Source organism: Pagrus pagrus (assembly GCF_965226575.1).
Source record: "Pagrus pagrus genome assembly, chromosome: 14".
NCBI lineage: Eukaryota > Metazoa > Chordata > Actinopteri > Spariformes > Sparidae > Pagrus > Pagrus pagrus.
This window is the reverse complement of record NC_140198.1, coordinates 21,225,657-21,286,604: the sequence shown is the minus strand read 5'-3', so window position 1 is coordinate 21,286,604 and position 60,948 is coordinate 21,225,657. Positions and strand designations below refer to the sequence as shown.

The 60,948-nt window shown below is 41.5% G+C and overlaps 6 protein-coding genes across 9 annotated transcripts in view; 4 read left to right on the top strand and 2 right to left on the bottom strand.

The window, feature by feature from the left end:
• Positions 1-2,012: 2,012 nt before the first annotated feature.
• On the bottom strand, positions 2,013-4,620 carry haus1 (HAUS augmin-like complex, subunit 1). The gene is made up of 9 exons (XM_084373572.1): positions 4,462-4,620; positions 4,211-4,385; positions 3,819-3,954; positions 3,599-3,733; positions 3,380-3,503; positions 2,657-2,722; positions 2,493-2,564; positions 2,238-2,285; positions 2,013-2,138 (listed from the first exon to the last, which is right to left on the bottom strand). The coding sequence occupies exons 1-9, from the start codon at positions 4,480-4,482 to the stop codon at positions 2,094-2,096; spliced, it is 822 nt and encodes a 273-aa protein (XP_084229698.1). The 5' UTR covers positions 4,483-4,620; the 3' UTR covers positions 2,013-2,093.
• An 857-nt stretch (positions 4,621-5,477) lies between these two features.
• On the top strand, positions 5,478-17,926 carry mis18a (MIS18 kinetochore protein A). Of its 4 annotated transcripts, XR_014624023.1 has the most exons (6): positions 5,481-5,781; positions 6,029-6,095; positions 7,568-7,690; positions 8,441-8,543; positions 12,899-13,031; positions 17,772-17,926. XR_014624023.1 is itself a non-coding variant. In XM_084372750.1 (5 exons), exons 1-5 carry the CDS (start codon positions 5,541-5,543, stop codon positions 17,850-17,852), a joined length of 615 nt encoding a protein of 204 aa, XP_084228876.1. In that variant the 5' UTR covers positions 5,478-5,540; the 3' UTR covers positions 17,853-17,926. The 4 variants fall into 4 exon arrangements, 3 of the variants coding, with proteins under 3 accessions (XP_084228876.1, XP_084228877.1, XP_084228878.1); XM_084372750.1 differs by lacking the exon at positions 12,899-13,031 and having other exon boundaries at positions 5,478-5,781; XM_084372751.1 differs by lacking the exons at positions 12,899-13,031; positions 17,772-17,926 and adding an exon at positions 8,792-10,023 and having other exon boundaries at positions 5,478-5,781.
• A 963-nt stretch (positions 17,927-18,889) lies between these two features.
• On the bottom strand, positions 18,890-29,647 carry hunk (hormonally up-regulated Neu-associated kinase). The gene is made up of 9 exons (XM_084372749.1): positions 28,568-29,647; positions 25,617-25,909; positions 24,812-24,867; positions 24,279-24,414; positions 24,040-24,167; positions 22,831-22,957; positions 22,491-22,659; positions 22,091-22,250; positions 18,890-21,242 (listed from the first exon to the last, which is right to left on the bottom strand). Exons 1-9 carry the CDS (start codon positions 28,805-28,807, stop codon positions 20,494-20,496), a joined length of 2,058 nt encoding a protein of 685 aa, XP_084228875.1. The 5' UTR covers positions 28,808-29,647; the 3' UTR covers positions 18,890-20,493.
• Positions 29,648-32,283: 2,636 nt separating this feature from the next.
• scaf4a (SR-related CTD-associated factor 4a) lies at positions 32,284-43,899 on the top strand. Its single transcript, XM_084373507.1, has 19 exons — positions 32,284-32,491; positions 34,072-34,155; positions 34,285-34,329; positions 34,439-34,600; positions 34,749-34,881; positions 35,391-35,530; positions 35,656-35,823; positions 35,993-36,078; positions 36,206-36,290; positions 36,580-36,756; positions 36,941-37,014; positions 37,163-37,353; positions 37,583-37,683; positions 37,927-38,040; positions 38,140-38,296; positions 38,396-38,523; positions 38,735-38,888; positions 39,543-39,698; positions 40,038-43,899. Exons 1-19 carry the CDS (start codon positions 32,462-32,464, stop codon positions 41,264-41,266), a joined length of 3,414 nt encoding a protein of 1,137 aa, XP_084229633.1. The 5' UTR covers positions 32,284-32,461; the 3' UTR covers positions 41,267-43,899.
• A 746-nt stretch (positions 43,900-44,645) lies between these two features.
• On the top strand, positions 44,646-49,014 carry sod1 (superoxide dismutase 1, soluble). The gene is made up of 5 exons (XM_084373182.1): positions 44,646-44,793; positions 46,807-46,903; positions 47,051-47,120; positions 48,286-48,403; positions 48,623-49,014. The coding sequence occupies exons 1-5, from the start codon at positions 44,722-44,724 to the stop codon at positions 48,728-48,730; spliced, it is 465 nt and encodes a 154-aa protein (XP_084229308.1). The 5' UTR covers positions 44,646-44,721; the 3' UTR covers positions 48,731-49,014.
• Positions 49,015-52,796: 3,782 nt separating this feature from the next.
• Positions 52,797-60,948, top strand: part of LOC311269852 (rho guanine nucleotide exchange factor TIAM1-like) — an 86,486-nt gene continuing 78,334 nt past the window's right edge. Inside the window, exons 1-2 of the mRNA XM_084374330.1 lie at positions 52,797-52,907; positions 53,421-53,512. The gene's annotated coding sequence lies outside the window, so the exon portion shown is untranslated. The remainder of the gene's footprint in view (positions 52,908-53,420; positions 53,513-60,948) is intronic.

Genomic DNA, 60,948 nt, shown 5'->3' with positions numbered 1-60,948 from the left:
TCAAGTTTCAAGGGAGCGATATTATGATTCTGTTTCTTTTCATAAACTGTCGATGCCCTAACCGTGGGGCCTTTGAATGAAGCAGGGGGCCTACTGGGTAAATTGCTCCGTGGCCCACATCCATGACCCACTCCATGGTAACCGGTCAATCTACGTGTCAGACTGCAGAGCAGACCTACAACAGTCAAACTGACAGAGACGTTGGAGTCTCCACGCTCGACTCCATGGGGGGAGGAACTGCGAGGTGATATTTTGCATACAAACTGGACAACAGGCCTCCCAGTCGGTTCTATTCTCTGTACTTTAGCTTTAGGCACCCAGGGAGTGGCTCCAAAACCCCCTTTCATGTGCTGTTATCCCTCCAAAGCCTATGGAATTTTGTTGTCAAACTCAAGATGCTTCCTGCACTTTGTTTTTAAGACAAGATTCAGACATGTGGGTCGAAAAATGAAGTAAAAAAGGCACCCGAGTCAATGTACACATGTATACTTATGAGGTATGGTGAAAAGAAATTTCTGAAATATGCAGATGTGTAGGCAGAGGATATTGTCTTATTTTATAAATGCATAGATATAACAGTGTAAAGTTAAGACAGAACCAGTTAACCTCTTGAATTTTGATTTTACCGTTACAGCTAGAAAAAATGATGTTAAGATTACATGTTTATTTTGTTTGTGCCTTTTCCAACTATTCATTGTAGATACACTATGCTATCTTACATTTCATGATTTCATTAAAATTTAAGTTGTCTTTTGCATCATTTCACACAAGTTCAACCTGCCATGTTTTAAATGAAAATGTTGAGAAGTCGTTTAGAATTTCAAATGATTTTCTGTGGGTCTGCACGTTTGTTCACACAACCTGTAGCTCTAATGATGGCCCAATCACAGGATTCAGCAGGGTTTCTAATGTCTTTACACTTAAGAAGGTATAATATAATATGTATAATACAACCAATAAAATAAGGTGGAACTATGTAAATGTAAAGGTTTTCTTGTGATTGGTCTTTCAAAGCTGCCATACAGATAGATGAAAACATATTGCAGTTAATTCTAACACAGAGGCCTTTCATATTTAACCACCTCTTTCTGCTTGTTTCATCAGACAGAGGGATAATCAATATGCATCTGGCAGACAAACGTGTTCAAAGAAATAATTCTCACGACATGTTATTAAAACGAAAGCCCTCCATTAGATAACAGAGACTGGATAAAAAGACAACACATTTAATTAGTGTTAATGATGTTTTGTATCAAACAGGAAGAGGCGGAGACGAACCAGCCAAACATCATGATTTACACTGCCTCCTCCAATCTGACATGAGTTGATCATAAATCAACAATCAGGTGTTTCTTTATTTTTTATATTGTGAGCACAGCTTTTTAAAGAAATCAGCTGTTCAGTCTAGCAAGGTTTTTTTTATTGACTCAGTGCATTCAAAATAATTTTTGTGGTGGTTACAATGAAAGAAACTGCATCACAATACAAAAGGACAGATCTAATCAGAGTGAACCATTATAAAACATTTCAACTTCATCTGGGAGTAAAATATAATAGCAGAGATTTGCTTGAACACTTTAGAGCTTTAAAGCAACACTGAGTAGAAATTGGCATTTTGTGTGATTTGGCGCCCCCCAGTTTCTGAGTGCAACACCACTCTTGTAAAAACAAATCTCAGGTCTGTAACAAGATGTGCAAGATGTCAGACGTAATGTAGGTGCTGACTACAAACAAAACTCATGATATCATAACAATGTAATGTGTTGTTGTATGTTGAAGTAAACATGTATGTAACACTGTGATCCTACCCTCTCCCTGAAGTTACATAGTGCAGAAACAAGTGATAGAGACACCATTCACCCTATCAAGAGACACTGTACCAACAACATATTTTAGAAGCTGTAAAGTTAAAAAAAAAAAAGAGTTACATAACGTTGCTTTAAGGGAACATAGATTTTCAGATAACGAACTTCTGTTTCGTCGATAACAGGAGGCAAAAAAAGGTCCCCAGACACGGAAACTTACTTTATTATCTTTCAGAATCACAACATTTACAGCTCAAAACAGGAAACATTTTAACATTACAAACATCTTCACTTGAAATCCATATTCATCTCCAGTTGGGAATCGATTGCAGCCTGTAATTGAAGAAAGAAAAAAATATGGCATTAAAATAAAAAATAAAAAGTATGCAACCACCAATAATCCATCACTGAATAAACTATTGCGATACTCACCAGTTCTCTTTTTGCTTCTTCTATTTTCACTTGAGCAAGAGAGGGACTCTGTTGTGGTTTTAAAAATAAAAAACGTTTCATGAAGTCAAATACAGAAACTTTTATCTAAATGTGATTCACTTATTTCTCTCAGGCTAGTCAAATTTACACACATGAACATAAATTGAAATTTTCATTTATGATTAAATATTTAGGATAATGTGAAAGCACTTTTGGTTGTTGGACTGTTATGTCACAATCTGAACATAAACGTACCGGGCTCAGGTCCATGTAAGGCTCCAGTTTCTTTTTCAAAGGGATTATTTCTTGTTTCAGCACAGTGACTTCCTGCAGAGAGAAAAATAAGATCACACATTTCAAACCCTGAAAGCAGACTTGTTACATTTTCATTACCAGTGGTACTTGACTGCTGAAATTACCTCAGAGCGCTGCACAATAGCCTCGTGGGTGATGGACTTGTCCATGTTCCTGGATATAAGTTGAGCCTGCAGGATTGATAGAAAAGGATAAAACAGCCAACCAAGCTCCAGGACAGACAGTGATACGAAGGGCGTTAACTGTCGGACCTGCCTCAACCAGAGGCAGGAACCTGATGCCCACATTATGCCCGGGTCAAACTACATCCTGGATTTCTTCTTCTTAATAAATAACACCTATAACTCTGTTGCAGGAGGTTATTTTGTCAGAGAGCAATTTCTGCACCTTTTGCAACATTTTTTGAAGCATTTTGTTCTGTGGAAACATTATTGAGCTATGAATTCATAAACCTGCACAGCATAATAGCTATCACACACTTCATGTTTGGATGCCTTTCTAGAAGACTCTTCTCATCCTCTTCATATTGTGCCTTCAAACTGAGTATTTTATGGCCCCAGTTGTTTGATTTTTGTCTGCACTTCCCAGTGGCTGAGGACAACAATAATGTATGCCTCTTCAGGCTCATAGCAAGCTGTCATTAGTGCAATTTGGATTAATTTTCTAAAGCAGAACAAACCTCTTACTAAGATATGAATATTAAAAAACCGGGATGAAATGGAAAGTAGCACACTTGAATATCATCTGGGCATTGTTACGCTTATGACCACCTTAATGTGCAACTAAACGTGCACTGTGCAGCTATTACAGATGCAGATACAACACACCTCTGCCCTCTCCCGTCTGTTGCCCAGCTCTTTGGCCTTTGCCGTCACAAAATCCATGTTGAGCAGTCTCTCCTCCGCTTTAGCGCTCTCCACTGCCTGAGATTTGACCGTTTTGTTGACATCCCTGAAGACAATTAACAGCATTATTTAGAGGTGAAGCACAGTGTGTATGTGATAGCCGAACATATGAACATGCCACAGTCATCCTCTGAATCTTACTCTTGTAAGCTGCTCCGCAGCACCAGAGATGCTCCAAGCCTCTTTCTGAGGGCCCGCAGTTCCCTCTCAAGCCTCCTGTTTGACTTCTCTGCCTCCAGAAGTTCGCTCGTGAAGTTGTTCACTGCAGGCATAAAGCTAGACGAGACATGCTCATCAGGAAAACTACTGACAAGAAAAACAGCGACAGAAAATAGATTTCAGCAGTGGGATGGCAGTTTACCTGCCCAGTGATGTATCTCTGACTCCGAGCACAATGGCGGTGTCTACTAAAGCAGACAAGTAATCAGAGGCGGGCTTTGGCAAGCTCGCATAGGAGAGGCCAACACCTTGTAGAAGAACTTCCTGGAGATGAGCGCCTAGAAATGAGTGAAAATGCTGTGAGTGCTAAATGAAAAAAATAGACAGCAATGTCGTCTGACACAAGAATAAACTGTACTGTTTACATGACATGGCTGATCAATCATGCATCTTTCCCCATCAGTTTTATTGCAGCAACGTCACTCTGTTTCTAGATCTCAGTGAGGACACCTGAATGAACCTCACTCACTTCGCATCAAAAGCACTGTCAGTCCATACTTCTTTGCATTTAGCTGTTATTTGTTGGTCGCTCACCCTCTGCCTGGTACTCTGATGCTTTCTGTTTGAGGTCCTCTATGAGCAGAGATGTGTCACTGCACCGGGCTTCACTGGACTGGGCCAGCTGGTACAGGATGTCCACGGTCCTTGTGTTGACCTCAAAGTGTGGCACCGGCTGGTCTCCAAACACGGTGCTGAGCCAGCTGTTCACCTGAGGAGCGACATGAGACTGGATGATGAACAAAAGCCAACGGCAGCCTGTGCATTAACTCATGAAGTCATTTTACCTTTTCGATTTTTTCACCCATGGCGAAAGAAACGGCAGTCGAAACCACATCAACTAGCTTCTTAAAACGTTTCTGTAGTCGAGCAGCCTTGAAGAAAAACTACAACGGTTCCTGATTTCGCGCTCCCAAAATCATCCCAATGACTTCCTGGTTTCCAGCCAATGAGAGGACGGAGCAATGTCCACGCGACCAAGCCTTTCCTTTTTTCTTTTTTTTTTTTCTTAAATAAAAAAAAGAAGAAAACTGGCGACGAACTATCTAAATACAAACAAAACATGCGTCACATTACATAAATACAAGATAAAGCTTTTGGTATTATTAATAAAATATATCCGGTTCACGTTTGCACCAGGCTCCCAAAGATGAAGATTAGGCCAAGATGGTTCATGTCGAAAAAAATCGAAAAGCTTGGAATGGGGATTCTGACATACACAATTATGATAAACTTATAGAATAATGAATGACTTATCAGTGGAGATATTTTTTGTTTGCAATATGTCATTTTATTTGACATGGCAGAGAAAAAGAGGAAAACATCTGCTCATCTAGGCTATAAGATCAATAGGCTATTCATGTGCAGTGCTCATAAAACACCTATCATTGATAAATATAAATAAATATCCTCAGAAGTAATAGCTCACTGGGAAATTTAGAGATTAAAAGAAATGAGGACAAAGCGGGAGACGGAAACACCATGGCTATTAACTACAATACCAAGCTAAGCCTACTGTATGTGTTTTTGAACAAAAGTATCAAAGTACATAGGCCTAATTGACTTGGAATTGGCCTTGCTTGCCACTCAGTATGTAGCTATTATTCAGCATCCAACAATAAACATAACAGGCTATAGACTGATTTGAAAAGGCGGGTTTAAATACCCCTCATATCTACTACCAAAAAATTGGTCATCTATAAAAGCCACTAGAAAAATCCAAAAAGCATATTGGGCTCCTCTGACATACGAAGCCGGAAGTACACACGAATGAGCATCTCGCGTCGTCTCGGTTTAAGAGCTCTCTACCTCGCTGTCAGCCCAACCGCGCAAGTTCGAAGGAGTTTGTTGTGTAGACGCTGGTAGAATGGCGGCGAGAGCAAAGCTTCCAAAACACCGACAGAAAAGTGACAATAGCACGTTTGAAACGTCCAGTCTGAACTCCACCGTCGTCGAAGGAAAGTTGTTTGGCAAAGAGGTGGAGGACGAGGAGGAGGACGTTGACGACGGCCCTGTTGTCTTCATCTGTGGGAAGTGCAAGCTGCCTGTCGGGGATTCAGTGTCCTGGGATGGAGGCGAAGACGGCCAAAACCAAATAAGACTGAAGCGTAAGTTCTGAATACTGGGGGTGAAGAAAGCAACTTCAATAAAAAACGTTTAAACATGTATGTGATTTTACGTAAAACGTCACAGTCAACTTATGCATCTCGGCTCAGTGCAGATTGACTGGAAAGTCTGATAGAATGGTGCATTCAAATGCATTTGTAGGGACTGGAAATGTACACATTTTGAAGTTACCTCATGAATACAATGCTCAATTATATTGCTGACATGTGTGTGATGTTTTGGTCTCAGGGGTCACCCACAACGTCTTGATTGGAAAGGAAAATCGCCTGTATGAAGTGAACAAGCGATCCGTCTGGTAAGACAGTCCTGCCCATCAGTGAAAGACCAACACAATCATGTTAAAGTACTCCATTACATTAAAAAAAAGTATGCAGAAATCTACTCTCATGTACTGGAAATCTCAAAATGACAACAGTGCCCATTACATTGGAGTAATAATGATATGATGTTTTTTTTTTTGGATTGTTATAACTGATGGTTGATCAGTTGATCAGTGATTTGAGCAACCTTTTATAGTATAGAAGAGGCAGATCTAATATGTTTGTACTGTATATTAAATGGCTGTAGCAGTTTTGTAAGACCACTGAACATTTGTGGCGCTTCACAGCAAAACAGCATCCCAGCATTCTCCTAAACAGCTGAAGTATATGCGGACTTGAAATGCTGAAAAGAGAATAGCTTTTCTGCTGTAATCCAAGTCTGTGGAAATGCTGAGATCCCAAGGTGATTTGAAAAGACGTTAATTACACCTTTTTTTCAAGCCGAAGTCTTCACTGTAGCTGGTAAGCTACAAGCGTTAGCTTGCAGCACATCTGAAGTGGTGAGCTAACACGATAAAGGTTGTCTATAATGTCTTTTCAAGTCAGTTGGAGAGCTCAGGGGTTCTGGAGACGGGGGGGGCAACCGCCATTCCGACATGAGGCCCTAATTGTCGGAATGACAACACTTATACCTTTAATTAAACGTCCCACCATTCCGACAAATTTTTCCTCCTATGGTCGGAATGGCGGTATTTTTTCGTTTTTTAAACGTGTTGGCATTCTGACACATCTTTTAAAAGGGTTAGGGTTATGGGTTGGGTTAGTATTAGTCTTGTCGGAATGCTGGGATGAAACTTTGTCGGAATGGCGGAACATTCGCATGTCGGAATAGCGGTATGTCGGAATGGTGACATGTCGGAATTATGGGATGTCGGAATGCCAGCATGTAACCCTGGAGACGACCTGTATGTAGCAATTTTGTTTTTTTCCCCCGTTGTTTTACATTTTAAAGCAACTCCCCATCTACTTTATTAGTTAAGGAGGATGCTGCAACACTTTTTTACTGTGAAGTTACAGAATTTTTCGTGTACTACAAAACTTCCCCTGACTTTCCATCAGCGTGGGTATGAGTAGATAATGGCTGCATTTTTCTATTTTTGGGTGAATTTATCCCTTAAGCTGCAAAGTAACTAGTAACAGAGATCCAGTATATCTACTGCATATTGTTTTTAGTTCAGCACTTGAATAAATGTACTTGGGCTCCCTCATCCACTGGTCATGCCCTATACACCTGTGCTTCAGGTAACCAAAAGATAACATTTAAATTTGTCAACCTTGATTTTCCTTCTCCCTCTTTAAATTAAGTGAGACTTCTCAAAAAACAAAACAAAATAAACAATAGCAGTGCTCATTTGTTTAAGTAACTTAGCTTGTTGGATCAAATCTGACTCACTGTCAGCTTTGGGCTTAACTGTTGTCTTTTGTTCTCTTAATTTTCCCTTTGCAGTCTGGTTGTGGATCTGATCTGTCGAGGCTGCCACACTGTGCTTGGTATGGTTTTTACATCCACACCTAAAAACCTGGACCACAAGAGATTTACATTCTGTCTTAATGTCGGGGACATCGACAGGTATGTTCACAGCTTGGGTTAGTAGTGGGAACGTTTAAATACACGAGTCAACATTTGTTTAAAGGTAATAATATGTAACATTTCTGAATCAATATGTGTACAATCAACTAAATCTTTCTTCCCGAGTTATATTATTGGACCCACATGTTTCCAACAATGTTCAAACCCGACTTCTCTCTGGGAGAGAAGTCGGCGAACGTGACTAAGTCTAATGTGAATGAAACTTTAGAACTTGTTTAGATTTGATCGAGAAACACTCAGCGGCAGCAATTACATACTATGTGTTTAATGTGATTTTGATCAATTACTGAAGAAAGTGTGATGATGAAAACAGGACTGTATGCTGTTCTTACATGACATTTAAAACATGCAGGTGTACTTTGACTAGAGTCTGTACAGTATCAGAAAAGATAATCACTGAAATTGTCTCCTTATTTAGAGAAATGTGAGTTTGCATGTCACATTTTTTGTAGCTATACGGGAGGTACATTTGCTGCTGGTTGTGTTTGTTGGAATACACACCATCAACTTAATGCACAAGAACTCAAAAGCCAATCTGAAATCAAAAAAACAGTTATTTTTAAAACCAGCAGTTAAGTGCACCACACATCTTAATGTGATTGACTTCAAACGGATACTATTTATGCTTTGAATTGCATTGAATTTCATCACTGGTGCAGGTGTTGATAGAACGTATGCTGCCTGTTCCTGCATTTTGCACCCTGATATTCTACTGTGGATCTTTTCCAGCTATGTGCTTGGCTCTGCAAGCCAGATGTTGGCAGCAGAGGGCCCCAAAGAGCAGCCAGTCACACTGGAGTACAGGGGCATTGTTGAACAAGAGCTGACAGAGGTAATTTATTGCTGCTGCTGTTCTTTGTCTGTTTTCTCTGATATTGTATTGCTGTGAGATAAAATGTTTCAGCCTCTGAGAAGAAAATCTGCTCTAAAACACATTTCAATGTGTAACTATGATGTTTTTCTCCAAACATTGGTTAAGTTTAGTCCTTTTTAAATTAGTATTTTTGATGTGGAAAATTATTTTTAAAAACGACAGATTTGACCTTCACATTCCTAGTTATAGCATTGTCTTGCTGGCAGTGCTCTCATTTTGCTCTCCAGCAGCCCTCTCTCTCATTGATTACCAATGCAAAGGTTCTACTAAAGATGACATCAGCTTAGTTCTGGGAAGTCCTCTCTCCTCTGGCCGGTCAGACGTTTGTATCAGACATTACCTCATCTCTCCATGTCATGTCATCCACTGGAAATAGATTTATTTTTCATGCCACTTGAGATTACATTCAAATAAAGAAGTTTAAGTTCCAGTCTTAATATCTAAATCTATTCATGATAATGATTTTCTGTATAATTCAACCCTATGTTCCTTTTCTGTCACATTAATGTTATTTAGAAAATTAAGAGGGAACATACATTTTTCAGCGGTATACAGTGATTAAAGTTATTCTTTAATCATCCTTTGTTTGGAAAATATCCATTAAAAACCACAGATTGGCCACTAGGTGGTGATAGTGCTCATGAGTATCTGCCAGCCCTCCCACACTCTTGCACCAAGGACAATAGATGTGCTGGAGAGCATGTTGAGGAATCTTTGTTAGTGGAAAAACATGTTTTGATCAAGTGTCTTTGTCACTATAGCTTCATGTACGTATGGTATTTTGTTTTTCTTGGCTGGGACAGGTGAATTTCCTGCAGGTGACAGTTGATCCATTGTGTTATGAGATGTTGTTTATGCAGATGTATATTTAAAGTGGTTATACTGCTTATAAGACAAGAAAGGAAGAAAACAGTTAACGTGAGCAATCAACTTCTCATTCGCTATGTGTCATTATCTGTATGTCAGCGCACCAATTAACGTGTCAGTACTCTTTCTGTAGCTTGAATAGTTTCCAAGATAATTATTTCTTACTCTTCTGCTGAGTGTTTGAGACTTAGCCTGAACAAAAACATTTCATACTGTATGAAATCTTGTGCATTTCACGTGATGAAGCCCATGTCATCACTGTAATTATGTTGCCACGCCATACGACCCTCAAACAAAGTGCTGATAAGGTCATCGTGTAATGAAATGAACAGGCTTACCTCATGTTACCTTAAGTAAATATGTAGGTTACCACTAAAATTCCCCTCGTCATTGACTGTGTTTAGTCCCTGTGTGAGAACGCTGAAGATAAATCTGACTACAGATCCATACTGATTGTATTAGTTTTAGGTGCTCATCTATTGGCGCGCTGTAACAAGATTATACCATATGTAAAGAATTAAAATCAGTGATTTTGCTCATCACATCTGTCAGAATAAATCGCAAAGGGTTTTTAATCCACAAGTTCTTGTTCAGCATTGTGTTAGTCGTTTTCATTTTACACAATCAACTTTTTAGACAAAATTTAAAGTTTCATCATTGCTGTGAAGCGGTATACAACCACTTTTCCGTCCATTACTCATGTTGATATCGAAATTCAATACTTTATGGTGTAGCAACAATCATCAATGATCAAGTATCTTTGTCACTGTAGCTTTATGCACATGTGGTATTTTGTTTTTCTTGGCTGGGACAGGTTAATTTCCTGCAGGTGACAGTTGATCCATTGTCTTATGAGATGTCTTATATGCAAATGTATATCTAAAGTGGTTATACTGCTTATAAGACAAGAAAGGACGAAAACAGTTCACGTGAGCAACCACCTTTAAAAACGTGCTCTTAAATCCTTGGTGTCATTATCTGTATGTCAGCGCACCAATTAACGTGTCAGTACTCTTTCTGTAGCTCGGATAGTATCCAAGATAATTATTTCTTACTCTTCTGCTGAGTGTTTGAGACTTAGCCTGAACAAAAACATTTCATACTGTATTAAATCTTGTGCATCTCACGTGATGAAACCCATGTTGCCACACTATACGTCCCTCAAACAAAGTGCTGATAAGGTCATCGTGTATGAATGAACAGGCTTACCTCATGTTACCTTAAGTAAATATGTAGGTTACCACTAAAATCCCCCTCGTCATTGACTGTGTTTAGTCCCTGTGTGAGAACGCTGAAGATAAATCTGAGTACAGCTCCATACTGATTGTATTAGTTTTAGGTGCTCATCTGTTGGCGAGCTGCAACAAGATTATACCATATGTAAAGAATTAAAATCAGTGATTTTGTTTCTCACATCTGTCAGAATAAATCGAAAGGGTTTTTATTCAAACAAGTTCTTGTACAGCAAATTGTCATTTTCATTTCATACAATCAACTTATTAGACAAAATTTAAAGTGTCATCATTGCTGTGAAGCAGTATAAAACCGCTTTTCCGTCCATTACTCATGTCGGTATCGAAATTCAATATTTTAAGGTGTAGCAACAAGCACGGAAAGCAGTTGATCAGTCAGTTTCTGATTAAAATCAAGATGAAGTGAAAAATGCCTTTTAAACCCTTTTTGTTCACACCTCTTATCACAACAATATGGCAAAAAAATATATATATATGGATTTATGTATTCTATAGAAATCCAGAATTTCTCCCTGTTAAAAAAAATATGATGTGTGCTTCATCCAGTAAGATCATGACAGCCTCTCATCAATCTTTAACTTTTGCCGACACAGAGCTAATATTGATTAGTTAGCTACCTAGCATAAGCCTGCTTTGGTAATTGGGGTGATAAAGGTGTTGATCAAGGCTACCATCCAACTCTGAATCAGTGTAATTCTCCAACTTTTCATCGTTCAAATCAATTCCTACCAGAGTGATGTCCAGCCTGCCTATCCTTTACGTCATTATACAGAAGCTAGATATTAATATACCAATTCATCTCGACTTTAAAAAGTGCAAAATGTCAAATTTAGTAAAAAGCATGAACAACTGCCTTAAGTTATCAACAGTTGTGAAGAAATAAAAGTTTTAACCTAATGATGTCTGTGTGTTGTAGTGCAGAGACATCTACTTAAGTTAGCATGCTAATCAGATAGCCCCGTCCAGTCCCGGTCCAAAGCTCCTGTGCTGTCAGTGTAAACACCAACACTCCCCTGGTCCCCGAGCTCCTTGTCTGGACCGGAAGCTGAATAGCTAATTGAGCTAACTGGCTAACAGCAGCTACAGTTAGCACCTGCAGTGAGTAGCTACAGTTAGCAGCTGTTAGCGGTTTCTCTGGTGAAGTGCTGCCCCCTATTTGTTTTGAATATGAATTAGACAGGTGGCTGATTCTTACATATTGCACCCCAAAAATATGTGCCAATTTTGAAGGTTTTAGACTGTATTCCATTTAGACAAAGGTTTTGTGGCACTGCTTGTGTTTTAGACTATTTAACACAGAGTACATATGTTCAACGCTACAATAATTTTTGTAATTGTTGAAGTCATTTAATAAACAAATGTGCCAAATAGTCAATGACTCCAGCCTTTCAACTATAAACTATAACTATAAATATATATAAAGATTTTCTGTTTTACCCCACTTTAATCATTGTGAATTGAATATATTTTGGATTGCTGTTTAAATAAAGCAAGCAATGACAAGGCAGTAGGCACTTATGACTGTTTTCTGACATGTAATAGACTGAACAATTAAGCAGAAAAGAACTGGCGGATTGTGAAATGTTAAGGAATAATCATAGTTGTAGCATCACATCTTTTATCAAATGAAAATAATTTCTGTTTTTCAGATTAAGGTACTGAAAAAAGTTGTTTTGATGTTGGTACAACATGTCCCAGACTCAGCCAGACACTCAAGGGTTCTTTGCCCTCGGGTATACTGAATCTGATGAAGGTGCCCGTCGCCAATGCCGCCATTCTTAATGTATTCTGTCTGTCTGTCTGACTGGTAGACACTTGTTTGGGTGCTTCATCTTATACACTCACTGACCTGTCTCTCCCCCCCACCCCACTCCCCCGTCCCCCCACCCCCTCACACCCATCCATCCCTGACCGCTTCCCCTCTGGGTTTCGTCATTCTCCCTCGCTCTCCCCCTTTTCCAATTATCTTTCCTCCGCCCTCTTTCTTCCTCACTGCTTCCTGCTGCTCCCTTCATTTCCCACCTGTCCATTTTCCCCCCTTTGTTTCTTCACTCTTCTCACTCCTTCATACACACTTTCCATCCTCACTCTTTGCTCATTTTTCTTCTCCTGCTGTTCATCTTCATTTCCCCAATCCTTCACCTTTCAAATCCTTCCCCATCTCTCCTTGTCTGACCCTCCTATCCCTCCCAGATGAAAATGCTGGTCATGTCCATGGCACACAAGCTGGAAGAGATCGAAACTGGCCTTCAGTAGGGAAGTGATGCGGCATGACACTGATGGACGTCAACTTGTCTTCGGTGGGGGCTCCATCCAGGTGTTGAACGTGAGGATTTATTGTCCTCTCTCCTTGCATCTACCTTTTTATATTAACGCCTTCTCCTCTAAGTTTCATCTGAACCACATTCCTTCAGTAACACGTTTTGTCCTAGCCTCACCTCGTGCTCAGACACCTCCACACACATGCGGTTTCCAGTCCGCTTTGTCCTGATTACCGACGGTGAAACAAAGACTGCCTGCACTTGTAATCAATCATGTTGTCAGCGCGGCTCCCGTGGCTCATGGCACCATCTTCTCTGTACGTCTCGGTGCAGAGCGAGCAAGCGTACGCCGTGGGCAGAATGTTTATTTGTGCAGGATTTCATCAGGCAGGCTGCACACTCAGCACAATGCCATATTGATCGGGCCACTCGAGGCCACACACACACACTTTCTTTGTTCTCTTCCTCCAGCATGGAACCTTGGAAGGACTGCTGGATATGCTTTTCAATACCTTGTTGTGGCCGCAAGTGAACAACAGCTGAGGAATTTGTGCTCAGACAAGTTTTTAACCATTGTTCAGTTATCTAAAGACTGTTCTGTCTTTTTCTCAGATATTACCAGATTTCTGCAACGATTTGCATCCGTGAATTGTTGTTTATTCCATTAACTCATTATTTGTTAATTTTTGCCTTGTCTGTTCCTATTTGTACCAACTTGTTTTGTCTGCCTTTTTGTGTAATAAAGTATTCAGCTATGTACTAAAAATGCAGAAATGATTGAACAATAGAAATGCGTTTCATGGTTGTCAATTAAACATAAAGGATTAAACCAAACAAGACAACTTTCAGGATAATCTTTTTAAATGTTTCTTTTTCTTTCACCCTGTTCGGCGAGATTGCTGGGGATCAGTGGCTCATCCTGCTTTGTCTCTAATTAGAAGTGTCGCTTGGATTTAAGAGTTAAACAGCAAGTTTAAGGTCTTTGGGGTTGAGGAGGGTGGGGTTGATTATATATTAGTGTTTGTTTACCAACTGACCCCTAATGTGCCTGGCAACACTTTCTACCAAGGCGGGAAAGCGGCTGCATGCTGCACCGCTTGCCCTCCCTCATCCACGAGGTTTCATCAGCCTCACCACAGAACAACAACAGTTAGAAACGGCCAACCAGCACGCTGTATCCAAGGGCAGGTTGCGATGGCAACTGAGAGCACGTGCTATGCTGAGTGCCTGTTGCCATCTCGTCATCGTGCTCGGCGCCGGAGGAACAGCCAGCCAGCTCGTTGGCCAGCTTGCCTGTCAACAGACGTTATCCCCCCACCCCCCCGGCTCATGCTCAGACGCATACACGGGGGAGGAGTCCTGAATGAACCCCCCCCCACACGCACACACACCCTAATCCATGTGTGATGTTTTTCTCTCCGCTAACCCCACCCTTGCCCCTCTTTCTCCCTCCCCTTCCTTCTAATTCTCCCCTCCCTCAAATGCTGGGAAAAAAAGTCAAAACAACAACAAACAAGCCGCGTGGTGTTTGTTGTTTCTGGTGGGTGTTGTTGATGTTGTTGTCTTCGTCCAGTCCTCGCTTTAGGATGAGAATGCCCACATGCATCCAGAGAGTGGATGATGCAAGCCGGCCGGTCGGTCCGCTGTCCAGATGTGTGCTGTTGCTCCCTGTAACACTGTTTTTTTAAAATTCGCCTCTGCTCCATTCAGAGTAGTAAATCTTAAAGGCTATTTTGAAGTGAGCATCACTGTGAATGTTTCACTAAATGGCCTCTGAACTCATTTAGCTGTTTTATATATAGACACAGTGTTGCGGGATGCATTGCACTGCTGAGTGCAATTATTGCACCGGTTTCACCCTGTTCACCCCTTAAGTCTCAACCAATGGCTTCTACCCAAACCAACTTGGATACACACACAAACACACACGCATCAGTCAGTACATCTACACACTCTACAAGCACTCGGGGACAAGGGATGAATAATGCAGAGGTAGCGTCTGAGTGAAAGTCGCCTCCCCTCTTTCCCTCCTTTTCACCTTCCCTAAGCAATAAGGAAGCAATGTTGCCATGGAGGCAATGAAGCCTCGGCACGCTCTCAGCCAATTACAGCCTTCCCTGCGTGAAAGATCGCACCAATGGCTGCTCGAGCTGATGCTGCTGTTGCCACAGACACTGAAATCCGATTGGCTGAGCTCTGCTCTTTGATTGAATTTCTGATCTTGTTTTTGAGAGGAAAAATATCTCAAGGAGTGCCACCTGTGTGCCAACTTACAAAATATGTTTGTTTTTCTCCATGAAATGAAAAGCATTAGTTTGTTAGAGGGGGAATGTTTCTGTTTTAGGGGTTTTAGAGACCAAAATCCAGTGGCAGTTTTTGTTCTGCATTAAAGTGAGCAAGGAGGGGAGTGATTCTCTCTCTGGCAGCTGATGCATTTTGAGGTGTGTGTGTCAGGGGTTCTGCCAATTAAAACATAATTTCAATAATTACAATTTTATTCTCACTAGATTGTTTCCTCTTTTTTTTTGCAGTTTTCTGCCTTCCCGTCATAATATTCGGTTTTCCCCTGACAAAAGAACCACACCCCACCAGTTGCTCGTGGTTGTTTATGACCAGTTCCCGGTTTAACTCTTGATTTTCCACAGAGCTGTTTAAACCCGAGGTCCATTGTGTTCCACAAGTGACACATTTTGTTATATTTAATCTGTGCAGTGCTTGCCAAATTTCAGCTCCAGTTGACTTAAATGTGTTTTTTTAATTGATATGTTATAAATATTTAATGTTACCTCAAATACAAATGTTAACCCTCCTTATTTATAATTGAAAATGAAAACGAATAATGTAAACGAAACATTTACTTAAAAAAAAAAAAAAAAAGATGATGTCATAGTGAACCCAACTGAACTTTTGACTTCGTTGATCACCACTACTTCTCCTCACATGATTGATGGCTTTCACAAAAGTCATTAAGACTGTCTGTTCTCATCTTTGCCTTTGTGTCTGCAGGTTAATTAATGAACGGCTTCATCTGGGAGCTTAAAATCACCAAATTAATCACACTAATCAGTGGGTGCAAGATGAATTTGGTGTTAAGAAGAGCGTTTTGGAAACCCAGCCCTTGTTGTTTTGTTAGGGACAGCACCTCTACGGCGAAAGCGCAAACTCCAATAAGCCACAGCCTTCTCGTTTCATTAATCACCTTCATCTGTGTCTGTGATCAAACTAGATAGCCGGCAAGTCAGTGGCTCGTCTGTCGGAATAACCCAAATCCCCTCTGAGTGCTCAAAGCCTCCTACTTCATTAGAAACATCTGCTTGTTTGTTTCCCCCCGTATCTTTGTGTACCGCCGGTGTCTGGCAGGTTGTCTGGTCGTCTCTCACACTCTCTCCTCTTCGTCCTCTGCATGTATGAGAGCTGCTGAGGGAGGCAATACCGGTCTGTGCGCTGAATGCTCTGGTTGGTTGTGTATTTGTGTGTGTGTGTGTGTGTGTGTGTGTGTGTGTGGTGGGCAGGCAGGCAGGCAAGTCCCTGGTGTTCGTCACTGTGTAGCAGGTTAATCGCCTGTTTTTCTCAGACACAAAGGCTCGTCCCGTTCCCAGTGACACCCTGGTGTGAGTGTGTGTGTGCGTATATGTGACGAGAAGGGGGCTGAAAACAGGATTAGTGTCATCAGGATCTAAGCCTGAACAGATTGACAGAATAAAGTCCCGCTGGACAGTAAGTGGTCAGTTTGGCATCACATTAAAAGTGATTTAAATACTAAGATGTGATTTTTTTTTTTTCAATGGTCAAAAACAGTCAATGAACAAGTCTCCATTGAAAACTTATGAATGCCATCACTCAGGTTATCAGTGTTTTGTGAGAATTTGGGAGGAAAGCCTACATGTCTCCAAGGTGTGGCATACGTCGGCTCTCTAGACAAATTCTCTCCCTTGTTGTTTCAGCCTGAACTTGAGGCGAGTGCATGCCAAGATGTATGGTTTCTCCATAAGACCTCAAAATGTGTCATTCCTGGAGAACCCTGTCGCACCAACTGATTTGTTATGTTTTAGACAACACCACAGATTATCTTGAATCTCCATATTAATATTCCCCTAAATATGATTATGATTAAAAATATCTACTTATTGCCCACCCCTGCTGCCACAGTCGGGTGGATGTTTGTTTATCACAGACTCGTCATTGTAGTTTTGACCTGTTTACACACAGATTAACGTTGAAATAATCTGTGTGTCAAGGAAAATTAATTTTTTTTGCCTTTATCCCATCAGTGTGGATTTCTTCCTTAATGCTTCCTGATATTATTTTTAGATTAACTACTTGGTTCCACATTCAGAATCCTCCAAAAAACATTTTCATTATTTATTAATCTGTCTGTTGCTATTTTCATTAATTATTTAATCTATAAAATGTGAACATGTAGCAAAAATGTCACAGATTTTGCAGTCTATAATATGACCCCTCAATAGTAATTATTTAAAGGTGAAATGCGTAATAATTTTATTTTAAAGAGCGATAATGAGTCACTGTGGCGTCCAGCCCTCAACAACACCAAGGTGGTTGTCTTGTCAGATTTGGCTCCTGGCACTCGGGGGTTGACCCCGCCCTAACCTCCGCTGACTGACGACCGACCTCCCTCTCACTTCTGTCCCGCTCCACGTCTCTCCTGTTCCCATCTGAACCCGCCGTATCTTTATCATACCAGAAGTCAGAGTCTTCTTTGGAGCTGCTGTTAATCACCTTTGCACTGTATTCCCTGTCGTCAAACTGGCCTTCTGATTCAGTTACCCGTTTGCCCACCTCAGGTTCTGGTGCCCATACCGGCCAGCATTCCCCGCTTGGTCTCCTCTGCCCCATACCTGAAAACCTGCTCATCCTGCAGTTAGCAGCAGTTACTGTAGTTGTCCTTTTGTAACCTAGGTTTTGAAAGGTGCTTTACGAATAAAGTTTTGCTCACTTACTCACCTGATTGTTATCCTTTATTGACTGCTCACAAGTTGTTTGCTTTCAGTGAGCTGCACTCTGTCAGCAATTATTTTGTGAGTACACACACCTACTACATGTGTCACCGGAGCAGCACTCAACAATTAGGCACAGGTATTACCTGTATTTGCCCTGCGGTGTACAGTACCCTTTCCCTCAGCACTGTAGTTAAGCCACAGTATTTATGGCCTCAGTGTGTTTGTCTCAACAGACCGCCCGGGGATTTTTGACTAACCGTCCGCCTGTCTTTGATAAACAAAAGGCTCCGGCTCTAATGCATTTTTGAGCCACTCTTGCCCCTCGGCTTTTATCAGCTTAGCCACGCCGATTTAATCGGACGGCCCTGTTTGTGTTGTCCTGTGTGTGTTTGTCTCAGAGCTCTGGTGATCCCCCTTCTTTGTCTCGTCAGGGCAGTGTCACCCAAAGAGGTTTATGATGGGGGGGCGCGGGAGCCACAGCTGAGTAGATTAGTGTCTACAGTGTGTGTGTGTGTGTGTGAGATTGAGGAGGGAGGGGTCGTAATATATGTGTCAGTCCTAAGGATCCTTCAGCTGTTGCAAGGGTGTGTTTTTCTTTTTTTACCCACCACAGGTGTCCCGTGGGAAATGTATATGAGACAAGTGGCACATTGAGGTTATAAAGCAACAGAGGCCCTTCCATGGCAGAGAAGCAGATCTTCATTAGTTCCTCCGGAGCTGAGAGCTCCAGGAATAAATTATACGCCTCTGGCTCTGTGTAAATTCTCCATAAATTAAATAGGAATTTCTGGATTCTGTGGATTATTGTTGAATTACTTACTTAATTATAATATTTTAAGTTAATTAATTCTATATTTTTTCAGCTTAAAAGTAAGTTGTGTATTGGCATGCGTAAAGATGTGCGTAAATCAAACCAGACAGTGAGCAGGTGCGCTTGAAAGACCAGACAGACACATAATGGATTCAGTATAAATATTTAAAATACTTTATACAGCATAGAAATCTCTTGACACTCGAACAAAACCATCCATTACAAAATCTTACAAAAGACCCCCCGAGTCTGTATCAATCTCAGTATCAACCAGAAAAAAGGTACAAAGACGTAATTTTCAAATGCTGACAGTACAGTTCGACTCGTGAGACATTGCATGCAACTTTTTCATCTGGACAGGAAGAGATTCTACCGTATCTTAACAGTGAGAAGCCCCGTGTGCCTGTGGAAGCCTTTTCATCGAGTCGAATAGTTTCATGAAGCCACTAACATGTGAAAATGCCGGTTCGACAAACATTTTAGAATCCCTTCGTACAGAAGTGACAGGAACACAGTAGTCTTACTGTTATTTACAAGCACAATTTTTCACATCACGCTCTGAGAGCTCTTGGCAAATACTCGTCATTGCAGTTAACACTTAAGACTATTGCACAAACTACAGCATTAAGACAAAAGGAAGTGAGTTATTTTCATGGATGTTACGTGATCCTAGTAGCAGTTCTCCTTTCCCACTTTCTTACCCTCAGCCTTTGGCGAGGTCTATTAGTTTCATAAGGCTTTTAATGCTTTATTTTTTTCTTTTCTTTTTTTTTTTTTTTTCAAAACTCACTAAACAGGCAAATCCTCCTGTGAGAGAGTCATATCTAAGACAGCGTTATAGTTTCCCTGTGGGTAGTAGAGGTTAGGTAACACTTTTGTATAAAAAAAGTTAGAGCTGTGAGTTATTATCAGTGATGAGTGATTTGTGTCTATTGGCAATGAAGTGAGAGTATGACTCTACCCCTTGGCACCTACTTCTAATTCAGTGTGTTTACTGTATCGGGACTAATGCTCAGACACTGCAACACCGTGGCAAAATCCACACAAGCACGCCACAATCGACTGCTGCTATACGTAAATGTATGAATAATGCAGTGAGGTAAGAGATGCTAAACAGTGTTGTTACTACAGGTTTTGGTTTTTAAGAATAGTGCAGTGAGCTTCTTTATCCAGTCAGCGTTGAGGATACAGCGCTAGCTGGCTGGAAGTCAGTGGGTATCTTAAGAGAGTTTTCACACGGACAAAACATTAATACATGTAATCAGGGTTAGGGTCGGGGTCTGTTAGCTGGTGTGAATCAGTCTGCGGCTCAATTAGTAACCAGTTACAGCAATATTACATAAGAGAGTACCTCTTAACTCAGTGTATAATACAGTGTTACGTGCGTGCGTGTGTGTGCGTGTGTGTGTACACCTTGTTAGCAAGGCTCATATTACATGACGTCCCATGTCCACTCTGTATCTAGGACACAGTGAGGTTTAGTCATCCCTCAGGGATCCGTTTTTAAATCTCATCTTCTCTGTGTCACCACCTCTTATTACATAATGAGAGCGGCGACAAGAGACACAACATTATCAAACCCCTTCTTTTTTCTTCTATAATTGATCAAGTCCGTGATTAAAAGTGGCTCAGTTGCAATAAAGGGACAGTTCACAGTTCAAAAGGCCGCTCTGGAAGACCTCTCCAACATAAAAATGTTGAGAGGGGCCTTGAGTTCAGTCTGTCTTTCGTTCGTTTTCTTTCTGCTAGTGTCCCTCAGCAGAGGGTTTTGAGTGCACCTGAAGCACAGAGGAGAGTCTGCATGGGGTAGGGAGGGGGGGACACCACTTCCTCAACGACCTGCTCCGGCCGAAAGGAGAATGGCTGCAGTTGGACCTTCTTCTTCAGGATCTGTCCGATTCCCATATAAGGGAACTTGCTGCGATGCGTAGGGCTTTCGGGATCACTGCTGCTGCTGTTGGAAGGAGGACTGAATGCTGAGGTGGGATTGAGTGGACTAAAGGCTGACTTTGGAGGGCTGAAGGCTGAGCTGCCTGGGGGGCTTCCTACGGTGCTTGGGGGGCTGCCGCTGGTGTCGGAAGAACCGCCCCAATCAGACGAGATGCTCTTCTTGGGCTGCGGGTTGACAATGAGGACGGGAGGACTGGGGATCGTCGCCTTCTTCAGGTAAGAGGAGTCGGGTTGGAAGGCAGAGACGTGGCGAGGTGGGGACAGCGTCCCGTTGGTCAGCTTGTACCAGGGTGAAGCCGGGGTGTCCTCAATTTGCTCAGCTTTGGAGAGGGAGCCGAAAGAATGCATGCCTATCGGTGACGGTGCTGGTGGAGCGGGTATATTGTGTTCTGGGCTCGTGTTGACTTGTGGGAGGGTGGCCAAGCGCCTCCGTTGCTGAGGGGTGTTGTTGAAGAGAGGCTGGATCTCTAGATACTCCATGGAGGAAGAAGCAACGGTGCCGGGGGGCGCCAGAGGTGAATTACGATGGCCACCAGTTATGGCACGCAAAAGACCTGAGGAGGAAATAAAAATAATTGTAAGACTTCAGAAATGTTTTATTGAGATGTATGTTAAAGAAACATCTGTCATGTGAGTTATTGCTGTGAGTTATTGCTTAACTTGCTGCAGACGCAACTGAATGAAAGGCTGAAAACTGGAGCTTCTCTGTTAAGTGCACAATGTGCCTGGAGTCTATTGTATATGTCATGTCAATGAGAACATGCTGTACCTCATCAGCATGTAACAAGTAGGTGTAATTGAACAAGAGCATTTGCTCTAGTTTGCTTTGTTAAGAACAGCCCGTCCTGACATGCTGGGTCTGAAACAGCCAATGGGCTCTCGCTATACCTCTTATAGGCAAATTGAGGAGCGGGAAGGAGCTTAGTGCTTCAGCTTTGCCTCAGGCTCCTTAATATTCACCTGAAATAACTCTTAAAAAACACAGAGCTAGTTCGAAAGAACTACATTTGATTACTACCTCTGTTGATTTATTTCAGGTTAATTTCATACTACTTTATTACTTCTGCACTATACTTTCTCATAATCATATCATCTGGCTGTCAACAGGTAAATTCAACTTCTAAAGTTCGCCTGTGATTGACTGGCAACTTGTCCAGGATGTTTCCTCTCAGATGGATGGATGGGTGGGTAGATGGATGGACAGACAAACAATGGACGGATGGTAGGAAGGGTAGATGGATCGACGGGTAACTACGAATGTGTGAATCAGGAACATGCATGTTCAGTCAACCTACCCTGTATGAATAAAAATAAATGAAATGAATAAATTGCTACTTTTTAATAAACAAATGTACTGTATTGTATTTTCATTGTTTTATGACGTGCACCACATGATTCTCACCTGTTCTGTGTTTCTTCTTGCTCGGCTCCTTGCTGACAGCCAGGTAGACGGGCGTCTGCTTCGGGGGGATGGTCAGCTTGTCGACGTGCTTCCTCCACTGGGTCTGGAAGTATTCACTCTTCTGCTTCTCTCCTTTCTTCTTCTCTTGGAACTGCATCTCCTTAAGGCACAAACAACAAACCATTCATTACAGTAGCTCTTATCGTTTGACAAACCTGTTATCGAGTCATCTTTTTACGATCATTCTTGCACTCTCGTAACCTTTTCTAGATGCACGCAACTGCTTTGTGGCGCCATTTAGAAACAACAGAATTCCAGGTAGAGTTTTGCATACGAGTTCAGATTATGTAATTTACCCTCTGTTACTGAGAGTGACAGGTGTAAGCTTGGATTCCCTTACCCTGTACTCCTTTGAGAGTCTCTTCATTTTCTTGTTGAGGAGGAAATAGACAGCCAGAGTGTGGCAGGCGCGATTGGTGAGGACGGCGCTCAGCACCTCGCTGTGCTTGTAGCTCATCTTCTCCGTCATGTGCAGCAACACCGTGTGGTTGATTTCCTCGATGTGGATCCTTCACACAAATGTAAAACAAATTAATGCTTTAAATCGTATTTAAAATAATAATAATAATAATAATAATTTAAAAAAAGCTAAAGTTGAGGTGAAATAGACAAAAAACCTGTCTATTAAACCTGCAGTTAAACACAAACTCGAAGCATTTGAAATGTGTCTGTGGGTCTACCTGTTGAGGTACGGTGCCCCTGTGTTCTTGTTGGCCAACTGCAGCCATGAATCGGCCATCACCTGATGGATATTGGGGCGTTTGTTGGGATCCGGCTCGAGAAGCTTCTTCAGAAGACAGATGGCAGCTGAGAAAGAGAGACAGAGACGAAATATTTATACGCTGTCACCGACACCAAAGTCGTTTCCACTACTCAGACACGAGCCTACGTTAAATATTTCCTTCATGATCGTGACTGTGCCTTTGATTAACAACTATGGGAGAAAACATTAAATATAGCCAAATTACTCTGTCCCCTGGCTTCGCACGCCACATTTGAGGGTAAAACTGTGTTACATAACAAGACGAAGTATCTGAGACAGGTGTGTCACAACCTGACGCTGTTTATCTTCTTCTCAGGAAATCCGAATCTTACTCTGAGGTGAATCATGTTGGTGCAGTGCCAGTGACTAAACACAAAAGGTTACGTAAAATCAGTCGTTAATTGTGTACACGCACAATGGCAGTTAGGTTTGCTGGAGCTCCGCCGACACATTTATGACGGGTTTTTTTTGGTCTTTTTATGGCTTTATTTAATAGCTTGCGATATGACAGGATGAGAGAGAGGGGGGATGACATGCAGCGAAGGGCAGGTCGGGATGCATTTTTGACTCCTCACATGATGTAGTTTTAACTTTTGACCCAATGGTAACCAAGTTCATTCTTGGGACATGTTTATCAAAGAATTAAATGTGCGGTAGGCGATTCCGGAGAAAGATCGTGAATCATTCAGTCTCATTCCAAGGTTATGAAATACTGACGCTTGGCCCAAAGCAAAGGAATAAAACACGCAATTTAAAAATCTTTCCACAGAATTGGCTACTGCACCTTTAAGTTTTGTTTGTTCTGTTTGAATCATTAAGTTCTCAAGTTATTTGCTTCTTATTAAGTCCCCTTTTATGTATATATATATATATATATATAAATATGTATATATATATATATATATATATATATATATGTATATATATATATATATATATATATATATATATATATATATATATATATATATATATATATATATATATGTATGTATGTATTTCATTTGCAATTTTCATTTCATTTAGAAATGTTGGCAGCCTAATTTTTTTCTTCACCACAAAGACAACTCCTTGTCATCTATGATTTATCTGTGCACAGGTGCCTTTTTTGTGCATTTTTGTTTACCTGTGGAGAGTGAGGGAGGTAGAGGGTTCATCTCCTTGTCCACCATCTTCTGGTGCAGGGCTCGGAGACTGAATGGCTCCACAGTGAACGGGAGAGTACCAGTCAGCATCGCGTACATGTTCACACCACTGGAAGACCAAAACACACACTTCAGCTCTGCGTGCACTCATGAAATTAACAAAAATATTAAAATAAGTTTATATTTGACAACATTTTTGGAAAAAAAGGGAAATACTCACATGGACCAGACATCCACCTTCGGCCCGTACTTCTTCCTGGAGAGCAGCTCTGGGGCGGCGTACGCCGGACTTCCACACTGGGTGCTGAATGGGTCTGAGTATCCCAAGATGCCGGCGCAGTTACTGAGGCCAAAATCTGAGGGACAGAACAAGCGGGGGGTGAGTGTTGTTTCTGGGTTTTTTTTTTACTGCCTTTTCAGCTCAGCCGTAAAACGAGTCGCCTCATCACAGCGTCACACACACAAACAGAGGCAGATTAGCACTATGGTGAGAGCTTGTAACAGTTTTAACGGGATATTTAATTGCTCTTAACGCTTCACCACATGTGGGACACTTTGACACCGCATGTCGCAATCCAACTGAGAATTTTTTTTGCATCAAAGACCTTTTATTATATACTTTGTGAATGTTATTCTTGTTCTTAGCTAGGGGAATATTGGTATTTATGAATTAATTTATTGTTCTGAACAAGGAAAAGAAACAGGAAGAGAAACTCTAGTTAGATGCTATAAATGTCGGAGCTCTTGAGTTACCTATGAGCTTTATGTTGTCCTGCTCGTCCAACAGGAGGTTTTCTATCTTCAGATCCCTGTTTGACAAAGAGAGAAAAAGACGTCAGTATTTACAGTAGATAACTTATCTGAGCCATGATCACCACACAATGCACAAACAGGAGAGGTCAGCCCTCCGCAAGCCCCAACACATACACAATTGCCCCTCCCAATGTGGGTCACGCTGGGTGATTTTCAGGGTCTATTGTGTTGTCTCCAGATCCCTCCTCAGCCTTGGAAATCCTGTTATGCAGCTATCTACATAGACCATCTCACCATGATAGAAATTTAGTTCCCAGGCTCTGAGCGACAAAGAATTGAATGTTCCCGGGAAGAGCTTTGTGACATCTAAGATTTGATTTCAAGATGCCATCTATGTGCTTTCCCCCAAATCAAATCAAGACATTTTATCTTAATGTTGTGCTATTTGTAGGAGAAATACTGTATTCTGTATTGCAATGCAATGCTATGCGACATAAAAATTCCAGCTGTTCTTTAAATGTTTTTTATTTCCTTAGCAGCTCTCTTGGAAACCTCATAAAGCGTGGCAGTGCAGTGACTGAGCAAACAGATATGGTTTGTGGATTAAGAGTAATGTGCACAATAAGGACTTAACCCACACTTAAAGAAAGAGGATCATGTCTGACTCAGAGATCTCAAAATCAGCTTTAAGCCATTAACAGCACAACGCTCTCTAAGCTACGGATGGCACACAATCAATATTTTTGGAGGCATTCATAAAAATCATGCTTCGTGTGTTTGGTTTTTTTTATTTGTTTTTTTTTACCTGTGCACCACACCTGCCCTGTGCAGGTGCTCGACGGCCAGCACGAGCTGCCGGATGTATTTCTGAGTCTCCCTCTCGTCCAGGCGTTTCTTGTCGTAGATGCGGTTCATGAGGTTGCCGCCGGGGCAGAGCTCCATCACCAGGTAGTAGCTGTTTTCCGTCTCCAGGATGTCCAGCAGTTGCGTGATGTTGGGGTGGCGGATCATCTGCTGGATGTGGCCCTCCCTCCGCAGGTTCTTGGTCACGTACGAGTCCTTCTTGGCCTTGCGCTTGTCGATCACCTTTACCGCCACCTGGAGAAATTGACACAGACGATGAGAATGTTAGAAAAAAGCACTGATTTTTCAGCTGAAGTTTGGTTCTTAAAGTTTGCACCACGTGAGACTGTGAGTAACATGCATGGAGTGCTGCGTTTGGGGGCTGCAGTGTAACAGGTGACAAGCTTCTCAGCCTCTATGGCGGGGTATATTACTCGACACTGACCTCTCCCTCACAGCTGCTCCCAATGTGGGGCGACCCAGGCGCTATAGGGCCCTGAGGCTGCAGGGGGGGAGTGTGTGTGTGTATGTGTGTGTGTGTGTGTTGGAGGGGTTACTGAACCATCATAAAGTAGGGGAAAAGCAAATGTTACCCTATCTGTTGGGAAGGCGCCGAAGCCAAATGGACACCTAATATTCCCCCATTTGCCACAGAGTTCAGCTGCAGCTAAACACACATGAGGAGGGGCGACAAATGTGGAGACCGGGGAGAACAGATTCCCAGTCACATGTGTTCCGTTTTTTTTTCCTCTCTGTGTCCCTCTGTCCTTGCCGTCTCATTGGAGAAGACATCTCCTCATAAAAAGCCTCAAGACGTGTCCTGCACCTTTACGACAAACACTTAACTTCCCTCGGAAGCTAATTACATTCAATAACGTACCCCATGTACTCTATTTCATGCGTCGCCCGTGTCTCCTTGTACCCGCGTCTAGACTGGGTTCAAGAGCATGGCTAACATACACTGCAAATCATCTCAAGGAGAGCACACAGACATGGAAAGGCACGACCAGTGAAACTAATCACCATGTCCATTAATGAAATGGCGAGGGCCAGAGTGTCGTCTCTTTCTTTCGTCCTTCAGCTTGTCTTTTTATTTTACTTTCGTCCTTTCATCTCTGATAATTGATTCACCTTTTTTTTATTTTATGGCTGCTAATTAAACCTGGCTGCATGTGAGAGTGTGTGTGTGTGTGTGTGTGTTGAGCTGTCACAATACAGTAATAGATGGCCCTTGTTTACGCCAGGCTGAGTGGATGAGAGAAGGGGGAGCAGGGTATGTATGGGGGGGGATGGGGCACTGTATTTACAGTAGTCTATATGAGGAGAGGGGGTGGGGGTCTAAAGAGGGGGAGGGGTGCGCCCCAGCCAGGGGGCTTCTGGGGATTCTGTTGTTTATCAGGCGCCCCTCAGACAGAAACAGGGGGGAGTATGGAGGGGGAAAGTGGGTTACAGACATCAAAAACACATGCATATGACCTCCCCAGCCCCCTGACCCATGACAGCACCCATCCCTCACCTCTCCTCACTTTCATACCCCCTGCCCTCAAACACACACACACACACACACGCCCTCTCCTCCCTGACTTTCTAGTGATGCTAAAAAAAGGGATCCTCCTGTGTTTCCTTTCCCCCTCACTACCCTTTTGCTTGAATAAACTCACTGCCCTCCACTCCCCTCCAGCGCCTCTTGGATCCCTGTATTCCACTGAATGAAAGAGAGAGAGCGTAAAGCGAGAGGGGGGGGGACCATGTGATGTTCTTCGTAGTGAGATTGCCAGTGTTTGCATCATCCTCAACAAAGAGAGTGAGGGGAGAGGAGAGGAGCGCTTTCTTCTCCCCTCGCAGCAACAGGATGGGAGGAGGAGAGGTGTAGGGGATGAGATAATGTTTAATATGCAAATTCTTAAATCCAGCGGCCCTCTTGTTTTTTAAACATGTGCAAACAGAGGTAGGAATACATGTTGGAGCACATAAGGAAAGAGGAGGTACTTGTTTGGTAATATGCAAATGTCTTGGCAGCTCCACAGAAAGAAGCCTGGAGAGACAAAGGCAACCAGTGGCCAATGGTGGTTCATATCAAAGCCCTGCGCTGGCGGAATCATAATGAGGCTGGAGCCCATTTATCAACCACACGATTTCATATGCAAGTAGCAGCTCTGCCCTCTCATAGGCCGGACAATTTCCCTCTCCGTCCCTATCACAGGCTTGCGCGCCCAGCAGCGGTGAGCTCACCACCTCTGTCCTCAGCAGTACCAGCAGACAAAGCAGGAGGTTCAGAAGGGGAAAAAACACATGTGCGCACAGCTAGTTAATATCTGTTAAGGGGGGAAGAAAGAAGAAAACTGGCAGTTCTTTCTTCTGTCTCAAAAACGTTATCACGAGAGCTTGGCAAGGAAACAAGCCATGCTGAGAGTGGAGCCGAGTTCACCAGCTGGTGGTGGCGCATTGAGCTCATTAACAAAGCTTCTCTTTGCAAACAGAGCTGATCACTTTCCCTGAGAAGGCTATGGACTGATGAGCTTGGCATCTCGTGGGATCGTAATGTATGGCCAAACTGTCAATATAAATAGATGAGGAGTTTGGTGCACACGCAGGGGAGTGACAGCTGAGAGATGAAATTTAAAACCGTATCAGACCCCCTTGAATGCATGCCACTCTGTATTTTTAGATGTTAAAACTATAATAGTGAGATAAACTTAGATACTTTCCCCCTAAATATTCTAAAAGTGTCATGTTTCCCTCCAAAAAGTTGGTGTCGGGTTTAAAAATGCATGCGCAAAAACGCACATGGACTGCCTTAACATTTTATTTTCTGATCCCATTTAAACCAGCATTTAAATTGTGCTAAGAAAAACAAAGTATGTTACACACAAACACACAAAACGCTGTTGCATTTCCCACTTTGTGTCTTACCTTCTCCCCAGTCAACGCGTGGAGACCCTCTCTAACTTTGGCGAACGATCCCTCTCCGAGCTTCCTCCCGATCAGATAGTTCCCGACCCGTTTGGTGTGGTAAAAGTTCTTGAGGATGTCCGCTGCGGGACTGCATAGTGAAGCCGGGAGGATGTTCTCGTTCCCGGCGCTACTCGGGGTCTTCCCCTCGTACAACGCGTGGCTGTTGTCCACTACCATGTCGCTGTCGGCAACTGGCATCTCAGCTCCCTTGTCAAACCGGGAGTAAAAAAGATACGCGGCTCGTCCCCCTCGCCCAGCTTTAAGCCAGGTATTAAATGCTTAGCGTCCGGTAAAGTGCGTTAACTCCGCTCTGCCTGCGTCTCGCCCCTAATAGCAAATTAAGGGAACCGGAGCTTGCGCCACCTGTTCACCCAAAACATCCAGTGCGCGCACTCAGCAGGTTCCGAGTCTTGATTAGTGTATCAGCTTATAGATTTGAATGACACATGAATGAACAATGTCAAACCCAATCATGGGAACGTATTAACTGACGCAACCTGTCTTAATACGTGTGAGGGTTTAAAAAAAAATACTCGATCAGAGGTAGGCTGTCTATCACTCTGCGTCCCTGCTCCATGCATGAGTGTCTCCTGAATGTGTGCAGGGTGGCAGCGTGTTCTTCAGTTTGAACTGACTTTACCGGCTCCTCTGGGTGGGCGTTTCTTAGTGTAAGGGTGTTAAAAAAACACAGAGCCCCTCACACTGTGGTGGTAGCAGGGGTGATTTTCAATCCAATCAGCGCAGGCAGGCGGAGCACATGTGAGAACAAGGGGGACGACTCCACCCGGCACCGTTTTCGCATGTTGCGCTCAGATTGTCTACACGACCACGAACAAAGAATATATTTGTAGCCTGAAGAGCGAGACAGCAACACTGTCACTATAAATAATTCGATTTTTGAATTCCTGCGACATTATTTATTGGTGTCTGCGCTGTGTTGTCATTTGGGTAGAATTGTGCGTAAAGGACCCACATTTCCACGCCATGCGTAATTCCTTAATAACATTAGTATAGAGGTGTACATTCCTCGTGGCATTAAATCATGAATAAATATCTGTCTTTGAGGGATTGTCAGTTGAACACAAGGCTCACCATCATCTAGCCCCTGCCATCTTTACAGTGTGTTTGGTTGTTGCTGAACTTGGACTTCTGCCAGCAACATAAAGTTGTGCTCACAGTGTAACCTACAAATGGCAGACAAAGGAGCATTTACCCCTCAGCTCATTGAGGTGTTCACTGACCTAATTAATAACACTCATCACTCAAAGGAGGACACCTGCGGGGAGAGGCAACAGTTTGAGACACGTTTATTCCCTGTATGGGCTTCCTGACAGGTCACTCTGACCTAAATATGATCGTTTGATTTCCTCTACAGGTAACTTGGGATGACCTAAATAACAGAAACACCTGATGATATAGAAAAAATCTGGAAGAAGAAAAGCCTGGCAGTCAATGCTTCCCACGTGAGTAATTGTTTTGCGTCTGTGCCAAGGAGGCGTTGATACAACTCTAAGGGTGTTTTTTATAAGGCTGTTGTTTTATCAGATTTAATTACATAGTTTATATACAGGTGTGCTCTGCTCTGTTTTGTTCACCCCTTGTATGGATTCCTAGAGGGGAGAGGGGAGAATACATCCACACATGCCTAACAGCTTGCCTGCTGGACCACGCTTTCTAGACAGCAGACCAGACAGCCAGACATGTACCCAAAAATATAAGTATAACACCATCTATTGGGGTTAGTTTGTACTGCACGGACATGCAGTCAGTCCTACATGTTAAGACGTGTGTGCCTGGAGTCTTGTTGAACTTGAACTTTAAGCTTTGTCAATATGCCAGGCATGTATTTTTCTACCAAAAGCATAACTGAAAGTCTGTGGGTTCATCCTTGGACTTTGACAGTAGCCCATATAATAAAGACAACTGAGGGAGTTATTTAAAGATGTGGAGATAAAGATTCTCTAATGAAAGGACTTTATACATAGTTGGAAGAGGTGCTCAGATCTTGTACCTAAAGTAAAAATACTTGTTATGTTGATATGTTTTCAACTGTGTACGATTGTTTGTTTGTTTGTTTGATGTTTGGTTGGTTTGTCAGCAGAATTACACAAAAATTACTGACAAATGTTCCACGAAACTTGGATGGAGGAAGGGTCACAGCCCAGAATAGACCCCTTTCATTTTTTGTGCGGATCCGGATAAAGGAACAGATCAAGATAATGTTATCACTTTCTTTAACATTGAGAGATGAAGGGTTTTGTTACATTTTCAGTCATTTCTCAGGGAATGTACAAAATCAGGCGTATTTAGGCGGCTGAAATCTATGAGTGAGGACAATTTGATGTGGATCCTTGATCAGGTGAGCTTAGATTTTTGTTAAGCAGTTATGGGTGGTTTAAGATTTAGAGTGATACAGGGAGTTTGATATTGGATTATGCTTAATTGAATTAAAGGGGACTGTCGGGCCTTGGCAGAGGTATGCACTCTAATGAGTGCCATTCTATTTGATGTGTTCATGTAAAAATTTGACGAGAATCATATTATAAAAGTAATTATTTCAAGAATACTCCTTAACTTGGAATAGTGTAAAGGTCTTCATCAAAGAAGTAGTAGGTGATAATGTCAATAGTAATAGGCAGAGATGTGGACTCGATTCATTGTTGTGATAACTTGATGCTTGATACAGAAAATAAATGACTTGAGACTCGACACATGATGACTTGAATGACTTGTCTGTGTTCATTTTATGTTTTCATTTTAGGTTTTTGTAGTCTGGCTGTCAGTGTGTTACTCTGTAAAAGTGGGTGGGAATCTTTTTTGATTGAGAAGAAATTAGGAAAGCTTGGATAAAGTTTTTTTTGTGGGATTGCATTTGTTTCACTGAATCTCAATAAACAAATGCGATTCTTTGTCATAGGCCTACTTTTTGAACAGGTTTGATAAAAGACTGATAACGAACTGATAACGAACAGATACCGAAGGTGAGACTGAAGTTTCTTGGGTGGAAAAAAGGGAGTTGATTTGGGACTTGAACTGCTTTAACTAAGGACTCAACTCCACTTGACTTGACTTGACTTGCCCGAGAGAAAAATGATTGATGATTGAGAATTGGAGTAATTGAACTGATTCACGTGCCTGGACAGGAATTATCACTTTGAATTTAAAAAAAGTCCACTATGTTGTTTTGCGGAAGAAATTTTAATCTGAAGGGAAAGACTAACTTTTTTTTATGCCTAAACAAACTAAATACAAAAACTCTCTTTGTTTTCATGACTGAATACTAACTAAATAACCAACTTAACTTAAAGGACAACACAGCTTAAGACTGTTTTACTTTGTTTACATTTGGCGGACCCTGCCACTCATAGTGCCCCTTTAAGACAAATTGACTTGAGTCAGCAAAGGTTGATATCTGATGTAAAAATAGGCCAAATATAAGATTGCACGTGTAGCCTGCTGTGTGTACAGTACCTGACCAGCTCCTGAAGTAGACTGTCAGGCACACAGAGCACAGGAAATGGAAGGAACCAGAACCAGCGGGGGCCCAAAGCTAACATCTGTTTAGGGGTTAAGTCGCCATATCTGAGGACACTCCATGGACCCCCCTGAGCCATGCCTCGTCCTCATACTGTCAACTCCTGCAGCACCCCGCCACCTAGTGGACAAAACATAGAACAACAAAATCGAATCCCATCATGCTTTGCCGTGCCCGCCGACCCGAGAGCTACCGATGCTAGGCTAACTGTCGTTAGCTACCGGGAGCGGACATGTTGTACCGACCCTTCCTTCAATAAACGTCGCTGTAAGCGGGGAAACGGGAGTTGAGGGGGAGGCTCGGAGCGCTGGGCAATCATGGATGCCGTTAACGCCTTCAACCACGAGGTAAGCCGCCTACAGGGCTCGCTGAGACCCTGAAGTCACCGAGTGTGGCGGTGCTGGTCACGGTGCTGTGATGCACTGAAGCTAGCCGAGCAGGACCGACCAGCGGGCCTAGTTAGCTGGACCTGTCCATCTTAACCTGGCCGAGGGCTAGCTGAGTTAGCGTTTGTGGTATAATTTAGCTAACTACACCTGCAGCGCGAGTAATGTTGCTGGAACAAATACTAGGATGTTATGCTAGTTAGCAAGCTAAAATAACGACACCCAGTCCACATTGGTTTAAAGTAACCTTGCATAAAGTTCGTAGAGTAACGTTAATATTAGCTTGGGGGAGCATGGTCAGTGGTGTTTGCAACACTGCTACTTGCAAACACACAGCGAGCAAACACACTGCCCTATTGTTGTTGTCAAGCGCACAAACAAAACGTCCACTTCGGATTCAATGATGTGCTCAGCCTGTTTGTTAAAGATGTCAAGCGAAGTTACTGTAAGGCCTGAGGACTGATGCTTGGTACTGTAGAAGTCCGGGAAAACACAGGTCAATCATTCACCGGTGGTTTTGGTTCTTCTCGTTTCTGCTAATGGTCCTTTAAGCCCTGAAAGTCATAGTTGCCAGGGCTGAGCTCGCTATGGCAAACACAAACCTGTATTATCATCATGATCAGCCAGTCCTGAGACTTGTTTATTGCACCAAAACATTTCCAGCCCAAGATAGTTTCTGATGGTTTTTGGAAAAATAGCTCACAGTTTCAGTAGCAGTTTCTGTCTGACATAGAAACAGAGAAAGTAGCTGTTGTTTATGAATGCAAATCCTTGTTAGACATGACAAATATGTCAGTGCATGCTGTTTGTATATCCCTGTAACAAGAGCAAACATGCACTGATGTATAAGTTAGTTTTTCTCCGAGACTGGGCCATTTTATACACCTCTAAATAAGCAAAGCAATGATTTATTCTAGTTTATTTTTGATTTCTTTGCTGTAACAAGGTTTGTCATTTTGTTTCCCATGAGTAATGCTGCTGTGTGGTGACCTCTTGGATCCTCACCTCAGAACAGTTCAAATGTGTTATTGTCCTCTTCAGACTAGAGGAGGGATTTCTGCACGTGTGAAGGCATTTATAACACATGGAAACTGAAAGAGATAATCAATAGAAACAGAAAATTTCATGCATTCATTGTTTTAGCAGGACAGTGCACTGTAATACTAAAGCATTCGGAATCATGTCTCTGTCAGAGGATAATGACCATTCACATCATCAGTAGTAGCAACCAATCAAAAATCAGCAATCCAATTAACAAATCACATGCTATCATGATAAGCCTATTAAGACTGGAGTATTCATTGCTTGAAGCTTAAGATATCAGGTTTTATTCTGCTACTTGTTTCTACTAAAACTAAGAGTTTGTCCTGTACAGGTGTCTTTGTCATGTTGGAAGACATGAGGCTTTTAAAATTAAAACAAAAATAGTGCTCTAGAAGTCTGAATCTGAAACTCCTCAAGCACTATTCTCTCTCATTTTATCTTCTTCCTCTCTGATGAATCTCCACATCTCACTCCTCTGTTATCTACTCTGTCTCTAGCTGTTCTCATTGATGGACTCCAAGCCCCCAATATCTCGGGCGAAGATGATCTCCATCACCAAATCGGCCATCAAAGCTATGAAAGTAAGAATGAGTTTGAGAGATACTTGTATATCTATTTGAGCAACGTTCTCTGTATTTTTCAATAATAAACCTTATTTTATTAACTTATATCTAAATGAAAACATGCTCACTTGCCTCTCTCTTCCTCAGCTCTACAAACATGTTGTCCAGATTGTGGAAAAGTTTATCAAAAAGGTGAGACAAACCTGTCTGAATTCATTCCTCACATAGTTTCTCTTCTGCAAACAAGAACAAACTCAAATCTGTTTTCTCCTTCTGCGTTCCCCTTCTCTCCTTTCTACAGTGTAAGCCTGAGTACAAGGTAGCAGGCCTGTATGTGGTGGATTCCATCGTCAGGCAGTCCAGACACCAGTTTGGAGCGGACAAGGATGTGTTTGGCCCAAGGTTCACCAAAAACATCACAGGAACTTTTGAAAACCTCTGCCTTTGCCCAGTAGAGGACAGGGTAAGAACGTAAAGTTCACTGTGATGAATATTAGTTGGAAAACTCTTGATTCTATTGTTGTAGTTACAAACAGTACAAAACTGGGGGTTGAAGGATTTTGACAACTTCTGCTTCACCAGTTTCTTTGCTTTCTTATATTCCTTTGTAGAGTAAGATTGTGCGGGTGTTGAACCTGTGGCAGAAGAATGGGGTGTTTAAGATTGAGGTTATTCAGCCTCTCCTGGACATGGCAGCTGGCTCTAGCAGTGCTGCTGCACCCTACACAGGCGCAGATGACCCAGGTAATTTGTCAAAATGTTTTTCTGTGTGTTTTTTTAAAACAAGTTCATTCAATCTTGAAAACAATGTGCATTTGCTTAGTGGAGAAATTTGTAATTTTACTGCTTGACTTATTCTGAGTGATGCTGACATTCAAAGGCATGTGTGTGCTGCTTAGGCCTGTCACGTGAGCTACTTTTTGGTAGTGACGATATATTGTCAATAAGTAATTGCAATAAACAAGATTATTGTCATTAAGACCATTTTATGCCATTGATATAAGGATAGGCTATCTAAGGCTATCTATCTATATAAGGATAGGCTATCCTTATATCAAAGGTGATACTTGCATTATTATGCTGATATGCTATCATAGCATATCAGCATAATAATGCAAGTATCGCCTTTTAAAAGTGCAATTAAACAAACATGCATGTTAACACAACAATGTGTACAAAAAGTCAATAATGTGATTATCCTGACTGGTTTAAACCTGATCACACACCTGTTCACGCTCTGTCTCTCCTCTCAGGTACTTCCCCACCTCCAGCCAAAGAGCCAGTTACTGCGGTAACGGCAAACTCTGCCACCACAACAACTGCTGCTCAGCTGCAAAACTCTGATGCCTTTGCTGCTGTGGCACAGCTCTTCCAGTCCTCGCAGGGTCAGCAGGTGAGTGTGTGTGTGCTAGTGCAGGCTTGCATTAGCTTTGTTGTATTAGTTCAATTATCATTGCTTCCACATCTCTGACCTTCACAAAAAACTCTTCTTGTACTCACTGTCACTGCCATTTTTAGCTTCAACAGATGCTCCAGAACTTTCAGCAGCAGCCCGTGAAGCCCGACACCAACACTCAGCCTCCTGTCCATAATATTCAAACACAGGGCCAAAACATCACAACTGGACTGGGCATGGTCGCCCCGCAACCTCCCCTACCCACCCAGCAGATGACGGCCTTTGATAAGGTGGCAATGTGTTTTTGTGTTTTAATAAGCCATCTGCAGCTAAATGTACTCTTAATAACACTTTTTTGCGCAGTGCTTTGAGTACAAGTAAAATAAGGTTGTACAAGTTCTTCTTTGTTTGTCTGTGCTTTGTGAACCTTTTTATTTGAATTACCTTCCTCTTTCTTAGAAATTGCTGGATCGCTTTGACTATGACGACGAACCGGAAACCGGAGAAGAAGCAAAGAAGGATGACATCTCATCACACCCGTCCTTGTAAGCCCTATATTTTTTACAAACTACAGGAGATCTGCAATGCCAAGAAGTATAAAGCTCTAATTGATTTTTAAAAATGAACTTAAAGCTGTGAAGCTGATCGTGTATTTTGTTGTTATCGTCACAGTATGCAGCAGCCTCCAGCCTTCCCACAGCACATGGAGCACTTTAAACCGCAGATGATTAACATGTTGCAAGACCCCTCACAACAGGTAATAAGGACAAACGTTTTTAATTGAAAGATGACTTGTCTTTCCTGACATTTCAAACCTCTCATTCTTCGGTCTTTGTTTTTTTTCCCGCCATTTTTACTTTTAAATATTAAACTATCAAATATAAGCTAACACTTGAACTGTGTTACAAATATAGGGATACGTAATGCATGTAGCACTATTTTATACACTACAGTATTCCCTTTTTATTGCAGCCAACCCCGCTTTTTTATATTTGTGAAAAGCCCTATTGTACATGCACAATATTTATCCCAGCATTCTTTCTCAGGTTCCTCTCCCTCCTAATGGCCAGCCCCAGGCCTATGGTTTTCCACCAGGACAAAGCTTCCCAGTTATGATGCCTCCTATGGGGCATGTTTTACCAGGACAGCCCCTCCCTGGTTCTACTGGGCCTCCAGGCTTTCCAGGGGTACATCCTCCCCACATTGCCGCCCAGCAGCAACAGGTAGACTTAAGAATAGTGCACAGGATATTTAAAAACTAAGAAGCTAATTTCAGCTTTTAAATTTAAATCTCAAGCCAGAAATTTGGAAAACAGCTTATAGGCTTACATTTTTATGTTTAGTTAAAGTGGGAGATTAAGAAGTAGTTCATCAGATTATAATCGTGTCTTGTCCATTCCATATCAGGATTTGTCAGTGGATATGGACCGTTCAGCTATAAGGGATGGCAGACATGTTCAACGATCAAACTCAGGCTCCAGGTAAACATCTGAAATTGGATGCGATGTGTCACATTGTCTCAGCAGTGTAAATTTGTTCTTTAACATTCATTTAATGTTATGCTAATAAACTCCTCCGTATTTAATTATGAACATATCATGACTTGCAATATTTTTTATTTTTCTTCAGATCTCCAAAGCGGAGGAGGTCACGGTCTAATTCCCGTACACGGCGATCCAGGCACAGGCGATCCCGCTCGCGCTCCAGAGACCGACGTCACCATTCCCCACGCGCTCGCTCGCTGGAGCGCAGGGAGAGGGAGAAAGAGCGAGAGCGACGGCAGAAAGGCCTTCCGCCACCCAAGAGCGAGACACTAAGCAGTGAGTCATAATCTATTTATGTCCATATTTATTCAGGCAGATAGACATGACCCTGAAATGTTGGATGAGGTGTGCGTTGTGTTGTTTAATAGTTTTAAAAAATTCTTGTCTTTGGATGACAGCACTGTGTTTTCTGACAATAATTTCCCTCCCTTTGATTCCAAGTATTGAATATATTTTTTGCATTTCTAAGTCCTTGTTCACATTACCTTTTATTTCTCCTTTTCAGTTTGCAGTACAACTCTCTGGGTGGGTCAGCTGGACAAGAGAACACAGCAGCAAGATGTTGCCTGTTTACTGGAGGAGTTTGGCCAGATAGAGTCAATCAATGTAAGTGAACTCAAATAGATCAGTTATATTGATCGACATCTTGTGTTTGTAATTTTTCATTTACTCATCTAAAAATAGATATAATATAGCCTCTGCTTTTTGTCAATGTGTGATATTTAGGTTAATTAAATACTGATTAACCCTGACTTACTAACCCTACTGCCGTAGTGCAATCATCACCTGACTAAATGAAAATCGCAATCTTTTTTTGCTCACCTCTGTTTGTCCTCCTCTCTTCTTAAGATGATCCCTCCACGTGGCTGTGCCTACATTGTCATGATACACAGGCAAGATGCCTTCAGGGCTCTACAGAAGCTTAGTAGAGGATCTCACAAAGTTAACCAGAAAGCCATCAAGGTGAGCAAAGCATTACTAAACAAAAAATGCAAATCAAATCAAAGAGAAACTGAGAATTTTAAAATTGAATCAAGAGTTGTTTTGTTCATTTCTTGCCAGATTGCTTGGGCTTTGAATAAGGGCATAAAGGCTGAGTTTAAACAGTACTGGGATGTGGAGCTGGGTGTCACCTACATACCTTGGTCTAAAATCAGAGAGGCTCAGTTGGAGGAGCTAAAAGAAGGAGGAATACTGGATGTAGACACCTTATCACCAGGTAAAAACTCTGACACATTAGGAAATAATACAAACACATAACAAAATGCTGTGTGTATTATAGTATGCTGACCAGTCTGAATGATGCCCGTCTTTCCAGAGTGGAGTGGAGTGAGGAAGACTCTTGACCTCCCGGAGGAGCTCACCCATAACGGCCGTTCAGAGTCACAGCAGCCTGAGGAGACACAGGTATTACCTGTGGCTGCTGCAGCTGCTCCACTTGCACAGGTAAGCAACAACACAATGTTCATCTATTGCAGGTAAATAAATGTTGAGGTACCATTTAAAATAATATGACATGCTGGTGTGTCACCTGGTGACATAAGATGATTTTGTTTGATGAAGTTACTAAACTCTTGTGTTTCTCCAGTGCGTCACTGGGAAGAATAACAGATAATCTCTTTTGAGATCTCCAGTAAATCCCTGTAAATGTTCTCAGGTTCCTCAAATGCAGCAGCCCATGGTTGGTGTGGGCTCTCTCCAGCCTCCTGTCTTTCCTGGTCCCATAGGCATGCCTCCGCCTTCCTTCCCCCCAGGCGTCCCCCCTCCTCCTTTCATCAGACCTGGCTTCAATCCCATGCAGATGCCTCCAGGTAGCACCTCCTACAGCTGCCATCAAACCACCTCTCACTGGCTTTCATTCAGTTTCTCGCTCTGACACTGTGTCCATTCATGAACAATGTTTTTCAGTAATGTACACACAAATTAAGGACGATTTCAGGTCTGTAGATCAGTTTATTTGATTGAAATGATCGATCAATCAATCAATCAATCAAATCAAATGATGATACATTTCCATTTAGTAACTTATTCATTGCGCAGTTATAGTGAGTGTCATCCTACATCATCCGCTTTTCATGGACCCTCATCTGTAAAACAAATTCCTGCGACACTATTCTGCTCCTCTTCCTGTTTATCTGTGTTCTCTGCTGTCAAAGAGCTCCTGAAGAAATGATTGTCAAGAGTAGTGATGAAAAGTCAGAATACGGAAAATAGAGCTGTCATGTTTTGGTAACTTTTTAAGTAAGAAACTGAGAAAATACATAGGCTAGACTCAAGCACAACATCTTTTCACTCTCTGATTGATTGTAGAGAATCCCCTCAACTTAAGTTGTCCTATGCTTGGTCGTCTTTGCTGTTACACCTCAACAAACCGCATCAGTGACCTTCCAGTTGTCAGAAGAATTGGCTTTAACTGAATCAAACTGGCTTGAAAGCACACTCATTTCTCACCCCTCTTCTCCCAGGTTTTCCTCCTCCAGGTGCCATGCCTTTAGGTCCCCCACCTCCTGCCAAAGGTGGAGTGGACGACCCGCCTCTGGACCCAGCAGGTCTGGGCAGCAGGACAAATGATGAGGTCATGGAGGGTCACAACATCTTCAACAACCAGATGGGACCTATGGGTCAGTCTGTCTTTTTTTCTACAGACCTTTCACCAGGTGTTTCTCTTTCTGCCCTACCCACTGTGTTTATGTTGGGGGTTTGTTGAGTTTGGCCATTAAAACTGGTTGCAATTTTACCATTAAATACAGTATAGTGCTTTAACAGTGACTCGATTGGTTGATGGGCAGAAATGTAATTGATGACTAGTTTGATTATGATGAATTTGTATTAATATGGTACCAGGCATTTGCCAGTTAGTGTCTCTCAAATGGTAGGATTTGTTGTAAATTGAATATTTTGGTTCTTCTAGAAAGTTGAAATAAAATTAAAGCTCTATTTTGTTTTTGTTTCTCCAACAGGTAACCAGGTGGGTGTACCTCCAGGTTCCCTCCCAGGTGGACCTCCAGGAAACCTCCAACCCCCTTCTGGTGGTCTACTTGGTGCACGGCCTGGTTTAATCCCACTTCAGCGTCCCCCGGTTCCCCCACCACACATGCAGCGTTTCCCTCCACCCCACGGGCCACGACCCCCTCACCCCAACATGCCTCCCATGCCCCCTCAGATGATGCCCAGAGGTCCACACCCTCAAATGATGCACCATGACCCTCCTCCACCCAAAGGAGGCTTTGGGATGCTCCCTCCCCACAATATGAGGGCTCCTTTCCCTCCGCATGGACATGGCCCCCCTCCTCAAGGTCCTCCTCCTCCTTTTATCAGACCAGGGGGTCCTCCTCGTGGCCTGGAGGGGCCAGAAGAAATGGATGGCAGATCTTTCAGAGGAGACCGGCCTGGATTCAGGGACCGAGAGCCAGAGAGGGACAGAGACTGGGATCGAGACAGGGATAGAGAGAGGGACCGAGGCTTTGGAGGCGGAAGGCGTCCATTTGGTGAGGGAGGGAGGGGTGGAAGTGGTGATAAAATGGATGGGAGGGACAGGCTCGGAGGCTGGCACGAAGATGGAGGCGAACACCGGGGAGGAGGATGGGAGAGAGACAGAGATCGGGATCGGGATAGAGACCGTGATCGGGACAGAGACCGTGATCGGGACAGAGATAGACGCGACTGGAGGGACAGGCGAAGTGGCCCGGACAGCGACAGGGAACGAGGGAGGGGTGACGACGGCGACAGGGAACGAGGGAGGGGTGACGACGGCGACAGGGAACGAGGGAGGGGTGACGACAGCGAGAGGGAGCGAGGGCGGGGGGAGGGAGGAGAAAGAGGAAGGGGAGAAGGAGGGAGTCGAGAAAGAGGCAGAGGAGCTGAAGGAAAAGAAGGGGACAGGCCAAGGCGGTCAGAACGGCGAGAGAGGACCACACGGTGGGACAGAGATGATCGACTGGCTGAGCTAGAGAACATGGACAGATTTCGGACCTCTGACAGCACAGAGAAACCTTGTGTGACTCCTGCGGCCACTGCAGAAAGCAGTGAAGAACCAGTTGTGGAAACTTCTCAAAAGAAGGCAGAATCAGAACCTTTAGCTCCGCCCTCAGAGGTAACTACTGCTGCAGTGGAGGCAATGTCGCCCTCTGAGCCTTTACCTTCAGCTCAAAGTGAGCCCTCAGAAACAAAAGAGGAAGCAGCGTCGTAGACTGGCTCACTTCTCTTGCAGCCAGAAACTGCTGCGAACCACTGAAAGATTTTAAAAAAAGGTTGTTAACCAGGCTCAATTCCTGGCAGATGAATAAGTAACTTGTCACAGTTTGTCAGCTGATAATTAACAGTTTCTGGGCAGTAACACATTTCTTGAAAACACATATCTCCCACACATGTGAAAATGGTTGTTTTCAGACTTCATGTTCAAATTTGGCTTTACTTCAGTCTCTCAAAACACATCACCACTTGAAAATCTGTTTGGGAAAATGGTTTCAGTTAAGTATTGACTGTCTACTAACTGTGAGTTGCGAGAATGAAAGGAGTGTTTGCATGTTGACTAAGCTCTGTTCATCTGAGGTTAATTTGAGTTAGTTTTTTGCTTTTAATCAAGGTGGTCTCCAGATATAGAAAAAAAAGAATTTTCTTCATTACACAAACCAATTTTTTACTTCATGGCCATGTGATAACAGGCACTCCTCAACCAAGTAAATGTGTTCATTTTAAAACATTGGTTTTAATTTGCCAAAATGTCATGTCAAACACTGAATAATAGAGGCGCCATTTATTTTTCTTTGTTGTTTTCATCTCATTTTGTGTTTCATGTTGTCTCCTCATTGCAATATTGCAGCCAGTAAGGCACAGCTCTGAAAGGACTATGGTGGCCTTATAATCCAATCAAGTTACTTGCAGGTGTTTGAATTAAAAAGGGCATGTTATTTTTGTTTTGTTTTTTATTTTTTTTAAAAGTACAAATTAGTTAAGGCATCCTTCTGGATGTTGGGGTAACTTAGACTAAGAATTAGGCCTGGTACTTTGCTCACACAGACAGCCGAGCTTTCCTTTTACTTGAGGAACTCACTTCTTAGCCTTTGAACCACAGTTAATTTCAGGCAGAATAAGGATGAGTCCTCATTCTACCAGCCACTCGCTGCAGTAACTGATGGATCTGTGACATGCACATGTACTGGTTAATACCCTAAATCCACTCTCAATACAAGGTTTAAGTTTTCAAAAATGTATACCAGTATTACCAAGACTCTTACATAGGACTGGACATGGGACTGATTAGAAACCGAGATAATAATAATTAGAAACCAAGCTTAATCTCACAAGGTTTGAGTCTTACTTGGTAGTCATGTTTTACTGACAGCAGGAACTGAACCCAGTTCCTTGTGAAAAAAGTAACACTCCTCAATCCACTCATTCTAATATTATTTAGCTAATCAAGAAGGCTTCGTTTGTACTTCGTTTGTACTTCTTCAGATGTCACTTTATAGAAAAGTTGTTAAGAAAAAGAAGAAAATCTTTTCTCTGTGTGTGCATAATCATTTCGTTTAGTTACAAAAATATTGGACAAACAATTGTTGGGGCTCAAAACCAAGGACTTAAGCTATAACTGTGGCATTATCACATTTCTTTTGTTTCATTGGCATTGTGAGTGATATGCCAAGAGGCATTTTGCATAAGAAACTTCACAAAAGAAAGGGTACGTCTCCGTGTATCATGGTATGTCTCCCTAGGAATATTTAGGACGTTAATGAATTTGGTGTTAAATAAGTTGGCTTTGTTTCTGAAGTTTGAGTGATATATATACAGAGATAGTGGTAAGCCAACATACAGACGAGTATATCCATTAGCAAAGACATGACCAACAGCTGTTGAAAAACTGCTGGGAAAAAAAAATATTTTTCTTGGTAAAAATGGATTTTTATATTGGTTTCTGTTAAATCTTTCGACAGTCAGTTTTTCCAAACTAACATCCAAGTCATGAAAATTAATTGACATGCTTGCCTAAATACATGGAAACTTGAGTAGATCCAAGAGAGGAATATCCATCACAAGTTTATTTCAAAACTATTGTACTGCAAAGAAAGAATTCAGGCGCCGGCTTGGATTTTTGAGCATTTTGTAAACAAGTCAATGGGTAGACTCGATCAGATTTATGTTTACGTTGGCGGTTTCTTTTTGCTGCGTGTATGGTAGGAAGAGGGCAATCTCTGGGATCAGGCAAATGAGTTTGCCTCACGCAAGTCAGTCAAGCTCTGATTTATATCAGTTTTGGCCACATGAAAACGCAAAACATAACCCTGTAACTGAATTCACTTTTGTTTTTGTCTATGATAAACTCAGCTTTCAAACTTAGTGTCTTTTTCACTGACGACGTACTGTATCTGACTTTTTAACAATTGCAGCCCAGATTCTGCAAGTCCACTTCACAGAGAGGCACTGAGGGCAAAACTAAAGTGATGAAATGAAGAGTGTTGCTTGGGACACACTGCTGTAAATATGCTTGTATCACTGACGATTCAAAGATGTAATGGTAATTGTTGTTTATGATCTGTGATTCGTTTATCTGAGAGAAACAAATTGACTTGGAAGGAACAACAAAGGCCCTTTGCTTTAACGTTTTTTTAACTCCTCATGGTTTGAAAGTTGACAGATGTTTCTATGATTTGTTAAAAATACAAAAGACATGGACATAAAATCTTCAATATTTCAGCCAGAGGAAATTGTTTTTAATAAACTATTTTTGTACCAAATCATTTTCCTTGTTCAACTGATATTAAATGCTTAACCCATGCTGCTAACTGGTAGTCAGATGTTAAACGATAAAATTATTCAGAATCATCTGGCAAACATTGGATGTAATGATGTAGTGGTCTGTTTAAATGCCACAGTGGTAACAGTGATTTTCGAGTCATTTAACTACTGCTCAAAGGCCCCTTACCTTCTATGGTGAATAGTAAAACAAGTAAGATGTTTAATTATTTGTCTAAGTGTCGACAACAAAGAGCCAGTGGAACAGCAGACTTAGCAGCGCACAGTTTTTCCCTCAAATGTTCTTTATATGAAAGACCAGTCATTCAAATTAACTCTGTCCTAGTGCCATAGTAATCAGCATATAGTTTTATTCATGCTACTTAACCACTGACTGAAAGAGGCCTATTGACAGCACTGTCTCTCCAGCTTAGTAACTTTTAGGCAACATGAATGAATATAGGTTAAATCATGGGTCGTGCAGGGACATGTAACATCGTGATAAAGGAATTCTAGATTTGTTCTTTCTTTATATAGCAAATTAGGATACTGATTGATAGTACTGATGTAAACAAAGCAAGCAAAATAAAGCAATACATTTCATATTAATTTTCTATTACAACTTAAGGCCTTCTTATTTATACAAATATTCTAATCGTGGTGAATATCAGCTTTTATGGGGGCTCAAACTGTTTTATTTGACATATCAAACGGAGTTGGTCACCTGCTTAATGGGCTGCTTTCTAACGTAACGATCCGTGACCAATCAGATTTTGTCCTTTTTGGTTGTACTTGACTCTGATTGGCTGCCTGTGTTATACGCCCGCCCACCATGCACTGACGTAGGTTGGTTTTCTAACAAGAGCAAGGACGTCAGAAACTTGAGCAGTTTTGAAAACTACAGCAAAGAAGATGGTGCAGAAAGCAGTGTGTGTGCTGAAAGGAGCCGGGGAGACCACCGGGGTCGTTCATTTTGAGCAGGAGGTAAGGCGTGCTACTTTGCCTTTACAGGAAGAAATATCTATTCAAACGAAACTACCCGGAGGTTTGACATGCATCCTCACGGAGTCTTAGCGCTCAGATGCTAAGCGGGCTAGCTGAGTTCTCCGTGCATGAGCCGTAAGACAAGTTAGATCGGTTTGCAAGCAGCGACTTAGCTAGCTAGCTAACGTTACATATCACAGTTGTATGACAATGCTTCGAACAGATTTTGAAACCCCTGCTGATTTTTTTACATAGGTTACCTGACGGGGGGGCACATTTATTCAGTGCTAATTGTTTGCACGTTGCAAAACACCTATTAACGTGAAGTGCGCACACAGTCAATAACCACTAATTGTCGCTTTTCATTCAAAGTAGGCTGCTCGAGTGAATTATCTAGTTAGTTAGCTAACTTATCTAATACTACAGACAACAAACAACGGCCTGTCATTAAACTCATAACCTTTGTACGTTCATGGCCTGTGATTTGTTAATGATCGTGTGTGTGTGTGTTTGTGTTTGTGTGTGTGTGTGTGTGGTAGAAACGCCTGTTGCATAAGTTCTGTGTTTGGATTGTCTGTTTCTATCAATGCAAAACATTTCCACACTAATGTGGTTAGCTGATCCTCACCACGTCAGGGAGCACTTCTGCTTGTAGCTGTCTTACTGAACACCAAGTTGCAGTCTAAAGCTGCATCATTAATTAATGGTAGCATTAAAACAAGAGCAAACCCATATATTTTTGCTGAGTCACTGCTCCCCTCCTTCTTGTTGCCTTCATCTCCAAATATTTAGCCTTGTTGACAAGGGCATAGCAATATTGAGCAATCACGTGTCGTAGAGGATGAGAATAAGCAGCATTTGACTACCTAAATTCAATGACAGGTATATTTTGTCCAGTTACATGGGATATCTTCAGTCTTACAGGCACGATGCTGCAGTTTTGGGCTGAATATCATTAAACTATTCTAGTCCAACAAAGTCCAACATGAAATTAAACTGCATTTCTGTCTGCTACAGCATGTGTTCTCCTTTCAGGAAAAAAACCCAAAACAAAACCAGAGGAAGTGTATGTTTTACATTACAGTAATTGACAGAGTACAGTTCCTGTATTGGTCTACGCAGATGGAGATCTTAATTTGATACAGCTAATTAAATCTTGCCGAAGCATTAATTTCAGCCTTTGATCACAGAGTAGCCTGATACACAACACAAGACTTTGAAAAAACAACCAACAACAACCTGCCTTCCAGATAAAGGCCCCATCTTATCTAACTTACAAACATGAACACACGCTTTGTGCTCCACCTTAGCATGTTGAACAAGCGCCCAGTGCTAATGTCAGTTTGCAGGCTAGATGGCTAATTAGCTGCTCAGCTGCCGCACATTAAACAGCATGTAACAATATGTGCTTTCGGTTGCACTTAAAGGAGAGTAACATTTTCAAAGAAGTGGCTTTGACTTGTTAAAATGTAATGATGTTACAAAATAGATAAAGAATTAATTTTGTTATGATGTGAAATGTTCCTCTAGGGACACTGTTCTTTCTTTTTCAAAAGGAGGTCAGTGACAGCACCCGGTGCATGACTGGGACTGTTGTGTTGCCTAGCAGGTTGAAGCAAAGGTGGATGTTGTTGATATAATAACCTAATCCAGGTCCTCTCAAGGACCTAAAAATAGCCTTTCAATGTTTTGGATTTGTTAAATTTATACTGCGAAATCTGAAATCTATACGAGAGGAAGTCAAGTTATTAAATACCTAAAGTCAGAATTTGTCATATTTATTTGTGCATTTTAGTACCATTTGTAGTTGACATGTTTTTATAATTTTAGTTATTTTCATCATGTACAAATGTCCTTCAAATTTTTGATTTATATTTTGTTTGGGGTAACTAACAAGATTGCCCAGGGATGAAATGGTCCCTGTTTTGTTTACTTAAGCTTCATGTCCTTGTAGCCAGCTGGTTTTGACAGCTCTTTAGTGTCCTGATAAATCGTGTTCTCTTGATCTTTTAGAGTGATTCAGCCCCTGTGACGCTCAAAGGAGAAATCTCGGGACTTACTCCTGGTGAGCATGGTTTCCATGTCCATGCATTTGGAGACAATACAAATGGTGAGTTTCTATCAGGTTTCTGATACTGGATGACTTGCAAATTAATGCATTGCCTGGTTTCAGCTTCCCGACAACCAGACTGAATCTGAAATGTTTCATGACATAAATGCTTTGCTTTTTAAATTATTTTGTATTTCTTTTTCCCAGGGTGCATCAGTGCAGGCCCTCACTTCAATCCCCACAATAAGAATCATGCCGGTCCTACTGATGCAGAGAGGTGAGTACGGTCTGAGTGAAGAGTATGTATGAGCCATTTCAAGATTGAGCAAATTATTGTCTGTTAATCCTCATTTTAACAGTTGATGTAAATGGTTAACATTTACATTACATTTACAGCTCCCTCACATTGATTTTAAATCATGAGTCCATGTAAAACCTTGAGAGGCTCTTATTTGATCAATTACTTAATGAAATAAGAAGTCCTGTTCTTGTATAAGTGTTTGTATAGTAGGGAGAGACCAAAAGGAATTGGCATTCATTGTATGTGAAGTTGCAACGATTTATGTTCGATTGAATAGATAAGTCATATTTACTTTTGTTCAGAAACAACTCGCCAAAGTTTGCATAGTTTTGCATGTGGTAAGTAGTTAGATCATGTGTCTGATAACACATTTTAAGTCACAGATAATTTGTTGGAAGGGAAAACTAGCATCGATTTGCTTTCTGTTGGTGCAAAATGTGTTTTTTATTCTTTGGAGGGGAGCAAATGAAGCTTCATGCAACGCTTTTTTTCCCTTTTATTAGATAGCAACAGTTGAGAGACAGGGACGCAACATGCAGCAAAGGTCCACGACAAGAATAACCTGGTTATAAATTATTGCCACTTTGTGATAAGAGAGTTTAATAAATCACCATCTGTAATAAAAACTTCAGTGGTGAGTTCAGAGACGATACTTAATTTCCTAACAACTTAATTATGACCTGAAAATAGATTAATACACAAAGAATATTGGATATCAGTTTGAAGTATGTTTGTTTAAAAAAGAAATTTAAAAAAAGGAAGCACAGGTGAAAGTAATGATGGCAGTATATCGTGCAGATGTGACAATAAGCCAGTGTGCCAACATCCTGACCCTGCTTCTGGAACAATTAAATGATTTTTAGCTGCAACAAAGGGCTTTATTATGTTGATTGCACCTTTTTAGAGTAGTATTTATTGGATTGGAAATAATGATTGGGTCTTACACAGGAAGGTTTTCTGATCGAATACTTAGATCAGAGCTATCAGTCGAGAATTCATATTGGTGTATGTTAAAATATCAGGCTTGTTCAATGTGACTAACATGTGATAATAGGAGCAAGTCAAAAGTATATTGCCAGTTGTCTGTTTTTAAGATGGGTTCAATGCAAGTAAATGTTGTTTTTTAAATTCATGTAATTAGGCATGTTGGAGACCTGGGGAATGTGACTGCAGGAGCAGATAATGTTGCCAAGATAGACATCACGGACAAGATGCTCACTCTCAGTGGGCCCTTGTCCATCATTGGCAGAACCATGGTGGTAAGGAAAAGTCATTTTCCATTTAATTTCCTGTGAGCCCAGTTTGTGAGACTAGCCTCAAGTTAACTTGTTCATGTTGGCTTTATGAGACAGATTCCAGTTGGGGCTCATACGGGACGAACAAAAACCTGCAGGATATTGTACCGCACTGACTGGAAATGAGCATCTCGGCTATAAACTGATAATCTTTCTGACGGCGCTCTCTGTCCTGTGTTTTAGATCCACGAGAAGGCAGACGACCTTGGAAAAGGAGGCAACGAGGAGAGTCTAAAGACAGGCAATGCTGGTGGACGTCTGGCCTGTGGAGTCATTGGCATCTGCCAATAAAGATAACATGGAGCACTGAAAACGTCTTTTCCCCAGAGCACTTAATAAGACCAACCTAGCTACTTGATGTGTCAGTTTGTCCTTTTCACTTCTCTGGCATTTTACTGACTAGTCAAGAGAGTAGATGAGCCATGTCTGACCCTGTCCGTTCTTCATGATAATTGTATGTATGGGTTTATATGTCTGCCATTTAGTTTTGGTCCCAAAGAATTGGTAACGCACAATTAAAATAAACGGATGTATACAATTTGAAAAGCTAACCAATAAATTGTAAGTTCATCTGATTATGTGTGAGTATTCTGACTTATTTTGACTCGTTTATTAACACAGGTGTAACCAATAATATTAACAGAGGTTTAGTATAGTCTAGGGTTGCTAGTTCCAGGTTCCTGCTGTACTCCTTCAATGACATGGCTTATTTATGCACCTTAAATTGGTAGAGCCATCGTCAGTGTTACTAGTTACACCTGTAGGCTTATTGGTTTGGTTGTCTCTTTCTGCAGAAGGTAGGTTGCTGACTACATTATGTAACGTCATTAGTAACTGTATTGGAATATATTATTAAAGTTATCCTCCCAACCCTCCCCAGGACATAATTAGAAGAATGGTATACTCATAATATAAAGTCAGCGTGTCTACATATAAGTGATGAGATAGAATAAAATCTAAAAAAATTATATCAATATCAATAATCCGGTAGGTGCCCCACCAGCTTGAATGACACCTCTGCAGTTTCTGCTTGAATAACTTTATGGTGATAAGGTGATATAAAGTCCAAGTGTGATCTCTGTTGATTAGTTGTGAAAAAACATTGACTGTATATAATATGGCTGGAGCTTTAGGGTCTTAAACCTGTATTCTTTCTAATGTCCAGCAGGGGGTGATGAATGTATGGTCTCAATAGCTAGTTTTGTGCCTTTCAATACAGCATGATGTTCATTGTGTAAATTTTAGTCCCATTTAAAATGATAGCGTCAGACAAGTCACTATCACGGCATGTCCTCAGGTTCTCAGTCAGATCCAATCAGGGTTGCCTCTCTAGCTCCACCCTCTAGTCCAAATAGGATCACTCCAAAAACCAATATGACAACAGCCATGGTGCCAAAAGGCTTCAAAACGGTAGTCCACAAACCAATGGGGGATGTGTATATATATTTGTAGACAAAATATAAAAACAATCAAATGCAAAAAACACAAAGAGGGTATCAATTCTACAGGTTAATTGATTCATATTCATCCAACAGCAGAAGCATCTGATCTGGTTCATTTGTATCCTTCTGGATTCACATTTAACTGATAACTTGTTTGATGACATTCATTTCAACACTTTTTTTCCAACACAATATGAAGCTCGAAATGCTGGTTTAGCTCAGGAAGATATTCTGAAATTGAACTGTTTTGTCTCATATGCTTCAGAGTAGATCATTTAAAGTGTGAGGAAACAGCAGTTTGAATCTTTTATGAGAGTCTAGTTTGATAACCCCCTACTGTTAGTCACAACCAGTAACAGAAAACTGCAGAATTAGAGAAAGAGTTTGAGAAATATCAGCAATCTTCTCTCTTATCTCAAACTGCAAGGTTCACTCTGTCCATGAATTTCCTTGTTCCCTCCCCTTCAGAGCTACAGTTTGAAGACGGGTGTAACCAGCTGGTGGTAAAGCGCACCAGCTAACAGGCCCAATTCAGTGCACAAACACTTGTAGTCAAGATCAGAGGTCATACTAGTTTCAGCATTCAGGAAGTGAAACTCAGACAGCCGTTGCCACTGAGGCGAAATGGCGCAGACAGGAGTTCAGCTGGGCCGAGAAACAATTTCTTGTTCGATCTGTTTGGATCTAGTGAAGGATCCGGTGACTACTCCGTGTGGACACAGCTACTGCATGAACTGTATTAAAGCCCACTGGGACACAGAGGATGAGAAGATAGTCTACAGCTGCCCTCAGTGTAGGCAGACCTTCACACCGAGGCCTGTACTTCTCAAAAGCACCATGTTAGCAGTTTTAGTGGAGGAGCTGAAGAAGACTGGACCTCAAACTGCTCCTGCTGATCACTGCTATGCTGGACCTGAAGATGTGGCCTGTGATGTCTGCACGGGGAGAAAACTGAGAGCCCTCAAGTCCTGTTTAGTCTGTATGATCTCTTTCTGTGAGAAACGCCTCCAGCCTCACTTTGAATCCCCTGCCTATGAATAACACAAGCTGGTGGAGCGTTCTGAGAAACTCAGAGGCAGAAGCAGAGAGAGCTCGAGGTGATTCGACAAAACATTAAGCAGAGGATCCAGGACAGAGAGAAAGTTGTGAAGGTGCTTCAATAGGAGGTGAAGGCCATCAATCGCTCTGCTGATAAAGCAGTAGAGGACAGTGAGAAGATGTTCAGTGAGCTGATCCGTCTCATGTGAAGCAGCAGGTCAGATCCCGGCAGGACACTGAAGTTAGTCGAGTCAAGAAGCTTCAGGAGAGGATGGAGCAGGAGATCACTGAGCTGAAGAAGCTCTCACACACAGAGGATCACACAGTTTCTCACAACTACCCCTCACCATCAGCACTCAGAGGATCAACGCACTCACCCAGCATCAATATCCGTCCTCTGAGATACTTTGAGAATGTGACAGCGGCTGTGTCAGACGTCAGAGATAAACTGCAGGACTTTTTGAGAGAGAAATGGGCAAACATCTCACTGACAGTGACCGAGGTGGATGTTCTACTGCCACAACTAGAGAACATGACAAGAGCTGACTTCTTAAGATATTCAAGTGAAATCACACTGGATCCAAACACAGCAAACATAGAGCTGTTATCATCTGCAGGGAACAGAAAAGCAACAAGAATGAGTGAACCGCAGTCTTATTCTAGTCACCCAGACAGATTCACTAACAGGTGGCAGGTCCTGAGCAGAGAGAGCCTGACTGGTTGTTGGAGGTGGAGTCGCAGTCACATACAGGAATATCATCAGAGCAGGAAGCTCACGTGAATGTGTTTTCGGATTCAATGACAAATGTTGGATGTTATATTGTGGCACAAGAAGTTATAACTTTTGGTGCGACAATGTCCAGACTCTCGTCTCAGGTGTTCAGTCCTCCAGAGTTGGATTGTACCTGGATCATAGTGCAGGTATTCTGTCCTTCTACAGCATTTCTGAAGCCATGACTCTCCTCCACAGAGTCCAGACCACATTCACTCAACCTCTCTATGCTGGACTTTGGTTTCCTTTCATTGGAGACTCTGCTGAGTTCTGTAAACTCAAATAGTCAGAAGTCATTAAAGGGAAAGTGGGTTAAATTTTGTTTCATTTCTTAAAAGAGAGCTGATTGTGGCATTTCCTCACTGCACAGAGATCACCTATCAATCAAACATTGTGGGTGGTGCTTTGACGTCTTCTTGTTCTGTACAAACGGATTGTGGGTCATTTAACAGAAGTTACTGATGGCATGTATGAACTAAAGATTAAAATCATGAATAAACAAACATGAACAAAGTCTTTTTTTTCTTGTCTTCATTCCAGAGTATCAGACAGAGTTGATGGAGAGCATACAAAACTAATATGAGAGTATAACTGAGGCAGTCTTACTCCTGAAACATTATAATGTTCAGTGTTCATGTTTAGAGTAGAGTTGTCTTTTAAACATTTAGTTTACTCACTCAATAAAGACGATTTATTACACAAAATTAACGCCTGACACACATGAGACAACAGATATTGTATAGTTGTCGACTTCATTTCAGTTGTGGAGGTCATTTCATGTATTGTTCTGTTGACTTGATAAAAAAGGGTGTAAGAGAGGACTGACTGTCACTCTTGTTGCACAGAAACATTCACAGCATGTCGGCCTTGCTTTATGTAAGCACATCTGATATACAATAATAAGCTGATGACCGACTCTCCCTCACATGTGTAATTTGCATTTGAGCTCTTATGTCCCCACCACTTTCCAACACAAAGTAACGCCCTTGGATGAGTTTGTCGTCTACAGTGAGCTGTGTGCACTGTACCTGGTGGAAACTTGGAGGCAGCAGGAGGAGGGGGCAACAAGGTATTTTTGCCCAGGGCCCCCAAACAGGTTAATCCGGCCGTGGCTAGAGCGGCCCACCTGTCACAGAATCTGGCGGGTCACAGATTTCAGCTGAACACCGGTCCAAGACACGTCAGCTCGAGGCGGGGCTAGCATCCGCCGAAACAGGTGAATTATACATTTTAATTCACAAGTTATGCTTTCTTAGCTGCTACCTTGTCATCAGTATACCCTAAATACCACTTAGTTTTTGACTGGAGTTAAGAAATCGTTGGTATTGGCCCTGAGCTAGCATTGTTGATGGTCAGACAGTTAGCTAGCTCCTGTCTGTGGTCTGTGGTCTGGTTTCTGGCTAAACTGAAACTGGGTTATGTTTTAGTTTCTGTTGTGTGGCACATTTGTGTCATGGAAAGTAATTCAACAAATTCTAGTGTCTTGTTTATATAAATAGATTATATAATTAATTTTTCCTACTTATACATGCAACATATTTGGCAGTAGGCTATAGGTTAACTACCTGTTTAACACTTTAAAGGAGTTACATGAATGTAAACTAGGTCAGACAAGGGAGAGAATCAAAGGTAAAGTTCCAGACAGATGAATAAGGAAAAAAGACAGCAGGTTATGATGGTATTGTATTCAATTTTGGTGACCACTGGTTAATGTACAATTTTCCAACAGGACCCTGGATGATTATCATTTGGGTTCATGTGTGTGGTGGTCTTTCAGTCATGATGCTGCCCAGTCCACCTGACAGACATGCCAGGTCACAGGTAAGAAAAATCAACTTTTAAGGTATGTTGAAAAAGAAAGGAAGATCTCAAAGAAATAATTTTGGTTTGCTGTTGACATTACCAAAAAACAGTGGTGGAAGTATAATTGTAAGAATATAAGCAATAAGCCTTATCAATAGTATCATTGCATCAACAAAATACTCCATTACAGGTAAGACTCAAAAATCTGACTGAGGTGAAGACATTTTGCAATTACTTATATTGGGCTGCTGTTGTTTTTATTATGGATTCATCTGCTGAATTTCTTCATCAATCAATGCATTGTTTGGCTTGTAAAACATAGAAAATAATTAGAAATGCCACCACAGTTTGTGACTGTGTCAACTGTCTTTTACTCGACCAACAGCCTAGCAGACAGTTTAGAATAGGCCATTTTTTTTTAAAGGAAAACCAACAAACATTTTAGTATGCAAAATCTTAATTCGTAAACAAATCACAGCTATCAAATTAGTTAGTGGAGTAAGAAGTACAGTCATTGACTCTGAGATGTTGTTACATATAAAGTTTTATGAATTGAAAATACTCAAATACAGATATACCTTCAATTTATACTTAAGAAGGAGGTGCAGACAGCACAACTCTATGATTAGCCATTATCTGGACTATGTATTAAACTGTATTATCCACTAGAGGGCATCGCTACTCTTCATGACTGAAATTGTAACAAGTACAGGTCTGATACTCCACAGATGGATCGGATATCATGTTGTCCTCCTCATTACAATTAGATAAAGACTCTCTTTTTACACTATATGAATTTATCTGTGCATATTAGGATTTCTCAGTTCAGTTTAGTTTCTCATCAGTATAGGACACACAGGGAGTATTATTCTGCACTGTCTGGAAAAAAATACTTGATTTCAATTATTAATTGCTGTTGCAGACATATAACAACATCACATTTCATGAACATGTCAGACAGGCCTACTAAAATATAAATAACAGCTTATGATTGGATATTTTGGGTTGAAATTGGAATCTCTGTGTTTGCTCCTCATCCATGATATTAATCTGAACAGCTGTGCCCTGTACTGGCCAACGCACACACACACACACACACACACACACACACAGAAACACACATGGACACCCTCTCATACAGTATACACATCCTCGCCTACAGATAGCCTATACATGGCTCCAGAAATTACATGCTCTAAAAGCTTTTTTCTTTTCATGGGAATGGCAGATGCTCCCATGTGAAGTGACTTGGCACTCTCTACTCTTCTCGAGGGGAAATGAGATATTGGAGAGCCTTCAATGGAGTTAATACCTTATGGAGCTATCCAGAGGCAAGGTGCAGAGTGTGCATAGTTTAATTCATACATGAAATGTTTAGCTGTGAATATGCAGTGGAATAATAATATACGTAGCAATACGTGGAAAATTGGCACATGAAATGTTACTCTCTCTTGGCTTTCTACTCACTAGTAGATAGTCTACCGCTCGTAATTTTCAACTTTGAAAGTTGTCAGGCAGCAGAATTGGTGCCAATGCGAAAGAAAACAGGGAACCTTAAGCACTTGATTTTTTTAAATAAAATACATTTCTGCCATTTCTTCAGTAAGGCTGCAACCCTGCAAAATGACAACAAATTGTGAAAAATGCTCATCACAATTACCCAGAGCCCAGCGTGTCAAATTCAGATTGCTTCTTTTGTCTACAAGCAGTCAAAAGCCCAAAGACTATTCATTTACTGTAATAAATAACAAAAAAGTTGAAACCAGCAAATGTTTGACATTTTTGCCCAAAAAAGTACTGAAATGATTAATCAGTTATCAAAATAGTTAAAACATTATTTGCTTTCAATCTTTAGTTGACTAATCGTTGCAGCTCTATTTATCAGTAAAATGCATCAGTTTTTTTTTTTGTGTTCATCAGGTGCATTAGTGGCGACAAGGGTTACTGTAATATCATTTTGACTCATTTTTATAGAGAAAAGTATAGGCTATTTTATTTAATTTTTTTTTAGGTAGCAGGATGAATTAGCCTTTATGCATGTAAATCAGTGTGTGCATATGTTTTCCCACTGTGTTTGTGTATCTGTAGTGATACAGTGTCAGGCCAAGAACTCAGAGGTGGTCCAAAACTGCATATACAGGTTGAAATATCTGTATTAGTGTAGACAGATGCAGCCAGTAGAGCAGAAAGGCAGGCTGACTGTAAAAGCTGGTATAAATAGCCTGGGAGTGGAGGTGATGAATAATAGAGACTACCAGTGCTGCTGACAGTGAGGGAGAGAGGCCATGACAGCAGTCAGAGACAGAGTCCAACAAAGCTTAGTATAAAAGAGTAGAATAGGATGGGAAAAAGTGAGAGCTATCTGTCCAGCGGCTGACGGTAGATCATGTAAAAGGTCATATGTCAGTATAATATTGGACTTTTATGACTAATCAGCATATCCCTAGTTTCTGTCTCAGATTTGATGTCTAGGATGGACTTTGTTGGATTAGATCTTTCATTTGTACATGGTCCACAGTGCACATGGTCACATAGGAAAACTCTTCCATACAAGGTTTAAGTGCAGCTCAGTCGCCTAGATAAAATGTTATCTACAGTTGATGTTTCTGGAAACGGTGGGTATGTTACAGCTACATAGTTTATTGACATTTCTTCAAAACATGTCATATTATGTTCACAATTCTTGTTTATGGCCTGACTTTCATAACGCGAGATGGAGGGTATGTGGGTGGAGTTACGGGCGAGAAGGCTGCCGAGCCAGTCACATATTTTAACATTCATAATCCTGACACAACAGGATATTTTAAAAGGACACCTTGGGGCAATTTCCAGCCCTGTTTGTGACAACAAACACTGAAGAGCTTTGACGGAAAGTCGTGACTTCTGACAACCAAAATGGGTTTGTTAAGCCAAATCATGATGTTTTCCCAACCTTAACCAAGTGGTTTTTGTGCCTAGACCTAACTGGAGCATAAGCACAGTGTTGTCACAGGATAAAATTGAAAATTTAACCAAAAGAAACCTTGAGTTGAAACAGAGAAGAGAAAAGAAGATGTACGTTTAACAACATGTTTGGGTATGCATGAGGGCTAGCTCGCATCCGTTTGGCGTGCCGTTTGTGCACTTCTCGCTACGCTTACGCAAGATGCTATATGCAGATGAATGGTAGGAGCAGTGCAACGCTAGTATGGGGATGTGACAGGGTCAACACTCAGTAAGCAAGTCAGTGGCGGCAGGGATAACAATGGGACAACAAGCTAACGTGTGCCATCTAGTGGTATCCTCTGGCAACATGCGTAGTATGTCAGAAATGCTGTCCACCGGAAAATGTGAAGAATTCGCCACATTTTTCAACGATAAAATTATAGCTATCAGACAGAACATTAGTGCATCAACATCCAGAAATGAACCTACCCTCCAGTTCTCCAGGATTATGACTGCTACCATGTCCCACTTTGTCCTGTTAGACCAAAAAAAACTAGACGATATCGTTGGGCAGCTCAGGTCCTCCACCTGCTGCTTGGACCCTCTCCCTACCAAATTCTTTAAAACTGTTTTTAGCTGCTTAGCACATGAAGTATTAAACATTGTTAACTGCTCTCTTCAATCAGGTATATTTCCTGCAGCACTTAAAACAGCTGTTATTAAACCACTTCTGAAAAAGAGCAATCTTGATGCAACAGTTATTGCTAACTATAGGCCCATCTCCAACTTACCATTCCTCAGCAAAATACTTGAAAAAGCAGTTTACTTCCAGCTTAACAACTATCTAACATCAAACAGCCTACTAGACTTTTATCAATCTGGTTTTCGACCTCACCATAGCACAGAAACAGCACTTATCAAAGTTGTGAATGATCTGCATATAAACACAGATTCTAATAAACTATCTGTCCTTGTGCTCCTGGATCTCAGTGCTGCCTTTGACACTGTTGACCATGATATCTTATTAGAGAGACTAGAACAATGGGTTGGCCTATCTGGCCCAGTTCTAAACTGGTTCAGAACTTACTTACAGGACAGGCAGTCCTTCGTGTCCATTGGAGACTTTGTCTCAGACAAAGTAGGTGTTATGTGTGGAGTACCCCAAGGCTCGATTCTTGGACCATTATTATTTAATCTTTACATGCTCCCACTCGCACATGTTATAAAGAAACACAACATAAATTACCATAATTATGCAGATGACTCACAACTGTACTTATCTATATCTCCGGATGACCTACATCCCATTCACTCCCTAACTCAGTGTATTGAGGACATCAACCTGTGGATGTCACAGAACTTTTTACAACTGAACAAAGATAAAACAGAACTACTCATCTTTGGTGCAAAGGCTCAGAGACAGAGAATTGCAGCTCATCTCAGTTCTCTGTCCCTGGAGAGCAAAAGTGAAGCCAGAAATCTGGGTGTAATCATAGACAGTGATCTAAACTTTAAGAGCCATATCAATCACATCACAAAATCCGCTTTTTATCATTTAAAAAATATTTCAAAATTAAGAGGCTTCCTGTCAAAAGCAGACTCTGAAAAATTAATTCATGCATTCATAACAAGTAGACTAGACTACTGTAATGGTCTATTTACTGGCCTCCCAAAATCAGCTGTACAGCGATTACAGTTAATTCAAAATGCGGCTGCACGCGTTCTCACTGGAACAAAAAAGTTCGAACACATTACACCTGTTCTTAGATCCCTACATTGGCTCCCCGTCAAAACTAGAATTGATTTTAAGATTCTGCTACTTGTATATAAAGCTCTAAATGGCCTCGCACCTCAGTATATAAAAGACATGCTCATCAGATATGAACCAGCAAGAACTCTCAGGTCCACCGGCAGCGGTCTTTTAACCATCCCTCGTACTAACTCTAGAGCAGGGGAGGCTGCCTTCTGTATCTATGCCCCAAGTAAATGGAACACCCTGCCTGAGGACCTGAGAGACGCTCCTACACTGAGCATTTTTAAAAGCAGGTTAAAAACCTTCCTTTTTTCTAAAGTTTATGACTAAGTTTCTGTGTGTGTGTGTGTGTGTGTGTGTGTGTGTATGTGTATGTGTATGTGTGTGTCTGTGCGTGCGCATGCATGTGTCTGTTCTGTATATTGTAAGATTTGTAAAAGCTGCATGCGCTGGTTCTGGTTCTTTGTATAATTGCACAGACTTTCTGCACTTGTCTTGTATTCATGTTGTCGCTATGTATAAAGCACATTGTGTTACATTGATTTGTATGAAATGTGCTATAGAAATAAAGTTTGATTGATTGATTGATAGTATATAGGCAAGTATGTGAACAACTATGTTCACCTCACAGCCGGTTGTCTATGTGAACGTGTGGTTCAACTGCAAGTATATCTCCGTCCTAAAGTAATGTAAAGTTTCAACATAATGGTGGTTGCAGAAGTGTAAATGGTTAACATTTATTCAGGCGATTGGGTTGGTAACTGATAACTCTGGTATCAGTGCCTCATATCTATGTGGTGATTCATAGAACTTCCAGGAGAACACAAATGTTGACAAAAGCCTACCAACAGAAAACGTCAGAGTCAGTCTTCATTTTCAGAGCCTTCCATTTCAGTCAAACCCCAATGAGCCAAAACAAAACATCATCATAAACTATATTTATGTCAGCCTTGGAGCGTAACTGTCACTTCATGTCAACAACAACTTTCAGGTGAGAGATAATGCTTGAGGTGTATTCAGCTGTACATGTTCTTTACAAAGTATCGATGAACCAGTCTTACAGGGTTCACTCCTTTTGTTGTTGACCTATAGTTGCAGTGAGTACACGTGCGCGTGTGTTCGTATTAAAAAGAAAGGGAAATATGTGCTGCGATTAAATGATATCCAACACCCACATGCACACAGTCACATTGGAGGTGGTAAAACTGTCCCTCTTGTGAAGGATGACTCAGAGGTGGAGGTTCTTCTTTTCAACCAAGTTACGTAAACTGTGAGAAGTGCACTTTACTGGCATGTGTGTTTGGGCTTCTGTTAGTACGCGTACTTGGTCTGTGAGCAATTACAGGGTTGTGTTCTTTGTTTTTCTCCATACACATCCAGCTTTGCGCCCCAAAGCACTGCTGACAAGAACCAGTGCGGTCACATTTCTGGAGGTGGCTCTCGCTTATCGTTTCCCCGTAGGGTTGAAGCAGTATATGTATGGCCCAGCACTCCAGCTGAACCCCCTAGACAGGCTGTTACTTGTTTAATAGCTGCACGCTATACAGTGCTTACTATGCTTCCACCCATCTTCAATCTGTGTAGAAGATTTCTCTGAGGTGGAATATTTTTGCATTTTCCTGGGTATCAATCATTTGGAAAATGAAAAGCACTCATGTAGGTGTGTGGGTTCCTAATAGATGTGACTGAGGCTAAATGGCTGTCAGTTCGCTTTTGAAATTGAATTGCAACTATTGTGCTTTGCTTCAATCAGGAGAATTGCACTTATAGTTGCAACTAACAATATATTCTTTTTTATCGATTAATGAGCACTCCAAAGTTTGTAAACAGAATTCAGGTCATCTCACTTTAGGTTTTCAACACATATTTTAACAGAAAGCTTTCATTGCAAAATGGAGATGTGGAGTTTGAAAGACATGCTCTTTCTGTATGAATTAACCAACAGGTCATTTGTAGCCACGGTTAATGTTTAAAGGTGCAATATGTAAGAATTGTTACCTTTCAAAAGTCTTTCTTTACATTCTGTTGATATTATTTTTGAATGTTTTGAACAAAATTTGTGACATTGTACCTTTAACAGTATCTACAACGTTAGCCAGTAATGCCATATTTACCCAAAAGTTTTACCATTTTATTTGCAACATTAAAGGACAACTACCGTTTTTTACAACCTGGACCTTATTCTAGCAAAATATATGATCATTTACTCACCCAGATAACTTTGGTGTCATTTGGCGTCGTTCGGACGAAATTAGATCCAGTGTAGCGCCGTATATCCATATAATGCGAGTGATGCGAATGATCATATATTTTGCTAGAAATAAGGTCCAGGTTGTAAAAAACGGTAGTTATCCTTTAACCTACAACTTAACTCGAACAGATTAGCTACGTGTGTATGTCCGCTTGTCCAATGCAATGTAAGCTTTATAACAATGTAATGCATTTGTTTAATTATTTTGGTTTATTCACCCATCAGTTCACAGTTGCTACATTAAGCTAGGACTGCTATTTTAACTGGTAATGAAATGCTCTGCTGCTCCATCTCCTCAGAGTGTCACGAGTGTGCTTTGCCGCTCTGGGAATGTGGTGCTCTGAATAACCAGTGGCATTTTCCAGCGGTGCTCCAAATGTGGGAACAGTGTAGTTTGTTCCCAGAGTGCGCTTTGGCGCTCGGAGTTACTATGTACAAATGCACCCCAAGCGTTCAGTTATTATTCTTACGAGGGACAGCTTATAGTCGGGTAACCACATGCACACAGATGCATGTTTTGAAACA

What these genes read in the sequence shown, in the direction of transcription:
- haus1 (XM_084373572.1), bottom strand. Translation starts at nt 4,482, where the DNA reads ATGGGTGAAAAAATCGAAAAG. An exon ending in ACAGACGGGAGAGGGCAGAG is followed by an intron (nt 2,723 to 3,379) that starts GTGTGTTGTATC and finishes TCAATCCTGCAG; the next exon opens with GCTCAACTTATATCCAGGAA. An exon ending in CTATTGTGCAGCGCTCTGAG is followed by an intron (nt 2,565 to 2,656) that starts GTAATTTCAGCA and finishes TTCTCTCTGCAG; the next exon opens with GAAGTCACTGTGCTGAAACA.
- mis18a (XM_084372750.1), top strand. Translation starts at nt 5,541, where the DNA reads ATGGCGGCGAGAGCAAAGCTTCCAAAACACCGACAGAAAAGTGACAAT. An exon ending in AAACCAAATAAGACTGAAGC is followed by an intron (nt 5,782 to 6,028) that starts GTAAGTTCTGAA and finishes TTTTGGTCTCAG; the next exon opens with GGGTCACCCACAACGTCTTG. An exon ending in GTGAACAAGCGATCCGTCTG is followed by an intron (nt 6,096 to 7,567) that starts GTAAGACAGTCC and finishes TTCCCTTTGCAG; the next exon opens with TCTGGTTGTGGATCTGATCT.
- hunk (XM_084372749.1), bottom strand. Translation starts at nt 28,807, where the DNA reads ATGCCAGTTGCCGACAGCGACATGGTAGTGGACAACAGCCACGCGTTG. An exon ending in ACGCGTTGACTGGGGAGAAG is followed by an intron (nt 25,910 to 28,567) that starts GTAAGACACAAA and finishes CAATTTCTCCAG; the next exon opens with GTGGCGGTAAAGGTGATCGA. An exon ending in GGGGCACCGTACCTCAACAG is followed by an intron (nt 22,660 to 22,830) that starts GTAGACCCACAG and finishes ATTTGTGTGAAG; the next exon opens with GATCCACATCGAGGAAATCA.
- scaf4a (XM_084373507.1), top strand. Translation starts at nt 32,462, where the DNA reads ATGGATGCCGTTAACGCCTTCAACCACGAG. An exon ending in TGGAAAAGTTTATCAAAAAG is followed by an intron (nt 34,330 to 34,438) that starts GTGAGACAAACC and finishes TCCTTTCTACAG; the next exon opens with TGTAAGCCTGAGTACAAGGT. An exon ending in TGTAGACACCTTATCACCAG is followed by an intron (nt 38,297 to 38,395) that starts GTAAAAACTCTG and finishes CCGTCTTTCCAG; the next exon opens with AGTGGAGTGGAGTGAGGAAG.
- sod1 (XM_084373182.1), top strand. Translation starts at nt 44,722, where the DNA reads ATGGTGCAGAAAGCAGTGTGTGTGCTGAAAGGAGCCGGGGAGACCACC. An exon ending in TCGTTCATTTTGAGCAGGAG is followed by an intron (nt 44,794 to 46,806) that starts GTAAGGCGTGCT and finishes TTGATCTTTTAG; the next exon opens with AGTGATTCAGCCCCTGTGAC. An exon ending in GGTCCTACTGATGCAGAGAG is followed by an intron (nt 47,121 to 48,285) that starts GTGAGTACGGTC and finishes TCATGTAATTAG; the next exon opens with GCATGTTGGAGACCTGGGGA.